Source organism: Lagenorhynchus albirostris, chromosome 5, assembly GCF_949774975.1.
Source record: "Lagenorhynchus albirostris chromosome 5, mLagAlb1.1, whole genome shotgun sequence".
Lineage (NCBI taxonomy): Eukaryota > Metazoa > Chordata > Mammalia > Artiodactyla > Delphinidae > Lagenorhynchus > Lagenorhynchus albirostris.
In genome coordinates, this window is record NC_083099.1 from 106020326 (window position 1) to 106092414 (window position 72089).

At 38.3% G+C, this 72089-nt stretch overlaps 1 protein-coding gene and 1 pseudogene across 3 annotated transcripts; both read left to right on the plus strand.

Moving 5' to 3' along the window:
* The first annotated feature begins 5413 nt into the window (after positions 1-5413).
* On the plus strand, positions 5414-52751 carry VGLL3 (vestigial like family member 3). Of its 3 annotated transcripts, XM_060150747.1 has the most exons (4): positions 5414-5826; positions 17736-18021; positions 26996-27529; positions 46471-52751. In XM_060150747.1, exons 1-4 carry the CDS (start codon positions 5701-5703, stop codon positions 46512-46514), a joined length of 990 nt encoding a protein of 329 aa, XP_060006730.1. In that variant the 5' UTR covers positions 5414-5700; the 3' UTR covers positions 46515-52751. The 3 variants fall into 3 exon arrangements, with proteins under 3 accessions (XP_060006730.1, XP_060006729.1, XP_060006731.1); XM_060150746.1 differs by lacking the exon at positions 46471-52751 and having other exon boundaries at positions 26996-27592; XM_060150748.1 differs by lacking the exon at positions 46471-52751 and having other exon boundaries at positions 17904-18021; positions 26996-27592.
* Positions 52752-53435: 684 nt separating this feature from the next.
* Positions 53436-54880, plus strand: LOC132520658 (uncharacterized; annotated as a pseudogene).
* The last annotated feature ends 17209 nt before the right edge of the window (positions 54881-72089 follow it).

Genomic DNA, 72089 nt, shown 5'->3' on the forward strand with positions numbered 1-72089 from the left:
TCAAGAGAAGAGGTAATTTGAAGGAGGGATTAATCCACAGTGTCAGAATTTACAAAGCATCAGTTAGGATGAAGTTAAAGACAGACTTTGAACTTGTTAACATGACCATTACTGGTGACCTTTATACATTTTGGTGGGGTGATGAGGCAGAAATCTGATTGCATACGGGTGGAAGAGTGAGTAGAAAAGTAGAAAGCAGAGAAAGTGGTTTTGCAGGATTTGAGAATGGTGGAGAAGACAGGAGACAGTAGTCACAAGAGGATGGGGGTAAGCATGCCAGAGGAACACAATAAAGTTGCTGGGCATTGAGGAGGGCCCACTGAAGGCAGGTGATCCTAAATGACAACTGCTAAAAGTGGTTTTACTGCTTTGCATGTGAGTTTTCACCTTCTGTTTTTCCGTCTATTCCATTAGTATTATTAGAACCACTCTTAGATCCAGGCAGCCAGAGTCCCTCCCTGGCCCCTGAGCTTCAGAGGACCTCTCACTGGTTCTCCTCCTACTGTGCCTCTCCTCCAAGGAATCTGTAGGGCAAAGGGGGACATGCTCACCCAAGTTCTCCCTTCTAGCACCCCTTCCCCCACTAAATTGTTGATTCGTTTCCTATTGCTGCTACAACTCACCACAAACTCAATGACTTAAAGTGATGCAAATTTATTATCTTACAGTTTTGGAGGTCTGAAGTCCAAAATGGTTTTGTTGGCCGGGCTGCATTCCTTCTGGAGGTTCTAGGTGAGCCCACTCTGTGCGTTTTCTAGCTTCTAGAGGCTGCCTGTACTTCTTGGCTTGTGGTTCCTTTCCATCTTCCAAGTCAGTGATGGCTGGAGAGTCGTTTTCACTTCACATCAGTATGACACTGACTCTTCTGCTTCCTGTCTCCCCTCTTAAAAGGACCCTTGCGATTACATACACTGGGCTCACCCAGATAATCGGGGATAATTTTTCTATCTTAAAATCTACTCATTAGTAGCCTTAATTCCATCTGCAATGTTAACTCTCTTTTGCTATACGATAAACATATTCATAGGCATTATTCTGCCTACAACAACCATGTGTATGTACTCAAGACTTGGGAATTTTCTGAGCAGATGAACCAAGTCCACTTGCTCAGAGCGGTAATTCCTAGAGCAGGCTGCGTTATCAACTGGCCAGAGTGCTGGCCAAGAATCAGCTGTTTGGTGGCCTGGGAAGAGAGTTTGGATACACATGCTGAGATGTCCAACACAGGCACTGCAGGTTCCATGTGTTCTCTTACACTAAGACCCTAAGTTAAAGACAAGCATGGTTGTCATCTCTCAAAAACAAAAAGCTACCCCACTCTTTGCCCTATCTTACCCCAAGAAATATTGGGAAAACCTACTTCAAGTTACCCCTCCAAATAAAACTGGCCTGGGGGGCTTCCCTGGTGGCGCAGTGGTTGAGAGTCCATCTGCCGACTCAGGGGACACCGGTTCATGCCCCGGTCCGGGAAGATCCCACATGCCGCAGAGCGGCTGGGCCCGTGAGCCATGGTCGCTGAGCCTGCGCGTCTGGAGCCTGTGCTCCACAATGGGAGAGGCCACAACAGTGAGAGGCCCGCGTACCGCAAAAACAAACAAACAAACAAAAACAAAAACAAAAACAAAAAAACAAAAAAACCTGGCCTGGGGAGTTCACCCCACTAAATTCCAGATGGAAAATTTGGAAATATTCTGGGAAAGTTGGTGGGTGAGCCCAAAAATATAATGACTGTAAACTTCTGACTCAGAAGAGTTGGGAACATTTAAGGTCATCTAAATATTCTATTAAAACTACGGTGGCTGGGATAGAAAAGAGTAGGAGGATAAACACTGGATGGGTAGGCTTGAGTTCCACATCACTCAACCAGAAGATCAGTGGTGGAGACTGAGAGAAGAAAAAGAAAGTAAATGAGTAATTTTTGAGGAACTTGAGCTCAGAAGTGCAAATTATCAAGTTCCATCCCATCACTGAGTTATTCCAAGTAATTGTGACACCCACCTCTGCATGACAGATATGAAAATGAGTACACCAGTGGTTAGATCAAATTCTCTGGTGTGGGTGACTCACTATTGTCAAATATAATCGGCCCACATTTCCCCTCACTCCTTTTCCACAACTCAAGGTTCGCCAAAGGATAATCTCATCTAAAACCTCTTCTTGTATGCGTAGATGGATATGCACGAATAGGTACACGTATGCACACCCACATATAATGTATGCATGCATGTAGATTTACATATGTGTTTGTTTATAAATATTACTGTGGGTGATAAAGAACTGAACTAAGAGTCCAGAGACCTGGACACTTTGGTTTTAGTTCTGCCTCCATTTCCCTAGGAGATTTTAATCTGACCACTTGTTTGCTTACCTTTGAAAGAAGATGTTTTAGACTAGGTGATCTTTGTGATTCTTTTCTATTCTAAAACCCTAAATATCTACCGGGGGGAAGTAAGGCACATCTGTTCTCCTATCAGAACTCCAAATTAGCTCTCCTTAACAGGAATGATCCTACTTTTTATTAATGAGCAAACAAAGACTCCACCCTTTGACGGGTTATTTTCTCCTTCTGTTCTGTCTATGCTTCTTCTAGATTCTAATTCTGTCTGGGCAGAATTTATCTTCATTTTCTCATTTTCTTCCATCGCTGCAATGTGGAAATGAAGGGAGGTATCAAAACAAAAATATTGCATTATAGAAAGATTTTGCCAAATACCTCTAGACTTTTGAGTCCATGACTTACTAGGATCTGAGAACTACATCTTTGTCATACAGTAAATATTTGCAGCATACTAGATAGAGGCTCTACGGGGCACAGGGAAGATACAGAAATTGGGGTATGAACATGTTGGATCTAGTTCTGCCTTTATTTTCTAAGTCAACAAATATAGCCTGAACACCTTTTAAATGTTAGATGTACAAGATATAAATGGTCTCAGCAATTGTCTAGTGGAGGAGACATATTGAGCACATAATTGTACAAAAAAAATCAGTTACAGATATATTAAATTATCTGAAGATGAAGTTAGTGGTGTTAAGCGACCACACTTCTTCCTAGAAAGGGAGGTCTCAATTCAAATGGCTGAATGGACAGTTGGAGGAGATGGTGACATAGGTAGGGGCCAAAATTTGAATGTTAAGGAGTTGGGACTGTGGACTGTGGAGAGCTGCTGGGAAATTGTTTTTAAAAGAGGGTCAAGCATCATTACTTTGTTGGATTTGCAGGGGCTGGGCTGGAAAAGAATAGGAGGACAAATCGTGAAAAATGGATCAGAAGAGGGTTGAACTTGGGGCCTGGAAATCAGGTAGGTGCCTCTTGCGGGATTCTGGGTGAGAGATGCTGAGTGAACTAAGGATCATAGCAGCAGAGATAAGGAGATGAGTGGAGTCACTAGAAAGGTAAAAGTGTGGATGAAATGGACTCCAAGACCAAATGTGGGGACTGTGATATTAGATGATTCCCAGATTTCCAGCTCAGCAACTAGGGTGGGAGTTTCAATACCTGAAATGGGGATTAAAAGAGGAGGATCGGGTTGGGGCTATGGGGAAAATATTAGTGCTACTACGACTGAGGTTCCTAATGAATATCTATGTGGAGCCATCCAGACAGAAACAGAATAGACGAATCTGGAACACAGAAGATGAGTATGACCAGTGGTTGTCAACTTGTGAAAAGGCAGTAAAAATCATTTTAAATAAACTTGTATGTCTCTTACTGATTGGAATACTCCTCCATTACAAAGAGTACAAAGTCTAAACTGTGAAAGCTCTTAATAAATATTTTTTTTTAATTTTCAGTGGATGAAAGAATGAGTGAGTGAATAGGAGCTGCTGTGAGTAGCCAAGAGTTCCTATCCAATTACTATGGTTTGTATATTTGAGTGTATGAGTGAGGGCATGTGTGAGCGTATATGCATTTATATATTTGTGTGTCTGTGTGGTTATACATAGCCACATACACATTCATATAAAGATTAACAATACAAACAATATATTAGTACTGTACATCTGCGTTAGTCTGCTAGGGCCGCCATAACAAAATACCACAGGCTGGGTGGCTTAAACACAGAAATTATTTTGTCACAGTTTTGGAGGCTAAAAATCCAAGATCAAAGTACCCTCAGAGTTAATTTCTGGTGAGGCCTCTCTTCCTGGCTTGTAGACCGAGGCTTCTCACTGGGTGTCACAAGGCTTTTCCTCTGTGCCAAAGCAGACAGATCTGTGGCATCTCTTCCTCAAAGACACCAGTCCTAGATTAGGGCCCCATCTTTATGACCTCATTTAACCTTAATTACCTTCTGATAGGTTTTGTCTCCAAATACAGTCTCAATGGGGGTTTGGCTTCAACACATGAATTTTAGGGGGAACGCAAGCCTGTCCATTAACAACATCAGAACGTTTAACATCTAGATTAACTTCTCGAAGGATAGTCTCTGTGAAAACAAAAGAGATTGTTCTGTGTCATATATAGGGGGAGAGATACACTTGGTCAGAGAGTTTGCTTATTTATAAAATAAGTATAAATCTTTTCTGCTTTACCTCATTATATTGAAATACAACTATATTCCTAGGAACGAACTTTTCATTTCCGAGAGGATTGTAAACCACGTGCAAATAAACGTTTAAATAATAGCTGGATGGGTTTAATCGACTGTCACTGTTGCTCTATGGAAACCGGGCTGAGAAAGCCAGAAGAGGTTGACGTCCCGCAAGAGGGTCATACCATGAAGGTGTTAACTTAAAGCGGAGATTGCTTACGGAAAACCGCGTCGCATTCTTGGCACGTGCGCGCTTGCAATGAAGTTAACTTTCACTTACGGTTATATTAAATATAGGAACCAATTCCAGCTCATTTTGCGCCTGCTCTGTTTTACCTCCTAGTGCACTTGGCCTTCCTGTACCCTTGGCTTCTAGTTTGGGTACAATCAAAGCTCCTTGGGGCTGGGAAGCCCTCGCCCCAGCGCCCAGGTGACAGGAGATGGGGTGGGAACCCGCGGAGCTTTCAGGGCGTGGAACCTCTCTCATACCATTCCTTCCCTCCCACCACCACCCCACTGCCGGGAGGCGGAGAGAGCTTGCAACTTCTCTCCAATCCGCGGCCGGCCCTCCCCGGGGTCCCCCTGCTGGGCGACCGGCCCGCCACCGACCGAGTTGGAGGGACTTCGCGGAGCTCCGCGTCAGAGCCGGGAGAGGCGAGATGCTCCCCCTCCTCCCCTGCCGGCCCCCTCACTCTGCCCCCGCCTCCCGGTCCTCGCCCAGCCGGGAGCGCCGGTGATAGGACGAGCCCCGGGCGTGCATCGTGTATATGCAAACCAGAGCCCGGTTCCCCAGGTCTGTCCGACCCCGGCCGGGGCTGCGGCTGCGGCTCGCGCTGCCGTGGGCGCCGCTGCGCTCGCCCTCGCCCTCGCCCCGCACTGCCATGCTCCCGCCGCGCGGCGGGCCAATGCGTCCCCGAGTCGCTATATAAGCGCAGGCCAGGGGACACCCGGAGGGGCTGAAGATGAGGGTGCCCGCGCATGGGCCACCGCCGATTGCCAACCCCTCCCGAGCCCGCGCCCCGCGCGGAGCCCACGGCCGCCGAGGACCCGCCTTCGCCACAGTAGCAGCTGGGACTGCGACAGAGGCGGCAGCTGCGGCGGCGCCTGTCGCACGAGCGCGTAGAGCAGCGGCCGCAGCTCCGGGGCCGCCGCTGCCCCGGCTGCCATGAGTTGTGCGGAGGTGATGTATCACCCCCAGCCGTATGGAGCGCCCCAGTATCTGCCCAACCCCGTGGCAGCTGCAACCTGCCCCACAGCCTATTACCACCCGGCGCCCCAACCTGGCCAGCAGGTGAGTCACCGACCGGGCAGCCTGCCGGGGGCGGGGGCGAGGGGCAGCGAGAGTATCGGTCTGGGGCTCCCAAGACGTCCCTCTGGGACGGGTGGCGCGGAGGATGCTTTGAGACTTGCGGGAGCGCCCTTGAACAGAGCCATCAGAAGAGAAGAGACGAGGCTTCGGGAAGGACGAGCTGCCAGGTGGACGGGTGGGGATTCCAAGCGAGGCATTACCTGGCTGGGGGCTTCAGTGAGCTCTTGTCACCGGCTCAGAAGCTATTCCTCATAGCCACCCTAGCTCTTAGGGCTCAGTTCTCTGAAGCTCACCAAGGGCATCTGTCTTAGGAGTATGTGAGTAAACTTCCTTTAAACCAAATATTTTGTTTCCTTTGAAACGGTGGAGTGTTTCAGGGTTTTCTTGATTAGGAGGATGAAATGTGTCACTGACGTAGGGGAGGCTACCTGGACAGTGAGCCCATGGAATGACTTTTCTGGAATTTTTATGGTGGAACATGGGTCTTGTGTAATATCTGTCCAATGTTACTAGAAGTTCTCTGCAAAGTCTGTCATCTTCCATACTTAGGTGACAGAGATTATTCCCCAAATTCCTCATTCATTTTTAATTCCATCAAAGCACAGAGATGTTATGGTTCAGTCTGTTGGACAGAAGAACCCTCTCCTTTCCCAGCTAAGAGGTAACCTTGGGTCACTGGATGCTGGGTCTCCGCCATGCCAAGAGTGACTGAATGCTGTTGGATAAAAAGGATTCAGGAACTAGGGAGATGATAAAGTTCCTTTAGAAGGGAGAGTGGGGTTCTGGGGAATTAAGCACTAGGTACCCCTGGACGTTCCTCCCTGTTTGCCCGCAGTGTGTCAAGGCTTAGTTAGCGCTACCTAAAACACATATGTGAGCATGTGGCCAGGGGCTGTACCAAAATAGGGTCCTGAGACTCTGGGAATTAGGGTGGGTTGATTTAGTGAGACTTAAAAAAATATACATACTCTGAGGTAGGGACACCTATCAGGGATCTAGATATTGTTCCGAAACTAACATCCACAGAATTTATTGATTGACATTTTTTTTTTTTTAGTTTCTTAAAAAAATATATATTATTGTGGTCTTCAGGGTTTGGCTCTTTAATTAATCTGGCCATTTAATTTATTTCCTCTACCCCTGTCTCTTTACTAGATTTATTGTGCTACTCTTTGGAAAGAAATTATAACTTCTGTTTAGAATTTAGGGACTGAAATTCAGCTGATTCCGGAAGAGTACGTACTCTAGATTTATCTGCTGAACAGTATGAGCTTAACCAGGACAACTAGGGCAAAAGAGAAAGGAGTCCCACTTTCTAGCTATCTTTTTTTTTTTTTTTTTCTTCATCATCTTCAGCATTTCAAAGCAAGATTACTTTTAGGGAGGGGGATGGGAAAACATTTTGTAATTTGTGAACAAGGGTGACAGGTTAAAACATTTTATTTTGGTTATGTTCTTTTTCTTTGGTTTTAATATAAAAGATATAAGTAATGGAGGAAACCATTTAAGTCCAAGTCAGGCAAGTGATGCAAAGAGACGCTGGATATCAATTTTCTGTGTTTTATGAACACTGTGTCCCAGATGAACCACACATTTCTTCTTTACTTTCTTCCATCTCAGAGACTGTAGAGGCCTTAAATTATCAATTGGAATGTGGACGAGCAACAGCCTCAAACTTTACTAAACATTCAGAAAGGTATTTTTCCCCTTCAAAAATAAGTTTAACAGAATAGTTGTGAATAAGGTTTTATTTTCCAGAGTTGTGAAAATAGTTCATTCAAATACGAATCGCTAGTGGGGGTTAGGATTGGAATACTTTTTTGAGCTAGAAAATAAAATTCGGTATCAGAAACATTATAAATAACTAATCATGAAATTTAGCTTTCAATGAAAAATAACTCCAATACCTTACCTAACTTTTGCAGTTGCCCCGAAACTCAGTTGCCAAATCACATTCCTTTGCTAAGACCGTCAACAAACCAAAAAATGAGCTTTTCTTTTTCACCTGAATTGTCCACCTCGATGAGTGGCACCTATTTGTAAATAGTGATCAATTTCTGCTATCCTTTGAGCTTCTGTAGATATTGTTTAAGTAGATGTTAGGCTGAGTTGAACTGAAGAATTTAGTTGAGAAGTGTGCTGGAAATTTTCATGTTGCTTTTACTACACTGGCTTGTTGGAGATTGCTTTTTTGTCAGGTAAAGCAACTATTTGACTATATAACTGGCTATAGCAAAATAAAAAGACAGGAGTGTAACTACTGTACTTTTACTGTCAGGGGTTTATTTTGATGCCCTATATTTTCTGTTGGAAAACAGAGTAAATCAGGAAATTCTTATCAGGCTGACAGCATTTTTAGACTATGTGGTGCGTGGGTGAAGTGGGACTAATATTGACTTGGCCCCAACGTAGTCATCTGAGAATACATATTTTGGTTGTTTTCGCATTCCATAAGGTTTTATCATTATTATCCATGAAGATTGTTTTCTCCGTACGTGGGAAGTGACCCCTAATAGCATCTTGCCTGGGAGACAAAAACAAGGGCTACGAGTCCTACTGTATTTGAAAATTTGACTTGTTGAGGACAGGAAGCAGAAAAAGTGATAGAGTTACAAAGTTTAATGGTCATTTAGAAAATGTTAGAAAAGAGAGCATTAAAGTTTTGTATCACTTCTGTATTTTCAATTATTGTAGTGTATCTTTGAACTGATTTTTTCCTCAAGTCCATATAGCTCTATAGTCCTTGTAAATTATTATCTCATAGTGGTTTATTATGATAGATTTTAAACATAGGTATATTTTCCTCTTAATGCATGATTAGACACCAGAAGTTCTTTTTTAAATAGTAGAACTTAATGCTCCAGGCACATGTATTCGCAGCTTTCCACCTAAAAGTACAATGTGATTTTGTGTAATTACAAGTGTAAAAGGCACTTGGAATTTTGTTTCATTTTTTAATTGAACATATTATAAATCATAGGTGGGTAATAGGTTAGTACCTTAAAAACAGTGAACTGTGTATACATCAGGCTGCATTGCAGTGTGTTACTTAAGCATACAGTAGGCTAAGTGAATAAAAGTAAAATGTAAATATACCTAAAGAGTCAGTTTTAGAGTCCCTGACGTTAATTCCTAGAATTGCGTGCATAAATCTAGCAGTGTGCTTTATAGAGCCAGGGTTTGCTAAGGGATCTAAGGTCTCTGGTCCCTGTGCCCACCATCTCTTCATTGCTTGAATGCATCAGTCCCTACCAACTCCTCAGGAGAACTCTCGACTTAGTCTCTCAGCACGTGCTCCAAAGGCATGATGACACTGCAGAACGTGTACAGAAAGGAATGCGTTTGTATCCCAACAGTGACAGTAGGAAAAAAAGAGAAAAAAAAATTCAAAATACGTGTCAGGAAAAATTGAGGGAAACAATCATAAATTCCCTTCATACCCCATAGATTCCTCATCTTAAATGCAGACAATCTGTCATCTAAAATCTCCCTCCCCCCATATTTTCATAATGTTAACATTAGGGAGATACTTAAAGCAAAGCTTTCAGAACTGGGTGAGTTCTTAGGTGAGGTGGTGAAAGCAGAGGAGAACAATCGCCCATTCTCTAATTGTGCATAGGAGTTTTTAACAATCACACTTTGGGCTTCATATAAGTTAGAGCATATTGACGCTGCTCTCTTCAAGGGTGACAGCTGGGTGAATATGCATGCATGCTTTCACTTAAGAGAATTAAAAGTCTTGGGAGGCAGAACTTCAGTTCTAACTTTGTAAGTTTTTCGAACTCTTTCTCTGGACTCTGCCACCTTGGTTAGGTCATAAAATCTGAGATTCTGTTTGTGAGGAAAAAACCCTGGGAAAACATACTTCAACCCCTCCTTTCACAGACGGGGAAATGCATGTTTATAGGGCTGAAATGCCTGGCTAAAGATTTCAAAGCTAATTGGTGACAAAATTAGGACCACTGGATCCCCTGCTCCCCAGCAGAGCATCTTTCCACCATACCATGCCGTCTCCCAAGATTTTTTTTTTTTTGCTATTGCACAATAGGCTTATTTCTGTCTTTAGTGCTCCAAATCAACTTTTTGATAAAGAAGATTAATATGCAGTAGATTCTTTGGCCTTGGAGCTTGAAATTCTTTCCAAGTCCTTGGTAGTGTACGTTTTTAGTTTAGGCATTCCAAAGTTGTTTTGCAAGCATTTGTATTATGCTAATGACTTTTGCTATCCGTGTTGCATCCTTTGCTGATGAAGCAGAATATCCACTTAGCAAATGAACATGTATTTATTTGAAAATAATATGCAGGAAGTGGTATTAACAGTCAGCTTTAAGTGCCTCATATATCACTGCTGTTCCAACATAAGTTTAGATTTATTAAGAGGAAAACATACAATTACATTCTAAATAGTTTCAATACACAGTCCACTTATTTAAGTTGGAGGATATAATTTTCTTGCAACTGTAAGCAAGGACTTAAGTAGATTTATAAGAATTCATACAGGACTTCTTTGAGAGAGAACAGCCCCTCTGATTCCAAACTACACAAAGTAACTTGACTGTAGAGACTTAGAAGCTTCAAGTGCCCCAGAGCTTTATGCTCCCAATAACTTTCCAGCCAGAAAATTCAAAGCTAGAAGGAAAATTAAACTTTGAAATAACTAAACTGAACTGTTGTCTCTGGCAGTCAACCAGAATGGAGATTACAATACGGATAGTAAGGGCAGGCTTGAAATCCATAAAATCATGTGCAGTGAGGCTACATTCACCAGAAAAACCAAATGCCGGGACAAGGAAGCATTCTGTGGAAATTTAAGTGAAGGATATTTTCATTCAACGCAAGGAAGTCCTTCTTCACTTAGCGCTTGGTAAAGTCTCACATCTCACAGAGTTGGAGATGATGGGGACATGACTCATAACAGTGGAAATGAGGGGGATCAGTGGGTAGAACGATCCTGCACGGTGCTTCCTTGGACAACTACAGAAGAGATGCTGTGTTGACCCGGTTGGGCAGTATGTACATTTCTGTCTTGTGTTTTTCTGTGCAAAGGGGATTATCAATAAGACTAAAAATATTATGCGCAAGATGCCTAATGCAGATTCTAAAGTGAACTCGAGAGTTAAGTGACTGCCATTCTAAAACCCGGCCACTTAACTTGAATCCCATCAGCCCTATTTCCAACTGGCTTTAAAAAAAAATCTCAAAACTGATACATCTAGTAATACATAACAATTTAAGGTATTGTCTCTAGAAAAACATTTTCATTCAAGAAACAAAAACTCTCCAATACTTGAATTTCAGACTCTGGCAGAGATAGTGGAGGAAATAATTTTGGTCAAAACTTTGCACTGACTCTTTTAAAAAGCACGTCTTTCAGCAGCTGGTTTTCTGCTTTAACTATTCATTTAGGAAGACCCTAAAGTGACTTGAACCATTAGACCCAAATGTCTGTTGCTAGAAGCAAGTCATGAATGCCATATTTATAGATATTTCAGTGGATACCAGATTTATTTCAGTAATTTACAAGTATGGTCTGAAACGGGATAACTGAACTATTTTTCACTTGTCTCATACTTCAGTAGAGAAGAAAAAGAAAAAAAAAGAAAAAGGAAAGAAAAGAAAGGAAGAAGGGCCTAAACCGAACAGGTGTCCTTTCCTCTTAAAACTATGTTGTTTTAGTGTGCAAAAACACTTGTCCTTGGGGGATGGGGTGGGGATATTTGAAGGATGCCTCCTTTCTGGTTACTGTGAAGATAGCTAAAGGAAGTACCCAAACTAGTTCCTAGGAATTGGGCTAGATGACCTATGTCTGAAAATGAATTAGTCTTCAATGATCTGTAGGGTTTTTTTGACCAGTGTCCTGCAAAATCAGAAAAGGCAGCCAACGTAAGAAACAAAATTAAGTGTGAGTTTGTCTAGAGCTCCAGCATGTTGCTTATTAGCCTACAGAGTTGGACGAGACCTCTGAGATAATGAAGTCAGAATTCCTCATCTTCAGAAGAGAAAGCTGAGGGCCAAAGGTTTCGATGCCTTACCCAGATTCATGAACTAGTTTTGGTCAAATCCCCTTAACCATTCCAGTTCTCTTTCTACTGTGTTCCCTTTCCATCTGGGCTTCTTTAGAAGCAACAAAAGCAATTAGTAATTCACCTAGTGTTACCCTCTTACTTTTCTCATTTAAAAATTTTTGAATATTAGCTACTTGGAGAAATTAGACAATTAGCCATGTGGATAAACCTGGAGGTTCTCTTTCTTTACCATTTTCCTTACAAGCCTCTCTCAACTGCTATGACTTTCATTTTTGTGCCTCCGAGCCTTTGCACAATGACTGACACAAAATAAGAATTAACTGGCAAAAAAAAAAAAAAAAAAAAAAAAAAAGAATTAACTGGCAATTCGATGACTAACAGATAAATTTTAAAAAGTGAAATCATACCCTAAATCTAGTAATAGGATTATGTAAACATACCAGAAATTTATACATCAGAAACTGTTGTTTCATTCAAAGCAGTCAGTTTGAGAGAGAACACATACCCTCATGATGCGATCATTGCTTAAAACATTTTGGGAATGCAAATTTTGAAATTCTCAGCCTGTGGCACATTTTTTTTAACATCCTCAAAACTGGAAAAATTTCATCCTTTGAGGGGATGAGTTTGATTTTTTTTTTTTGATAATGACCAGAATCATTGAGTGGCAGGTGTGCTCAAAAATAGCTAATATTATTTTTGGTTTGCTCCTCCTACTGTTAAGAAAAATAAAAAACAAACAAAAAAAAAGCAAACAAACACAGAATCTCGAGGTCTGAGGGTGTCTAGTAAATTGGCTCCACTCACATTTCCAGAATAGGATTTCCAGAAAAATTGTATTTTGTATCTGACTTGCCAAGGAGACAACACATTTCTAGATGTAGAAGGGCAGGTTCATCTAGATATACATATATTTTGAAGAGCTCTGCATTATTTAATAGCCATATCTTTGATATGTTTACATCCCTAGTTTTTAAGTGTTATAAATAACTTTAGACTTTCTTTAGTTCGCATATGATGCCACGCTGGGCTTCTATTTGTTTATACAGTTAAACTAAATATTATATAGAGACTCATTTTCTTTAGTCTGTTTTCTTGGCAGATGCTTTGTTGTCAGACAGAAAGAGGTTCTAATCCCATCCTTGCCGTTTACTAGTTAGATGATGTGGTCAAGTAAATCAGTTTTTGCATATATACATTGAGAATAATTATTTGGACAAAATATTTGTGTATGTGTGACAGTTAGTGAAATAAAATATATCAAAGGTCTGTGAACTATCTTCCTTATCCTGACCCACCTTCCCACAACCTGATTCCTCCTCCTCCAAATAGGCCAAGGACCAAAACTTCAAGTCTCTCTGGGATAGATTTAAAAATCTGTTATTCGGGCTTCCCTGGTGGCGCAGTGGTTGAGAGTCCGCCTGCCGATGCAGGGGACACGGGTTCGTGCCCTGGTCTGGGAGGATCCCACATGCCGCGGAGCGGCTGGGTCCGTGAGCCATGGCCGCTGAGCCTGCGCGTCCGGAGACTGTGCTCCGCAACGGGAGAGGCCACAACAGTGAGAGGCCCGCGTACCGGAAAAAAAAAAAAAAAAAAAAAAGTCTGTTATTCAAGTAAATTCGGAGAAATAGGATCAAAGAGTAACACACTGCTTTATGGGCTTTATAGTTTTGAAACATTGACTATGGGCTAGTGGTCCTTTCTTACAGGCTCTAACCATGTCTCTCGGGATGAAAGAATCATTGCATTTAGAAAAGATAGCCAGTAGGAAAAAAAAAAAAAAAGCTGTTTCCAAATATCCAATGATTCATTAAAATACTTTTTTTTCCTTAGAAAAAAAGTTTCCACATATGCACAGTAATCATTTGGCATTTTGTAGGCTTAAGCCTTGGGAAGTTAGTGGTATTTGGCTCCTGACATGGAAGTCTTTCTCTTGTCAGACAAATCCTTTCCCCGGCACATTCCTGTGCGAGTTTGTTTCTGTTGTGCCTGATGGCAGGCTGTGAGGTGTTTGGGCATGGTTCGCACTGCCTAGGCTAGGCGGACTCCTTCACACTGCTACTTTCAAGTCTTTCTGAGTTAATTTTAACTCTGTGCCTGTTAACTCGGTCACTGTTTCATCTAACTCAAGGGTTCTTTTACCTGAAGGAAATTTGTCATTACTCTGCCACGGAGGATGAACCAGTTAAGGTGCATTCAATAAACCAAATTGTAGTCTTTGAAATTCCTTCTGATGACTTATTTTTGTTAATAATTCGTAAGTGTCTAGTAAGAAAAATATGAATACTTCTGACAGATTGGGCTATTTTTAGGGTGTGATAGTGCATTTTGAGAAAAATATGAACCACATTGCCTTTCAGCATTGATTCAGGAAATCTGGGTTCTGATGATTTGAGATTTATTTTCAAGTTTTAAATTTTATATATTACTTTCAAGAATGAAGATAACACTAGGGAAGTTTCATTCCAAGGAGCAAACACCAAGTAAATACAGAATATGGCAACAGTGTACATAAATAACATACTTAGTTTTTTTTTGAAAAAAGGCAAAGGATTGATTTACAGTCACAAAAGCACAGATAACAGAAGGCAGTTGAGGCTTAAGAGTCATTGGGGAAGGAGATTAGGATAGTGTGAATGTTAGCATATGGATCAATTGCTGTTTAAATTGTGTGTTCCCATTTTCTTCATGCTCACACTTGATGTTTAAAAAATGTATGTAAATTCAGTGTTGCCATTTTAGAAGGCTATCAGGCTGTTTGGATGCTTTAGAATTCTTATTTTAACCAGTGATGTTGATGGTGTGGTCATAAATGCTCCTGTGTGTTGTAAACGTAAATATTTAAATGGGTACACTAAAATTTGTGAAAACTGATGCAAAATGCAAGAAGGGGGTGAGAAATATGCTTTATATCCTGCCCATTGGTAGCTATATCATAGGCTCCTTTTTTATTTTATTTTTTTGATGGTCTCCAGCAAATTTATTTAACTAGTAGAAGACCTGCCTCAAAGAGCTGGGAGAGAGAAAAAAAAGTATATTTTATAAGCATCCTCCCAAAATGTATTTAAATGGAGGAGTCAATATAGATATTTTTATAGTACCACGGGTATTTGAAAGGAATATTTCAATATATACTTATATAAATGCATATGTGTATATATAGATATATATTACATATATAGGAAATATAAAGATTATAAGGAATCAATGCATCCGTTGACAGAATTGACATTTAGAAAATAGACTCATAAAAGGTATTTTGACACAATGGAAGATTTTGCTTAATTTTTCCCCATTTCATAGTGAAAAATGTATAACTTATTTGTATCCAACTACTCAACAATTGGTTAAAAAAGAATAACATAAAATTATATAGCATTTAGAAAATTGTGTAATCTTAAATTGACTGAAAATCTATGGTTTAAATTCAACTGCCATCAATGTAAAAATTAAGAAATTTTATTGATACCATTATTGATCATAATACTATGCTACATTTGCATACAAATGGAGGCTATATTTGCATTTGATTTGCAGTTCTCAAATCTTTCACATATATATATAACTTTAATTTTATTTTATCTAAGAATCAATTGCTAATTGGGATAAAATAAAAAAATTGTCTTTCTTTGGATAATTAACATAGCCAAGGCTCTTTCATTTAAGGAATAAGCATTAAAATTAAACAAATTAAACAAGTAGATGCAAAGCCTGACTCTCACAAACTGGTGCTGCACTGAACGTTAATGAGAAAAAAGAAATCGGTTTAATAGATAATACTTAACACTTAAGGCAGTGAAGCCACTCTGTAGATCAGTTTTAATCTTTTTCCCAAATAAAAACAGTGCTTCTTTCTAATATGCCTGAATATTCGGCAGAGTGTGTGTATTTGCTTAAAATAGTATAACTTCGGTAAATGCACATGTGCCTGGAGAAGCAGTACTGTGATTTGACTAATAAATAGTAATATTCATGTAACCTTATAATGGAATTTAAAGCCAGGAGTAACTGTAGAGGTCAGTTAGTTCAATCGTTTCATTTTATACATAACGTATATTACTACGGTGTTTTTTACTATTGAAGTTAAACATAACCATGTTCAAATCTGAGCAGAACAGATTGTAAGAATTTTATAACCACTCAGTCATTACAATCACCTATTCATCAGCAAGGCATATTCACTCACAGGGAATGAATCATCTATTCATCAAGAAGCGATAACCATACTGACACAGATTTCAAATAAAAAGGGAGATACATATAGTGTGTGTGTATATATAGCAGCCCTAAATAATAAGCAGCAGCTTGTAATGGGCCTGAATATTTCAGACCCTACCTCACACAAGAACAACATATTCATTGCTGGGGTTCAGTTTTCCGAATGAGGCATTTATAATTTGGGGTACAGATTTTGGGGCTAGTAATTACCACTAGAAACATTGAGTCTTGGTTATGTGTTTTGATAACATTTGCCAAACTATGTGCTTACTGACTATTCTAGAATGATTTATTTTTTTCTACTGACATTCACTTTCCAACATGCAGTTTTTTCTGAAATAAGAAAAATGGTCTGACAAAGGGTCAGGTTTTGTAGGTATACAGATGATAGGATGCTCATTTTGTCATTAAGATAATGAGTTATAGTTTTTTAGCATAATTTTCTTATATATAATTTGCACTAAAGTTGTTGATTATAAAAATGATATGGGCTCTATGAAAAATATTTGGAAATATTGAAAAATAGGAATAAGAAAATAACAACCAACTACAAGCTTACTACCCAGAAAAAGAACACAAAACATAACATTTTGGTGATTTTTTTTTCCGCACTAGATATCCCTCCCCTGCCCTCCTCTGACACATACATGTACACACATATGTACATTTGTGTATTTTTATTATGCATTCTGGGTCCATCACTTATAAGCTCTGTGACCTTTGGCAAGTTACTTCACTTCTCTGTGCCTCACTTCTTCATATTTAAAATATGGAGAGTAATGATAACCACATTATAGAATTGTGAAGATTACATGGGGTAATAAAGAGTATCAGTCATAATATAAACTATTACTAGAGCTACGATTTTATGTTTTGAAAACATTTTAAAATTACCAAACCTTTTTCATTTTGATTTAAAAGCCATCGTAGCCATTGCTAGTATCTTGTATTATTTTCAGCAAGTCATCATAATACCTTTTTTTCCCCTTTTATGATAATGGTGGTAAGTGGAACATCTGAAAAATATGTTCCATGCAAAATGGATCTTCACACAGACTTATTTTGTCATTTTAGTTTGATTTTTGAGAAATGAGTTCAGCACATCTGCCAAATCCTTTTATAAGATGCTACATTCCTGTTTTTATTTTAGTGTATTTCATTTATGAAAAACTCTTTTCTTCTCCACCCCTCCCCCAGACAGTTAGGCCTACCATCTCCATTCCTCCCTGTCCCGAACTATAATGTTGCTGTACATTAAATCTGTAAAATAGAAAAGGGAACAAAAATGGAAGGGCTCTGTCACTTTCTTTTTTTTTTTTTTTAAAGTCATTCTCCTTTTGGTATATCTAAATTAAGCAAAAAAAAAAAAAAAAGCCTGCCTTTCACAGTCTGAGAATATACCATTGGATAATGGACATTTTTTTTTTTTTTTTTGCCAAATTTGAAATAGCAAAGTCTTTTTTTTCAGGGTGGGAAGCAGAAGGCTGGTTTGGGGAAGGGGAAGGTGGAGTAAAGCAAATGAAGAAGAATCAGTTTGTGAACATATGTTAATGTTTAGATTTTTTTTTTTTTTTAGTGAAAAGTTAACTCGTTAATGCTTTTTGTACAAACTGTCTTTGATACTGTGTTTTGTTTATTCCATCCCAGAAGAAGTTAGCGGTATACAGCAAGATGCAGGACTCTCTGGAAGTCACCCTTCCCAGCAAACAAGAGGAGGAGGAGGAGGAGGAGGAGGAGGAGGAGGAGGAGGAGAAAGACCAGCCTGCCGAGATGGAGTACCTTAACTCTCGCTGTGTCCTTTTCACTTATTTCCAGGGAGACATTGGGTCAGTAGTGGATGAACACTTCTCAAGAGCTTTGGGCCAAGCCAGCACCCTTCATCCAGAATCTGCCATTTCAAAAAGCAAGATGGGGCTAACCCCCTTATGGCGAGGTAAGAATTCCAAAGCAGATGCTCTCCAGGGCACTGGCTCTGTTTCGCAACCGTCTGTACCAGGTTCCAGCTGGAGACTTGCCCCTGGAGGACGGATATCCACTCGCTTTTTAATTTTTAAGGACAGCAAGGAATTTCTTTCAGACAAACAGCTGGATCAGTTTTGTCACATGTGGAATGCAGGGTTGGAAAGGATGCAGTCACACCCCTTAAATTCCTCGTGGAAAGTAGTGATGCAACTGGCCTGAGTTCATAGTGGCAGGATTGAGCTGCGAAGCACCATTCCTTAAGCCCCGATGGCCCAATTTGGATCTCTAAATAATAGGCGTGCCTGGATCAGTGTTTAAAAATTAGCTCTTGCTCATTCCACGAGGTGCTACGTGATGACATAGCAGAGGTCTGAGTCTGACCCAGGAATACATACTTTGAAAGCCTTTTGTGTTCTCTTGATGGCTTTCTCTGTCCTGCTTTGTTGTGACGTTAACTCTTTGTAGTGTACAACCCAGACATTATTGACTGTATCTCCCTGGTTTAAGCTATTTTTTTTTTTTTAACTCAGTAAAGCAAAGCAGTAGATTGGGCTTCCTCTTCTTTATTTCCCTCTATATAGAGGTCACAGAGAGGTGTGTTTGAATCTGATTTCTGACTCATTTCTGAAAATGGTCTGATGACAACTTAATTGAGATAATTACAACATTATAGAAAAAACAATCCATCATTCCAATTGTAGTTTTAAAGAAATATGAATGTTTCTTCTGAACTCACCTGGTTCTAAGAAGAATCTAGTAAAATGGTTCTCAAAGTGTGGTTTCCAGGACCAGGAACATGTGCATCACATGGGAGTTGTTAGAAATGCAAATTCGTGGTCCGAGCCCCACACCTACTGAATCAGAAACTCACAGGTAGAGTACCTTGTGTTTTAACCAGCCCTCCCAGGGATTCAGGTGCAGGCTCAAGTTTGATAATTGTTGATCTAGTGCTGCTAAAAATCACAGATTGCAGCCCCCTTATTTGGACCTTTGAATCAGACAGAGGCTCCAGAGGGAGGCTCTGGGAGTCACTGTAATAAGTGCCCCATGTGATCCTATGGTGAGGAGAGGCTGGCCACCAGTGATAGGTCACCTGTGGTAGGTCACCTGTGGTAGGGGGCAGGTGAGAGGTGATGAGTGGTCAGTCCCCTCTCAGCATCAGAAGAATGGTTCTTTCTTGTCTGCCTGCCTTTCCTTCCCTTTTCTCTCCTCCCCTCCCCTTCTCTCTTTTCACCATGGCTCCCTTCTCTTCTCCTTTCTGATAAGAAATATGAACAACATTGACATACACAGTAACTTTAAAGAGGAAGGTGGAATCCATATTCAAGTGACCTAGGCCTTGGTAGAGGTGAATTGGAGAGCATACTGCTTATTTGATTAGTAATTATGGACTTCCCACAAGAACTGAGAACTTAGTCCTCGAAACCCTCAGATGCTAATAGAACCAACAATGTCCTATTTGATAGCACATTGTGAATACTTTTAATAGCTTGTGGAGGGTGAAAATAGGAAAACTTCAGTGAATTAGCTGGCTTTAATAAATAGTTTGATATATCAATAATAAATCCTATCATGACAATCAGTCCCAGGAGAGTAATAAATGCAATGCCTAATTCTTTTAGCATACTAGCATATGCAACCCAGTGATCATTTAACAAAAAAGCCCCAAATTATAGAAAGTTGTAAGAGTGATTGTCTAAAGTATCATAACCATAATAGTTTTAAGTGAGGTGTTGTGTAAATGCAAAAACTCTACATGTCAGTGTTTTTCCCATAATCTGCATGACTGAGTGGAGAGGATCTTTGGAAGGCTGTCAAATTTCAGTATAGAAAGTGTGGATAATGGTAATGTTTTAGTAAGTATTATTAGAATTTTCTTGGCATTATCTTAAATCTGGCCTTCAAATCTATCTCCCGTTTCATTCATTGACTTATGCAGCGAATATTTATTAAGGTCCTACTATGTTCTAGGTAGTGGGAATATAGCAGTGGACAGGAGAGTCTAAGCTTCTATACTCAATGGAGCTTGCTAGTGAAAGAGACAGGCAATATATATATAATGAGATGCAAGGTATTATTTTACTTAGAGTGATAACAGATGGTCTCTCTAAGACTTACATTTGAGCACAGACCCAAAGGAAATAAGAGTGCTTCTTATCACACAAATATCTAGGGGGAAATTATTTAAGGCAGAGGGAACAGCCAGTGCAAAGGCCCTGAGGAAGAATTGAACTTGAGTGTTCAACGAGAAGCCGAAATACTAGTGTGAATGGAATGAAAAGAAGAGGTGTAAGTAGAGACCAGAATTTTTAGAGCTTTGTATGTTAGTTTATCAGAGTAGCCCAGGCAAACACAGCATGCTTTTCAATTTCCATCTCTTCCTTTTCCACTGAGACTATATATATCCTATCTAGTTAACTCACATCGTTTTCCCCAATACTCAGGATAATGCATTTCTATGTGAAAAATATGGAATATGAATTGAATGATCAAGTGATTAAATTAGATGAACCAAGTTCATACTATGTACCCAGGATTAGAAAACAAAAAAAGTCCTTAATAGACTTAATAGAGAATTTATTAGTCATAAGTTGTATGCAATCTTTGGGTACAGTTTTCTTATTTATAAAATAAGGGGGTTGAATTAAGTGGTTGTTGAAATCTTTTTTTTTTCTGTGAAATTCTATGATTTCAAATGTATTACTTACTTTCCACTTGTGAATAAAACTTTGCCATAGTTGTTTCTAATTGTGAATTAGTGTTTTTAGTTAAGTATACATAAGTTGGATAAGATTCATATGAAATCCACAAAATGTAATTAAGGATTTAGCAACTATTGAATGTGTTAAAGAGAAGTATAATAAATTGAGATTCCCATGTCTAGTTAAGAGAGTTGCTGGAAATATTGTATTAATTGCCAAAGCAACACAGGTTTGCATAATGCGGTCTTTGGTTGGATTATGTTTGTTTTGGGTTCAAGTTTTGACCTTATTACTGCCTGGTTGCAATGTTATCTTTGAGTAATTCTCAAAGTCTCCCTGAGATTAACTTCAACTATAATATGTGTTGATTAATACCCATCTCCTAGGGTTGTTGTTAAGATATTTTGATAATATATATGAATTATTTGGCATAGGGCTTGATGCAAGGCACCGACTGAAGGTCAGATGCCTTTTCTCTCTACCTTAAGTAAGTTTCCATTCATTTGGCACATAGAAAACCAACCTTGGATCTTTATTCAGAAAACTGTTTTCTGGGAGTTTGTATTCCTGGCAAAAATACAGTGTTTTGGACATACTAAGTACTCAAGGCTATTGACAATGTTGATGGCCGTGGCAATAATACTTTAGGAGGAGCTGCTGAGCAGCTGTATTAAATTAAAGGATCTAATTTATGGCATGAGGTTTTTACAGTGCTACACAAGTGCTACAGTACTTCAAAGGAATTTAAAACTGAATTATGTTTGGTTGCAGAATGTATTTCCACAGTAAATCTTTAGGCAAATGATACAGTGTCAGCTAATGATGGAACAGCGGTCATACGTTGCGTCTGTATCTTGATGGAGTTAGGAAAGTCCTCTTTAAACGTTTTGCAGCTTTGAGGCAAGCAGTTGACAGTAAATATTTGTACTTTATTTGACATGACATCACGACGACTACCTCTTCTCGCATTATATCTCCTCATGGATTGAGTAGAGCTTCTCAATTAAGAAAACCTAATGAATCTGACTGTCTCCTTATCCCATCCAATAGAAGCGTTGGCTTCAAATATGTCTATTCACTGACCTCAGTGCTTAAGTGTTATTACAGAAAGTGTGTGTGTGTGTGTGTGTGTGTGTGTGTGTTTATGTAGGGAAAGCGAGTAGTTAAGTCAAGACATAGACAAATATGTCACTGGCTTGAAAACTATGCTGAGTGGTAAACTTGATACACTTTTTCTTCTTGTAGTTGAAAAGTAAATGTTTTCTGCATGACTGATCTACATCTGTCTTCTTGGAGCAACATTCTCATAAGAAAGCCCTCTCAAAATGAGCATTAAACTTAGCAAAGAGGAGGAAGGGGAGAGAGGGCCTATCTCCTGGGCCGACTGAGACAGGGACGGAGAGAGTTGGGCGGCATCTCTAAGAGGCACTGGAAGTAATCGCTGCTGGGAAGCTTAGAACAAACACGTGGGAGGAAATTGAGGCCTGGTTTATCTCATTGTCCTGCCTCCAACGAGTAGGGCAGCTGACAGCACCCCTTGAAACTCTCACTTTAGAGTCACAAGGCCCATTTTTGAGCAACTCTAGAACAAAATACCTGGAGGGCAGTCTTTTGATATAATGGTAATGCTTAATGCCTGAGTGACAGAAAACACTGGAACACGTATCGTTTCACCTCTGACCCAATGAGTTATTTTTATGGGAAACAGAACAAGAGGAAGGGAATTAAAATTAGAGCGAGGGCCCTCTAGGTTGAGAATGGAGTAGCAGTTTTTTTCACTGAGGTTAATAAAAAGGTGAATGTTATCTTTTAACATGGATGTTTTCAATCAGTATTTATTCTAAGAATATGTTTTCTGGAGATTTTTAAGATGACTTAAGATAGAGGTTCTACAACATTTTATGGTCCTATTTTTCCTTTTAATATAGTTTTCTTTTTTTTTTCAAAATTAGGTAACAAAATATTTATTTTTTTAAAATTATATGTTGAATTTTCTCTTGCATAAAGTGTTTGCCCTTAGGTTGTTTTTCAGAGGCATTGAAGTTTAATGTCAAAAGTATCCCAGCTACTGTGAAATTGAAAGAACCACCTGATGATCCATGTTAAAGTCTTTTATGTCTCTAAGACACATTTCTGCTAAAAACCATGCCAGTGGGATTACTGGGTATGCTTTGAGTGGATTGTATGAGACAATTTCCTTTTTTCTTTTTTTGTTGTTGTTTAGAAATAAGGGTGTGTATGCATGTGTAATATTCTTTAATCCCAAATGCAAACTGAACCAAAGTATATTTAGACTTTTTGTACATGTTAGACTCAGTGTTAACGTCACCCAAATATCCAGTATCATTGAGCCCAGAGTCACCACAGAGTGTGAATATCGCATAGTTCTGAATTGCTAAAAAGTAATATTGCATGGAAATAGCGTGTGCAGTTTTTCATAAGCTTTTTCATCCAAAAAAATGTGGCTGTGATTAAATACTTGTAAGCAAAGAGTCATGTAATGAAAAAATTTACACACATATGAAATAAGCACACTGATTCCCAGGCATGAAACAAAGACTATCATCTGTTTCTTTGTATCAAGAATTTCTTTTTTAACAATCAAGATACCAGATAGTGGTTTTGAAATGTAGACTTGTCCATAAACATTTTCTGTTCAATGTAGTTTCATTTACTTGTAGACTGCAACATTAGTTTTGAAAAGAGCTGCATAGATCTCTGCAAACTTTATGTTAATCTCAGGAAACATACTGACTGGGAAAATATTAAGTTGCTTCTAATTTGATTTTTCCCTGGGGCATTTTAAAGCTTTGTTCAGCCTCTATGGGGTGCATTTTTTAGAATAGATTTCTACTTTCAATGCTAATGTGTTCACTAATCACAATACAATACGTCATAAGTAGGATAATATTTTTGGTAAGGAATTTTTTCATTATTCATATTTCTGCACGCATATCCAAAATGCGTAAGCATCTGTAAAATAAAATTAGGTCCGTGGACATACAAATGGAAAGAAACAAAAGGAAAGCATCCAGGGAAATGACATATAGTCTCTGTACTTCTGACGTTTTAATGGGGGATATTAATAAAGAGAACTGTCTGTCTCTGGCACACACCTGTGGGTTGAGTTCAGCTGTTTTTATAATGAGATTCTGGCCCTGCAAGAGATACAAATTATGAGCAGAATGAAGGGTTTGCCACCAAAGATTGGATCTGTGAGAACAAAGGAGCAGATTGGTGGTGGCAAAGCTGCACTGTATAATATAAGGAGCCTCTATAAACTCTTTGTATGAGTTTTAAACTTTAAACGTTAACAGCTTTCTACTGTGGGTATGATAGAAATATTCTACAAATGGCCATCATTTAAGGCAAATTGAATTTTCTTCCTACAGCTTACATGATTTTCCTTCTTGTCATTAGCAGCCATGTTTCATATGTCAAAGGAAGACCATTCTTAAATAGAACATATTTGCCTCAATGCCAGTAAGTGACTTTAAGTGCTATTTTCGGATAGATTGTGATTGTGACAAAACTAAGCCATTCAAGTAAAAGTTTGCCAGGACTGTTGGAAGGTTTGAAGAAGAGTTTGTCCTTTCATCCTTTGCCTCTTGAAGAACATCATCGCTTAGATTTCCTCAAGGGTTTTGAGATCCATGGAGATCCTGAGCAGGGGATGGGAGGAAACTTGAACTGAGACACTGAATAGCCATCTGTCTGTGGATGGGGTGGATGATAGCGCTGCTGTAGGGCTGATGGGGAGAGAGAGGAAGAGCTCGCAGTGTTAGTGCCACAGCCTTTAGGGAAGCTAGAGAAAGGAAATGTTTGAACAACCCGGTGATAATCATAATTACGTTCATCAAATTACACATGTAGGGGTTGAGTCAAGTTATATAAGCTTTCCCTGAGGCAAGAAAACTATGTCCTGGAAGTTTATGACGTGAGAACGTGAACATGTCAGACTTCTGAATACTTTTATTTCACAGTACTTCTTAGGATATCTTTTATTCCATGGAAAGATCTAGCAAGGTTCATTCATGTGGAACCCAGTATAAAAATACTATTTTACTGTACTTGCATGACTAATGTACTAAGCAACCTTATCATTATCTATAGATACAAATCCTCCATAGGACATGTCACAGAATGGCTAGAGGTATGGGGACAGAAGATATTTGGAATTAAATGAGCTCAAATCCTCACATTTGATTGGAGGACACTGAGCCACAGAGAGGCCAGCAGATCATCTGGGGTCCTACAATGAGACAGGGTAATTGCTGGGTGTCAGCTTTCTGGCTGAGCACCCCAGACTCCCAGGCCCGTGCTTGCTTAGTTACCCTGCACCGGAGGCACCTGGCTCTCACTGGAGGTATCGAGCTTTCTAAACACAGTTCTGACTATAACGCTCCCTAGATTAAAACCCTTTTAAGCTCACTGGATCTCCTCAGGACAGCGCCCACACTTAGTGCATGGCTCATAAAAACACACCCATGTGGGTCCTTCTTAGACCATAGTCTGTTTGCCACCATCTGCCCACTGAACTCTTTTTTTGTCCCTCAAATGCTATTTGTGTGTGTATGTGTAATTTTTGGCCTTTTTTTCACATACTTTTTCATTAGCCTGAAACAGCAGTCCCCAACCTTTATGGCACCTGGGACCTGTTTCGGGGAAGACAATTTTTCTACAGAGGACGTGGGTAGGGGGGAGGGTTTCGAGATGATTCAAGTGCATTACATTTATTGGGCCTTTGTTTCTATTATTATTACATTGTAATATAATGAGATAATTATACAGCTCACCATAATGCTGACAGGGGGCAGAGCTCAGGAGGTAATGCGAATGGTAGGCAGCAGCTGTAAATACAGAGGAAGCTTCGTTCGCTCTCCCGCTGCTTACCTCCTGCTGTGTGGCCTGGTTCCGAACAGGCCACAGACCGGTAGTGGTCCGTGGCCCGGGGGTTGGAGACCCCTGGCCTAAAACACTCTTCCCTACCTCTTCACAAGGCTAGCCCTCCCGACCCTTTCTATTTAGCTATTACTTTCTTAGGCAGCTTTAGTGCCCTTTCCCTGTACTTCCCCTTATGAGAGCACAAACCAAATTACATTGCTCAGGTCTATTTACTTATCTGTCCCCTGCCAGATTGTGATTAAAGGTGATATCTGTCCGGTCATCCCTAGTCGCCCCATGTTTCACACATAGTAGGTCATCTATATAAACATGTCAAGACCATTGAGTGGAGAAATTGAATTGAAGCAAAGTCGAGGCCGGGAGACCCTCTTGCTTATTTATCTCCAAGTGCTATTCTCTGATATCATTTCCTCTTCCCTAAACATCTCCTCAAATCCGTTACCCCAGTTGAGTCTCCTCCACTCATGATTTCCACAGAATCTTCACCAAATTCTAGATGTTCAGGTTATAGTTACAAATGTGCTGTCCTGTGGCACAGGTATGATGAGAGCCAGCCATCCAGGCAGGCTACGTGTCTTCAAAGCCCAGTCTCCCACTTGCCAGCTGTGACTCTTGAGCTTCTTCCCTGCCTCAGTTTCCACATCTCTAAAATGGGGATAATAACAGTAACTACCTCATAAGGTTGGAGTGAGTATCCAGTGAGATCAAATCCATGCAAAGCTCCTGGCCTAGTATTGGGCATTTGGTCACTGACATTAAATGTGAACTATTATTATTTTCAGTTTAGAAACTCCCAGACCTGTACAGAAAAAATAAGCTTGGAACATACTCTTCTTGATGGAAAATGGGTGTTGGCAAGCATCACTGTGATCTTACTTCCATCTGTTACTTTCAGCATTAAAATGCTTAGTTTGGGTGAAAATTGTATTTTCCTTTAAAAGAAATTGATAAACATCATCGTTTCCAACCTACCTGAATCGCGTCTATGGCATAAGCTTTTCTTACCTGAGACTTATATACCTGTGACCTGTGCTCAGACTTGATGGCAGCAAGACACGCAGGAGGAAACGAAGCTTTCCAGTCCCAGACTTGCCGACCTCAGCCTAGACTGTGACAGCCTAAGCTAAGCAAACAAAGCAGGGGACTCGTTCAGCACCTGGACCCCTGAGTACTGACCTGGCATGGCAACTCAGAGGCTTACCTGGTATCTATTCACCTCTGTGTGGGGAGAAAAAGAGTGTATGCTAATTAGCCTGCTTGTAAAATATTGGACAAGTAGAGGCAAGTCTATCCCAGAACTGAATCTTATGTAAATAATGTATTTTTCTGTCTTCTCAGACAGCTCAGCTCTCTCAAGCCAGCGGAGTAGTTTCCCGACTTCCTTTTGGACCAGCTCTTACCAGCCCCCATCTGCACCCTGTTTGGGGGGAGTTCATCCTGACTTCCAGGTCACTGCACCCCCTGGCACCTTTACTGCCGCTGACCCCAGCCCCTGGTCAGGACATGGGCTGCATCAGACTGGCCCCGCCCCTCCCCCTCCCGTGTCCGAGTCCTGGCACTACCCTTTGGCATCTCAGGTGAGCCCGTCCTACAGCCACATGCATGACATGTACATGCGGCATCACCACCCCCACATGCACCACCGCCACCACCACCACCACCACCACCATCACCACCACCCTTCTGCTGGCTCTGCCCTGGATCCATCCTATGGGCCCCTGCTGATGCCGTCTGTGCGTGCGGCCAGGATTCCCGCTCCCCCGTGTGACATCACAAAAACAGATCCGACTACAGTCACCACTGCTACCTCAGCGTGGGCCGGAGCCTTTCACGGAACCGTGGACTTAGTGCCAAGTGTGGGGTTTGATACAGGTGAGCCCGGTGATTTCCTCCTTTCCATAAAAGAAGAAAAATTAATGAAATAGATACAGAAAAATGGAGGATGTTTTAAATACCTGGAAAACTTTTTTTCTCTTCCATGGAAAGTTCAGCTTTGCCCATATGTTTATAGAACTAACCATTTTTCAAGAATTCCTGCATTCCTGCAGAAACTGGTATGACTGCATGAGAGAGGTCTCAGAACTTTTCTCCCATTTCTTAAGCTAGTAATCTGTTTCTTTGAACTGGAATCTCTGGCACCTTATATTTACAAAGATTTAAACACATTCTTTAAATCTCCCATGTCTCTGTGCTCTCTACCAGTGATGTGTAATGCCTAACAGAATTCAGAAATAGTATGTTTCAGTAATTTTTCCTTCTCCCTTTTTTGTCAGGTCTTATTTATTATTTATAAACCAAACTGCTTTCTGGAGTATAATCCATGTAATATAATCATGGTCTTTAAAAAGAATTATGGAACGTATTTTAAAGGAATGGATTTCTCTTCCCTTTCTTCTCCTTCCCTTCCTTTTCCTTCATTTGCCTTTTGTTATTTTCCTCCTCCCTCCCTCCCTCCCTTTCTTCCTTCTTTCCTTCATCTTCTCGTCCTCCTTATTCTCCTTCCTTTCTGTTTCTTTCCCTCTCTCTCTCGTTTTAAAGCATCAGACTTGAGATTACTCTAAAGTCTATGTTCAACAGATTTAGAAAAAACTTGGTAAGGGAAATATTTCTTCACAGAGCATTCAGCTCCTCTCTGGAATTCACTAGTTCCGAAGGTCATGGTGTTAAATGTTTGAGCTTGATTTTTGGACCAGATTACACATATTAATAGTGTTAGTAGTTCTGAGTTCACAAAATCACAAGCATCACAGGCTAAGAAGACAAATCAGGTCAGTGATTATATCCCCAGAATCTACGTTCCAAAGGCAGCCACCTCCACCTTCAATCCCAGGTTCTTTTCCTGGAACACTTTGTGACAAATTAGAATTTTCTTTCCAGAAGTTTAAGGAAACTCACTCTTTTCTTTTTTTATATAAATTTTAGTTCTTTATTTTTTCCTTGTGATTAGAAAACTCACTCTTTTCATAGTTTTTCTTAGTTTTATTCTTAGTGTGCAAGACCTTTAATCTGAATGCTGGTCACAGCAGAGAAATCCCCAGAGTAATAAATGCTGAGCATCAAGTTGTGTTCACCCTGACATAGTGAAACATTCTTATCTTGGTTAACTTGTTCTTTACTGAGCTTTCCAATGTTGGTCATTGCCTAACCTTACCCATTTCAGCTTCCTACTTAGCCTCTGGGTTCAAGCTGGTTTTCTAAACTCTCAGGGGACTTGGTTCTCCCTCTCTATGAGAAGAGAATATGATGGGGCTAACCACCACAGGCTTCCCTCCTTCCTTTGCCACACACTAACAGTATGAAGGCAACTCTTGAGTTGTTTGATGCCTGGGGCCAAATCTAATGAGAGCCCCAGTTTGGTAGCTGCCATCATTGGCAGCCAGTCTCTGCAGGCTCTCACTTTCCAGGTACCTGCGTGGCCAGAGTTAACAATGCTCTTAGCAGGCAAATGGAATATTTTCTTCTTTCTTAGTTTGGGCTTCTTCAATAAGATACCATACACTGGGTGGGCTAAACAGCAAACATTTAGTTCTCACAGTTCTGGAGCCTGGGAAATCCAAGACCAAGGTGCCAACACATTCAGTGTCTGGTGCGGGCCCACTTCCTGTTTCATAGATACTGTCTTTTCAGTGTGTCCTCACTTGGGGAAGGGACAAGAGAGTTCTCTGGGATCTCATTATGAGGGCACTAATCCCATTCATGAGGGCTCCACCCCATGACTTAATTGCCTCCCAAAGGCCTCACCTCTTAATACCATCACATTTGGGGTTAGGATCTAACGTGAACTTTGCGGGGACACAAACATTCAGTCTGTAGCATCCAACCTTTGCATTTTATAACATAAAGTGGAAGGTGGATGTGATTGCCTTTGCTCCCTGTTTCTCTCTGTCACTTATTACCTACTTTTGTACTTGTTAATTTTGGTGTGACCCTGATTCCTTGACTCACTGTCCAGAATTTTGGCTTGAAACAGTCTCTTCAGAATGAAAAGTCATCCTACTACCTTTAGGAAGTAGAAGAGAGGGGATTTTTGTTCTCTCTGAAGAATCTAGAGAGCACCCATATGGGTATACTATATAATAGTTCTTAATACTTACTGAGCTATGAATAAATATGTATTGAATACCCACTATATAAGGTATTGCCAGAGACAGTTTATATATATATATTTTTGCTTTTAATCCTTAAACCAAATCTGAGATGGATCTTCTCTGATTCAGTTATTGATAAGGACACAGCTCAGTTTTCCTATTTGAAAACTGCTTCCTAAATCACAAATGCTCAAGGTGGATTTGAACTAAGACCTGCTCCAATCTAAAGAGTTGCTGGGGTAGCATCTCCCTGTTTATATAGGTAAAAGAGACTATTAATTAAAACTGTTAAATTAGACTGTAAATGGTTAATATTGAGGAATGAAGGTTTACCTTTTGGATGTATGTAGTGCTCTTCTTTGTCAGTGTGGGTTTAGGATGATCATGATTCTTTCCTGTCCCATAGTTTTAACCCAACTGAACAAAGACAAAGGAATCAAGCAGATAAAGATCAAATCATTAGCATAATTATTGATCAGGCCAAATTGGAGATCTTAGATTAGGCTTACTACCATAATTGAACTTCCTGGAATCCTCAGCTAAGTTTAGATTTTGGGAGATCCAATCCTAGGGAAAATCTAGTCTTCAGAGAAGATTCCCATAGACAACTTCCTTGTCACACAGTTTAGAGCCTCGTTACTGTGAAAAGAGATGATGGTTGGTCAGATTTGCCTCAGAAAAGCATAGTCTGAGGCATGACTTACCTTACAAAGGCAGCAGGAGGAGCATGCACCTCCCTGCATGGGGGTGGCCCCAAAAAGAGAGAGTTGAAGGGGCTAAGCCACAGGGACTCATTTTCCTCTCCTATTCTCGGGCATCATGTCAAATATCACCTCTCTCTTCCTTTAGGAAGAGTTAGGAGTGTTTTAGGTCAGTTTCCCCAAGAAACAGACTCTCTGATGCAGTTTTGGTTGTAGGAAATATATGCAGTAGTGTTCTCAGGGCAACATCTTTGTGCAATGGGAGAAGAATTGAACAGGAGAAGTCTCACAATGAATAAGTTCAACTGAACCTCAGTGGATTCTACAGGGAGATCTAGATCTGGGATGGCCTTTTATAATTGTCTTGCCTTAAGTCAAGGTGGATGGGCTTTTATATTCCCACACTGATCAGTTGCTGGATGGATTTGCCCCTGGAAGGAAGGTCATGACATTAGGCAAGGTAGCCTTGTTCAGCTGAAAGCAATTCCCAAAGCGAAACAACTGAAGGTCATGAGCTGCCAACAGCAGGAGAATGAATATCTCAACACAGAATAGTGAGGGACCTGACAGCCCACCACAGTATCCACTACAGAGGGACAAAAAAAGAGCGGTAGCTACTCTTCCACTTTTCTAACTACTTGTAAAAGAAGTTTCTGTATAATAGACCCAAGCAGGGAAGGTAAGATTGTTGAGAAGAATGAGAGGTGAGTCCCTCTATGTAATCTGTGCAAAGCTGACCTGACCGTGCAGCCCAAAACAGCTCAGAACTCAACATCTTTGTTAGGTGACTATTGAGCAACTGTGAAAAGAGCCTGCATTCAGGTGAGACAAGCCCGAAACTTCCCAAAGACCAGGTACTTAGGCCACCAAAATGTAAGTCATTTTTACATTAGGAGGTAAATAAATTAATCCAACCATTTGGAGAGAAATTTGGTAAAGAATATGCCCTTTTCGTCAATAGGGGGAAGGTTGAATAATTTTAGGTGCATTTTAATTTTGCAGCCATTTAATGAAATTAAGAAGTCTGGGAGGTTGAACATGATATAATGTTTAGTGACCTAAGAAAGTTTTAGAGTATCTTGTATGGTATAATCCAAGGGTCAGCAAAATTTTTCTGTAAATGACCTGATAAGAATATTTAATGCTTTGTGGGGGTCACACTGTCTGTGGCCACCACTCAACTCTGCTTTTGTACTGTAGAAGCCCATCGCAGACAAAAAAATAAATGAGCTGGCGGTGTCCCAATAAAATTTCTATTGATACTAAAATTTGAATTTTATATGCTTTTTGTGTGTCATGAAATGATACTCTTCGTTTTTCATTCCTTCTTTCTCAACCATTTAAAAATATAAAATCCATTCTTAGCTCATGGATTATGTATAAACAGATGGTGGGCCTGATTTGGTCTATGGGCTATAGTTTGCTGACCTCTAGTATGTATAGTCCCATGCGAATACTTGTTATCTGTCGACACACATACATATGCATGTGTGTGCCTAGAAGTATATACCCCAACTTTTAATGGCCATTACTCCTAGTAATTAGTGTGCAATGTGAGCTTTTAAGCTAGATGGCCTGGTTTTATAAGCCCAGCTCTGTCCCTTGCTAGCTACAGGGCTTTGGGCAAATTTTTTAACCTGCTTGGTGCCTCAACTTCCTTATCTTTCAAAGATGTTTCATTGGGTGGTTTCAAGGATTAAATGAGTTAATGAAGTAAAACATTTACAGATGTGCCCTGCACATAGTAGGTACACTATAAATTCTGGCTACATAAGGGAAAGTGATCAGACCTTCACTCATTTTAGCTTTAAAAAATTTATTATTGAACAATATTTCATATATCATACACTTTAGCATTTTAAAGCATACAATTCAGTGGGTTTTAGTATGTTGACAATGTTCTACAACCATCTCACTGTCTAAGTATAGAACGTTCCCATCACCTCCACAAGAAATTCCATACTTCCTCCTTCCACTATTACCTGGCAACTACTAATCTACTTTCTGCCTCTATGGATTTTCCTACTGTAGACATTTCATATAAATAGAATCATACAATATGTGACCTTTTGTGTCTGCCTTCTTTCTCCTGGTCTGTGTTTTTAAGATTCATCCGTATAGGATGTATCAGAACTTCATTCCTTTTTAGGGTAGATTCTATTCCATTGTATGAATAAACCACATTTTGTTTATTCATTCTTTCAGTATTTGGTTTGTTTCTACTTTTTGGCTAATAAGCATAATGTAATGAACACTCATATACAAGTTTGTGGGTGAACATATGTTTTCAGTTCTCTTGGCTGTGTACCTAGTAGAACTATGGGGTTGAGAGAACCTCACTTTTTATTTTATATACCTCTCTATTTCTTGAAAATATTTCAAAGAGCATTTACTATAGCCATAATTAATTTTTTAAGAATTTAATTACAGAGTATCATAATACAGTAATAGAATAGGGTTCTGGGGTTTGGTAGACAAAATTCTTCTACAAGCATGAGGAGAGATGGTCCATCTTTTCTGAAGGGCCCAAGCTAGGGTGAGGAGAGTGAGGTGCTTCAACTCAAAATTTAAAGAGATACTCACTTTCCAAGACGTGCAAGTACATACCTCCTTAAATTTTACTCACCCTGCCCTGGCCCTGCTTTCCTGCCTTGCCTGATCTGCTGTCACTTATTGCTCCCTCTGTTGAATGGATACTTCATATACATCGCTCAGAACGATCAGTGTGTTGATATGATTGTAGGGCATCTGTATCTGCCCTCCTTGTGCAAACAGCAATACTCTGTTAAGAAACCTGGAAAAAATATTTTTGAGCTCTTAAATTTTGATAGTGAATAGGGAGCACTGGGCAACAATAGGGAAGTCAGGAGTTCACAAATGTCCTTCTTTTATTTTTTTCTTCATAGACACTATGTGTCTGATAATATCATAAAAGTCGAATCACCTCAGATAGTTTTCTGAATTTTTTATGATATAAGGCCTATAAGCTATATATATATTTATATATGTATAAATGTATTTTATACATATATGCACTTATATATGTATTCATAGTTCTACATATATTTATAGTTATATATATATATATATAAATCTGATTTAATCTGAATCTTCTAATCTGAATATTTTGTGAAAGAGACGTCTTTCATAAATGACCCAAAATGCATTTTAATGCAATCTAAGTTGTAATTATTATTGCTTAAAATTATTATACAGTGTTCCCTTTGAAATAGGCTAATTAAACTCCTTCATTGGTTAAGATCAGTCTTGCTTAATACTATATGGATGCTTTACATTGAAATCCATTAGAAGTATAAATATCTTTGTTTTATCAAATATAGGAAATAAAAGAGTGGGGTAAAAATAGCTCACATACTAGAGCAGCAAATGGAGAAGCAGTTTCTCTCCATGAAAGAGAAATGGATATAAAGTCACCACTTGCTTTTCCATCCAGCCTGTAAGTTACCATCTCTCTAGATCACCTTTCAAGACCCCTGCTTTCTTGTAGGTGGTCTGGTGCTGACAAGCTTTGGAATTTTATTTGGAATATTAAGGGTATCAAAATCATGGAGCTTTGCATACAGTAACTTCTTGGAAATCATTTCTCTCTCTAAACATACATTTACAATAAAAGACCAAAGGAAACCAAGAGTTACCAACCTAAGACATTTGAATATTTACCTGATAGCCTAGTGCTCCAATTCCAGGCTTTATAATGAAAGATAAATATGCTAAATTTGGAGAGAGATCATTGAGAGCCACAGTAATAATTAACAGGATAGTATGAGCTCTAAAAAATATTAAAACACCAAGATATTTTTCAGCATAGAGAAGAGAAGGCATCAAAGCAAAACATATGATAGGGGCTCAACTACAAACAGTTTCTCTCTTTTCCATTTCACCACTTCTTTGGAACATATATATTAGTCATTTAATATATATATGAAAGTAATGGGGTTGGTGATTCATTGAAGTCTTTCCTGACATTATTAATGATTTTTATAAATGAAGAAGTTAAGGAATTTTATTTAATAGTGTCATAAAATAGAATAGACACAGAAGCTTACTTCTAATCATTTGATTTCAGCAGGGAGACACATTAAATGGCATTTTAATATAGAAGCCATCCCTAGGACTATGTGATTTTTCAATGACAGTCACTCTGGTCGATAGAGATTTATAGATTTCTGGGTACTTACCTTGAGGGCCTTATCTCAATTAGAATAGTTAAAATGTCACAAAAAAATAGTTGTGGGTTAAAAAAAAATACTAGGAAGAATGTTTATAAAGTAATACTTCCTGTGGACTTTTTTTTACAGTTTATTATGATTTGGTGACAGTAAAGACTTCAGTAATTAACAGCTGATTGCTTCACACTTTCTGTAATCCTTTTTCTTTTTCTTTGGCCTATGGCATAAGTCTATTTTCCGCTGAGAGGAAAAATAAAAGAAAAAACACCAAAGGTATGTTACAGTACTTACACACTCTTGAATGGTGTTAGTTGTACAAGGCACATGTCCAGAATGACAGTTTCGTGACCAGAAGAAGATGGAAACCATCTTTGAGATGCATGCAAAAGGCCAGGAGATCCCAGCCAGAGTGAAATCTGCATGAAAAGTAGCAGGATGGTAAATCAGAGGGAGAAATGCATTCCAGAGCACTGCTGTCAGTTTTGAGTATCCAGGGTTGGATTCTGCAGGGCCTTAATGAAACTCCCCTGCTCTCCCAGGGCCATGTAGACCTTGCCCATGCTCTCTCCCAGCCCTTCATCCTTAGAATGGTGCCGTAATGTCACAATGCCCGAAACCTGGGGATTTCTTCCCACAGATCCTCCTCTGACCTTATAGGACAAATGCAGAAGCCTTCTGAGAGGATTCTGAATGTTTTAGGATGCATTTGCATAATAATACAAATAATTGCCTGTGTGGTATGTGTGTGTGAATCCTTGTGAAAGACATGTTAGTTAAGGGAAAATGCTATTTTTCATACATTGCTGGTAGAAAATTAAAGAATTGTAAGATTTTAAAAAGTGAACTAGAAAATGTATTACAGTTAAAAATTCTCATAACCTTTGGCACAGTATTCTTCCTCTTGTGAGTCTATGCCACACAAATACAAGCAGCAGCATATGAGGATAGAGGTACAAAAATGTTTATTGTGACAATATTCATAGTAGCAAAAAAGTGGAATCAAGTGACTGCCGTCAAGAGGGTAATGTATGAGTGAAGTATGTTTTGTGTGGTATATTGCTGACTGAAACAAAAAGAGATGAAGAAGTGCCTATATATGCCCTTTTTATAAAAAAGGGATGGCAAGAAATCCTGCATATGTGTACATGTACTTACAATTCAATGAAAGCAGTGAAGACTAGTTTGTCAATTTGTGTTTCCTTTTGGGGCTGAAGGTATTGGGGTCACTAATATGAGTTTAAGGAGGAGAGAATAAGAGAAAAATATGTATGTATGTATGTGCATATGTGTATGTAAGAGAAAGAGACAAGGAAAAAGAGAGGAGAAAGATTGATTTTATCAACAATTTACTCTTTCCCCCAAACTAAGGGGCTCATAAAATGATGGTAAACACAGGAATGTTAATCTTTGCAGAGACGTTTATGGAAAAAGCAGAGGTCCAAAAAATAGATTCCAGGACCCGTATGTTCACTTAGCTATATTATGCTGAGCAAGCCTCTCTACCTCTCTGATCCTCTTCCTTAGATGCAAAATGGAGATGATACTCCCTACTCTGACACAACTAGGAGATTCCAATGAACTAATGAACGTGGTTGTGTTTTCTAGATGGTGACACATGGTGCAGAGATAAAACTCTCATTATTCTTAATAAATATGGTGCATTTCAAACAGAAAAGGTCACACTGGAGATGTGAAGCATCATGCATAATTGAGATGCAAACTTTGAATGCCTCTATCACTTTGACTATTTCTAATTTAATTTGTTTCTGTTCTTGAAGAGTAGCTGTGATATTTATTGGAGTCAAATTTCCCAGTGGTGGTGTTTGCTGGTATTGGCCATACCTTGAAAACTGGGTGCTTTGGTATTGGTTGGGCAGATTATGAGGGAAGGGAGGGTAAAGAAACCAGAAGATAAAGATTTGAAGGGTCAACAGAATATACATCTTTGACATTTTTAAACATAGTTTTCTCCATCTAAACACTCTACCATGTGGTAGAGGTTACTAAAAAAGTATATCCTATCCCATTGTGCTTATGGATGGTTGAGATATTTGTTCTTGACACTCACATAGATCAAAAGGAAATTTTATGTGCAGAATAAGGAAGTTAGACTATGCATATAATTAGATTCACCAAAACTCCATTAATACATGCTAATCTTCTAAAGTTGTGAACTAAAAACAGATTCATTTTCCATTCTAGTATTAATTTTGTGAACAAGTCGCTATCAGTAGCTATATAAATTGGGTGGCATCTCTTGCTTTCTGAAATGTTCTCTTAAAAATTGCAAGCAAAATTGGGCAACACCATTATCTTTTTTTTCCTTTTTTTTTTTTTTTTTTGTGGTACACAGGCCTCTCACTGTTGTGGCCTCTCCCGTTGAGGAGCACAGGCTCCGGACGCGCAGGCCCAGTGGCCAAGGCTCACGGGCCCAGCCGCTCTGCGGCATGTGGGATCTTCCCGGACCGGGGCACGAACCTGTGTCCCCTGCATTGGCAGGCGGACTCTCAACCACTGTGCCACCAGGGAAGCCCAACACCATTATCTTGATTATTTTCTTGAAGGAGTTATCATTAACTACCTGTCGTTGATTGGGGTTGGGGATTGGGGATGTTGTCAAAGTACACAGTGTCTTCCCAAGAGAAGCTTATATGCTTGCCTGAGAGGAGAGCTATAGAGGTTCAAAAAACTCATACTTAATTCTAACATGACTCTAATGGAGAACCACTCAAAGCATTAAAAGGCTTGTTTCAGGGGTCAGTGTATTTTGTACCAGCAAATTGTCTTTTCAGTAATGCTTTCCTATTTCCTGTATCACATACAGGCATGCATCTAAAAGAAACAGCTCGAATGAAGAAATCCATTTTAGAACTTGTCCCCAAGCAATTTCACATTGACTTTCAAATAGGCTACAAAGATTCTATACAAAATTCCTATACGGCCTGTGGAATTTACAGATACTTTTTATTCTCTTTCTGGCTGTCTAACTCTTCTCTTATTGTTCTATTTATCAACAATACAAGGTTTCACAAACAGTTGTCTGTGGCCAACATGTTCTGAATTCCTTGGCAATAATGACCAAAAAAAGTCTTGCGAGAGACTGATGAGAAGCAAAATATGCCATTTTTTGTTTGGTTACAGCCTGATATACTGGGCATTTAATTTTTGTCAACCACAAGCATGTGTTGTAATGCTTATTTTCATAGCTGCCTCATTTGAGCAGTATCAGGTGACATCTAGTATCTTCACAATCATTGAAGCCCTATTTATGTTTGCTTGGATTGGACAAACGTTTCTGGAAAATGTCAGAGAGTGAGCTTGTGCTCGTGTCACATAGAAGTGAGATGAAAAATGATGTCAGTGTAGAATTGATCTATATATACTATATCTCATTCTTACTGAATATTTTCCAATATGTTTTGATTTAATGGGAAGATGATTACTTAAACTAAATGGGCATAAAAATTACATTGTATTTCTACAGTTCTGAAGTAAGTTTTAAAATTTGAGAGTTCTTAACTAACTCATAGTTTCAGGTAGAATGTTTGCTGTATTGGTGTTGTGTCCCTAATTAAGGTTTTATGGGTAAGCAGTGGATCCAGATTAGCTCTTCCTTTGGTTGTATTATCTATTTTCTGGATCGTAAAGCTGTCACTGCATAACCTAGAAACCTCTTTAAAGATGGATGTTTGGCTGTATTTGTTATCCAGCAGATGTCTGGATAGTTAGAATCTCTTGAGAGTATTATAACTTGTGGTTTCAGTTACAATAAGTGATCCAGGCGTTTTTCTGGTCTTACTCCTCTCCAGTTCTGGGAGAAAGTCTGTAGAAGAAATTACAGAGGGTATTTCATTTCACTCTTCCCCATTCCCTTTTTTGCTTTATTCTTTGTCTCTGTCTTCAAAGTTACTTTTTTTTTTTTTCTTTTCTTTTCTTTTTCCTTCCTTTTTGCGGTACGCGGGCCTCTCACTGTTGTGGCCTCTCCCGTTGCGGAGCACAGGCTCCGGACGCGCAGGCTCAGCGGCCATGGCTCATGGGCCCAGCCGCTCCGTGGCATGTGGGATCTTCCCAGACCGGGGCACGAACCCGTGTCCCCTGCATTGGCAGGCGGACTCTCAACCACTGCGCCACCAGGGAAGCCCTACTTTTTATCTGCTTTGAAATTGAGGTCGCTAACTTGGTGAGAGGTGTCTTCATGCCATATTGCACCTCCTGGTCCCCAGCTTCTCTCAGCCAAAAGGTTATCACACTGACACTGACATTTTGAATGTGGTAAATTGCTGCTGTGATCAAAAACTACCTAACTGTTATTTATATTATATATTTGTCCAAAAGGTCAGTTTTAGAATTGCTGGTCCAGATTTGTAATTCCATATCCTGATGCTTAAAGTACTTGCCAATTTCCCTTCCAGCTGGGCATTTAAAGTGCACAAGTCTAAGGTAGTGGATATCGCTAAAGGCAAAGGCTGGAGAGTCTGTGCATGAGTTTGTGGTTTTGGAGGGAGGAGAGGTCTGAGAGGGCAGGCAGACTAAGGGAGCTTGCCACCTGGGCCAGCAGCAGTGGGAAACACCTGGCCACTGAACTGCTAGTCACCTGCAGTGTTGGCCTCAGGTGTGTGGGTGCCGTGCTTCTTAAAATAATGCAGTAAATTATGGTCTACCGGTAACGTCAGGTTCAGAGAGCTTTAAATTTCTCCTCCTCTTTTGAATCTGAATTAAAGATATTTTGGCAGGTTCAGACAGTTTTCACCTCATTGTTTCTGACAGTGTGGGGATTTTAAGCCAATTCTAAATGTACCCCGAGAAAATGTCTCTATACACTGAAAACCCTCCCTCTGCTAATCAATTATTACTTGGTCATAGTTAGGTATCTTTTATTATTGTTTTAGTATGGAAGAGTTGTCATGATAAGTGAATAATTGTAATTCAAGTGTCATAATAAATTAATCCTTGGTCTGGTTCAAGAATGCATCTTGTTTGTGATGACTTTTAAAAGAATTATTGTCCAAAATTTCAGTACTAAGTATAGAGGTAATTAGTGCTCATCAAATTGGCCAAAAATACATGTAATACATGAGAAAAAATGCTAATATACCTAATATACAAAAAGCATTTAGAAATCAATGAGAAAATTACTTTCTTAAAAGCATAGAAAGTAGGCCAAAGATAAAACACAGAGGAAAAAATGCCATAATCTCAATAATGTTCAGCTTCATTAATATTGAAAGAAATGTAAATTGAAATTATTAGATACCTTTAATCTATAATAATGATAATAATAGTAAAAATATGAATATTGGTACAAACTTTCTGAAACACACCCCTCATGATGAAATATGTAAGCATAAATGTGGGTATATGCTTGGGTTCAGCAATTATACAAACATATTTTCAGGAATTTTTCTTATCTACCAAAATATTCACATAAGTAACAAATATAATTTTACACACATGTGTCTGTGTATCCAAATGATGTGTATCTGTAGAGTACTGGGTAATTTATGGTACAGGGAAGAATGAATATTGTGTAGCCCTTCAAAAGGGTTGATCTACATATACTGACATGAATGGTTTTCCAAGATAACATTGCTGGTGAAATAAGCATGTTGTAGCACAGGACAAACAGAGGTGTATGCATGTACATCTGAAGTATACTCAGCAAGTTGTGTGATGACAGGAGACATTACGTAGAACTCTTACTTTTGAAATACTTTGTAACTTGATTTTTAAGCAAGAAATCTATGATGTTTTAAAGTTTAAAAAAACAAAGATGTTTTAAAAACAAATAAAGGGAGGTCTCCATGGTGAGTAAACATGATCTATCTTGATATTCACCTGAAATGAAATCATAGTTTCCAAATTGGATAGCCCTCACTCTTATTTTTTTTTCCCTTCATTAGTGTTAAGGTGTTACCCCCATGTAGATCTTATTTAGAAATTCTTAACTAGCATTTAAACTGATTGCTCCGGGCCTCAGACAAACAAATGCAGTTGTATGATCATTAGCAGTGATAATTTTATAAAGTAGGAGAAGATAATATGACTGTCTCTCACATCACATAGTTTGTGATCATTTGACAGTATGTCAGTGTTAGATGTCAGGTTGTTGGTGAAGGTTGGATATTTTGATATAGCATCCAATACAGTGTTGTATATATTTATATTTGTAAAAATTATAGCTTGGGCTTCCCTGGTGGCGCAGTGGTTGAGAGTCCACCTGCCGATGCAGGGGACATGTGTTCGTGCCCCGGTCCGGGAAGATCCCACATGCCACGGAGCAGCTAGGCCCGTGAGCCATGGCCACTAAGCCTGCGTGTTCGGAGCCTGTGCTGCACAACGGGAGAGGCCACAACGGTGAGAGGCCCGTGTACCACAAAAAAAAAAAAAAAAAAAAAAAAAAAAATATAGCTTTTCTTTATTAAAGCAAGGATGAAGCAAGGATTCATTTTTTTTTTTTAATGTAGAAATAAGCTACCAGCTTCTTTTAGTCTAATAGCAAGCATTCTGATCCACAAGGGTTTTCTAGACTCTTAATGTCTATGAAATGAAAAGTTCATTTAAGTATTTTCTTTACTTTTCAGTCATAAAATATTCTACCTGCACATCCAGGTTTTATGTTCCTATTTTTCTTCTCTTTTTATCAACAGCATGTTCATCAGTGCATGGTTACCACATTACCTCTTTTATCTCCAGCAATAAAATTAATTGGAAGCATATTCACCTTACTTATGAGCGATAGTCAATGAAGTTGTCAAGTGATTATGCCTCCTTAGAAGTAGGATATGCTTTTCTAGTGGATAGGACTCTGATAATCACATAGTCCCTAAAACTCAGGTGTGCTGGAGTGTAACATTTTCAGTAAACCAACTTATTATTTATTTCTGCCCCATAAAAGAAAATTTAACTTCATCAATACTTTTTTTTAATTTACTTTATTCAAGTATAGCTGATTTACAGTGTTATGTTAATTTCTGCTGTACAGAAAAATGATTCAGTTATACATACATATATATATATATATATATATATATATATATATATACATTCTTTCTCATATTCTTTTCCATTATGGTTTATCATAGGATACTGAATATAGTTCCCTGTGCTATACAGTAGTTTCATCAATTCTGAGTATTCATGGTCCAGCTCATTGATATATTCATTGCTCAGTTTTTTAAAACACTGTCCCACTTAGAGTTGAAACCTCTTCTCAGATGCTTCCCTCATGCTCTCCCTAGGGATTGCTTCACATTGCATCACATTGTTTGTCACATTGTGAACGTTGTTGATTAAGAGGTTGCTCTCTGCTCTTGGCCTTGTCATTTCATTCCTATCTTGGCCTTTGTTTGCAAACTTATCCCCTCCCCACACTGTTTCTCTGTGCATTCTCCATACAGTGCTCCCCAGACAATGACTAATTACTTCGAGTTCAGCTTCCTAATATTTGTGACCATCCCTCCAAGGTGCTCACTGGGGTGGCTCGTGCCATTTCTTCTGCCATGGGGTACCCACATCTTCTGCCATGGGATACCCACATCTTCTGCCATGGGGTACCCACATCTTCTGCCATGGGATACCCACATCTTCTGCCATGGGGTACTCACATCTTCTGCCATGAGGTACCCACATCTTCTGCCATGGGGTACCCACATCTTCTGCCATGGGATACCTACATCTTCTGCCATGGGATACCCACATCTTCTGCCATGGGGTACCCACTACTATGGAATGTAATAGCAGGCCTGCCAGAAATCTCTCTGAACTAACTTCTGTATCATTGTTGCAGAGGCCCATGGGAACTTTAAGATCTTTTCATCAGACACGTTGGAGTTGAAGGAAACTAGGGAGGGGGAAGTTTCTAGGCTTTCTATGCTTAGACACACCCTGTTGCCATCTCTACTTCCTTATTCCCAGAGCTTTTTGCAAGAGATGAATCTGTGAAGCAACATCCTCCCAAAAATCTCAGCTAGAAAATGAGTTATGATACCTTGATATATAGTCAGATTCTTCTAATTTTAAAGGGAAATCCTATTATGATCTTCTGTGACCAAGACTTCTCTCCTGCTACTAATTATTCTATATTTATTTCTTATGTTCGTACTTCCTTTGTTCTATTCCTGGGTCTGGGTTTTTTTTCCCTTTTCTTTTGGTGGTCAGGTGGTGGTGGTGGTGGAACTGAAGGGAGGAACTGGGTCTGTGGGCTTGCATTTCCATTCAGGCTTTTCTCCTAATTCCATCCCAGACTCAGACTCTGAAGCCAACAATGTGATGTCTTTGTTCTTTGGTCCCATTTCTGACAACCACCTCATGAGTCAAATGGCCACCCTATGTCTTCAGTGTTCACACTGGGGAGGTCTTTGGGGGGCAGGGAGGAGTGGTTATATTAAAGATACATCACATCAGTTAATACACATCAGTTAATAAACAGTTACACATCAGTTAATAAAACATGTCCATTACATGATTGGAGTAGTCTTCATCTGAGGTATAACAAACTACTCTGTAATCATTTGCTGTGTCTTGGGAAAAGCTTTTCAAATGTATAGTTTAAAAAAAACACAGTAGGAGAGCTATTTTGTTAACACTGGTATCAGTTCTGTTAAATCAGGGTGTTTCTAAACAGTGCAAAAAGGAATAAAGCAGAAACTAACACACCATTGTAAAGCAAGTATACTCCAATAAATGTGTTAAGAAAAATGTATTGACTTTTCTTCAAATTAATTTAATGAAAGGACTTTGACTCAGGGAGTTGCAGTATAGGCTAGTGTCACAGCCTACAGACAATATAGTCCACATAGGGGGAGCCATATACATTGTGGTTAAGACCATTGACTCTGATATCAGACCACCTATTTTCAGTCCTGGCTCTACCACTTAATAGTTAACATAACCTCTCTTACTCTCAGTTTTCTCATTTGTAAAATGGATATATATATATATATATATATATATATATATATATATATATAGCATAGTTGGAAGCATTAAATGAGATATTTCACATAAAGCAGCACAACGTCTGGCATATTCAGCCCTAAGAAAGTGTTTGCTAACATTATTGTTATGATGTTTATTTTCCTTTCACGGAAAATCTCACAGACGAAACAGTAAAACTAAAACTGAGTTACTAACATCAAGAGAAAAACATGGGTGATTTCAGCTAGCCAGTGGGCAGATTTCAGAATGTGTGTTATAAACTAATTTCATATAGGTTTGAGTTGAGGAATTGAGAAGGCAACAAAAAGCCTGAATAGGAACAACATAATAGCAGAGTTGATTTTGTGTTCTGGTAAGAAAATTTGGGGAAACCCCAAGTAACTGTAGATCATGTAAGGATCATGGATTAAAGATATGTATAGACCACATAAGGATCATGGGTTAATGACTTTGTCCCCTTTCACCCTTACTTGGAAAACTAAGTGTACTGGCTGATCCTTAAATATTCTGATCTTCCTTCAACAAGTGTTTAACAGCAAAGATCATAGTCCTGCTTTCCTGTTACAACTTACGAGTAGTAGGGTCTTTTGCCTGTGGTTGTTCATTTTCTTGTGCTTTACTTATACCTATTTTGAAACTTACAGGTATAGATACCTAGTAATCAAAGTAAAAATTTTATTTATGTCCCATCACTAAGAAGCAGCTAAGCCAAAAGGACAACATTAGCTATTTAATATGTTTCAGGGCGTAGATGAATTGATTTTTTTAAGGTTTGCTTGGGAGTAATGCAAAGCTTTAGAAACAGAACAACTGAAGAGACAAAGTTATAATGAAAGTTATTCCAACCAGTTATTCTGGTTAGAATATTTAGGGCTCTGTTAAGTAATGTAATCCTTGTCCACAGAAAAAGGCTAACGTGCTTTTGACGGAGTCATCTGTCTTTGCAAGGCAAACTGAGGATTGCTTTTATTTAAGAAGAAAAAAAGACACTCAAACCACTTGATAATTCCAACACTATTCATGACTTGCAGTGCTGACATTCTATAGATTGATGTAGTCTTCAAGTGTGGAAAATACTGAGTCATACAGAAGATGAGACATTTTAATAATGAAAAAAATATTCATGCAGTCAGCAGATTGTCAGTTAAGGTGGTTTAGATTATAAAAGTCACCCAACAGAGACTTTGTCAGGTTGCAAATTATTCTGACCACAAAATTATTATATGAATAAAGCAAACTTAGAGTGAATTGGTACATCCCAGATCCTTTTATTTCTTTTTCCTGCTTCTCTTTATCCTTCTCTGCTTCTTTTGAAAAGGGAAAGGAAAACTATTGACTCTGAATCTAAACATAATGCTGGTATACATGAAAAAAAACTTAAGATGGAGCTAATCTTTTGGCATTCTACAAGTGCTGCTTTTTCCCAGGATACAAATGCTATAAACCAGAGATTGTGTCTTGTGGCTCTATGAGGTGCTTCTCTGACTCCTTTTATTTGTTCTTCCTCCCTTTATGTAATCTGTTTTGTAGATTGTATTAATGTCTCCTATCAATGACTGACTAATTGTATCTTTTATAATGACACATATTGTTTTATAAAATTCTTTAACAAGTTGAAGGACAAGCAATGAAATCACTATAGCTGTTTTAGTGACAATTACATTGAAAACCATACTGGCTCATTTAACCATTCAATTTCTGACATCCAGCCCAGACTTAAAACAGGTTTAGATTAAAAATCAAGAAGACAGGGCTTCCCTGGTGGCGCAGTGGTTGAGAGTCCGCCTGCCGACGCAGGGTATACAGGTTCATGCCTCGGTCCGGGAAGATCCCACATGCCGCGGAGAGGCTGGGCCCGTGAGCCATGGCCGCTGAGCCTGCGCGTCTGGAGCCTGTGCTCCTGAACGGGAGAGGCCACAACAGTGAGAGGCCCGCGTACTGCAAAAAAAAAAAAAAAAAAAAATCCAGAAGACAGCCTGGGATCCTAGCACCCACATAACAGCAGTCACACTGCATTTCTACTCACTTATTTAATAGCCTTCTCTTCATGTTTTGGTATTTGGTTTTAAATAACTTAAGAACAACCATTGTTTGGAGTCTTCACTCTTCCAAACAGTTATGCCTCAGGACAAAAATAAAGTGATTCAAGTGAGTGTTAGCTGAAGATGCTGTGCTAATTGCCCGCATCAGAAATTAGTCAATTGACTACATTAGAACAAAATCAGTCATATATTCTGTTTCCTCTTTGATATACTTCATCCTAATCATTCTAGCTTTGAGTTGGAATTCATACATGTTCACATATTTTCCTTTTGTACTACTATTTTATTTTATTTTATTTTTAAATAAAATAAAATGTGTTCAGTAGCTCATAGTCTCTCAACCACTGCACCACCAGGGAAGCCCTGTACTACTATTTTTTAACTTACCTGTAAATTTCATTTTCTGGCTTTGAGATATGGATTTTTATAAGCCATCTTAAGTAGTTTCTGAAAGAAAAGGCAATAAAAATAAGTAAATTTAGTCACTACCTTAGTCCAAAAGTGTCATTTGATGGTTGCTGAAAAGTATGAACGGAAGCGCTGCCTAAATGCCCAAAGACTAGTTCTATCATTTTCCCCCATATCAGTTCCTTTTGGGATTAGAAGGAAGAAATCTTGATTTATATTATTTTATTTATTATTCACACCTACTCTAGTAAGATAAAACCATAGTAAAGAATGTGTACCATGCAGATAGCACTGCTCTAGTCTAGAGTTTTTTTGTCACCTACTGTGTTGGTTGACTGTTTGTAAATTGTGAGCTCAATTGTCTTTGGTTTCTATATGTAGATTTTGCCCATTTTTGAGTGCTACATATATTGATTCTCTTCTATTTCTCATTGTCACCTTTTCTAGGTCTACAGCATCAAGACAAGAGTAAGGACTCACCATGGTACTGAAACACACAGTATTAGCAAGTTAGATTGAAGCGTGAATCCATGGGCCCACTGGGAAAAGAGGCTGCCAGGGTTTGTCATTCTGCAGTGGGACACAGTAGACATGGAAGGAAAAGAGGAAGTGTTATCCAGCTGACTTTGGTTTGGAGCCTTTTCTTGAGAAAGCAGAGTGGGTCATAGACATTGAAGAAAAGCATTTTTGTTTATTTTTTCCCTCATCTGAGCCTTTGCCAACTGTGCAACTCTCTTTTATTTTTTGTCTTGCTTTTAACAATACATGGTTTAATTTTTGTTTCAGTTCAACACTTTTTTTGAGTTTTTTTTTTTTTTTTCTTTTTGAACCAACCACCTTGTCAGGAAAAGATGAACCACAAAGAAAATGATCATTCTTTCAGGAATACAATTTTGTAGCTCTATGTGCATCTATTTTTGTAAAAATACAGAAAGTTTGATTTAGCATTGATGGGCTATTTTTGAGGGATGTAGGTTTTTTTTAATATTGTAACAATTGTTAAGTTCTGTTTAAAGAACTTGCTCTCAGAGAAGCACTGGCAAAAATGTTTAAAATGCTTGGCTTTAAGATGTCTGTGATGCGCTCTGTGCTTTCTAGCTTACCTCAGATGTTTGATAGTTTCTCCTTTTTACAAAAGTAGCACCATAGCCAAGCCAATATGGTATTATTTTACATTCAATCTCAGTGAAGATTTAATTCCATGCTAGCTCACTTAGCTCTGAGTTATATATAAAGCTTGAAAAGGAAGTTTTTAATGATCACACTAAAGAAAGGCTATTTCGTTACTTTGATTTCTCCCAAAGACTGCTTGGAGGTTGACGAAGAAGAAAGTTGGCATAAACTTTCAATCAGATGGAGAGTTTGCCTAGAGTATACAATTATCTTTCTAGTCCATCTGACTTTGAAAAATGGAAGCAGAATTTCTATCCAACTACTGGAAAAAAATAATAATAATCATGCTACCTTTGAGTGCCAGTGACTTATTTTTCTTGTTTATAATTATTCATTCATGGCAATTTTTTGCCATATTTTAAGTGAATTTTTTTTTCCTGAAGATAGTTTGAAGGGATAATATTTGGGAAGGTACTAGACACATCACAAAGCCTTTAATTCAATGGCTGTTTCTGAGAGTGTTACCCATCATTTTAAATTGAAAAATAATGTATTGCATATGTAATATTTTAAATCAGTTTTTGCGTCTTTTTTGTCTGTTTAACTCTGGTTTTAGTTGATTTAGTTCTTTTTAAGAAAAAAATGGGGGCAAGGTAAATTTAAATTGGGATTTATACTACAATTAGGTTAATAAATTGACAACTTACCTGAAATTTATTACTGAGGACTCAGGATTCAACTTGACATGGCCCTCAGGATCTAAATAAGAAAAAGTTGGGATTATCATTAAAATGCTATTAGGAAAAGATTAGGTTTATAAAAGTAGCTGTTATTGGTATTTTAAGGACTTTCAATGTAAAGTCCATTCTTTCATTTGCTTCCAGAGATGGCTCATATCAAAAAGGTAGTATTATGTAGAAGTTTTAGTTTGTTAAAAATGTTTCTCAATTTTTCCCATCTCTGTCTTCACCCATGTGAAATTAAATGCTTAGTGAAATACATTTTCCATCTTAAATAGTGTATCTCATATGTGTGAACATTTTAGATATAAGAGCAACATAGTCTCTGCTTAGCTAGGCAGAGTTCTCACAGATAATTTTCAAATATTTCCCTTAACTCTATTTTTATGCCATAATCTTCTTTCCTGGTGCATCTTATCAGTTATGAATCTATACACTCTCTTGTATTTTCATCACTATATTGCTTCTTAACCAGACTACTCTTAACACAGTATACACATTTAATCTAATGTGAGGTCCAAACATAAGGAATCTTCCACTTACTAATGACATGAACTTAGATTTCTAGGGAGTGGCTTGGTTAAATTATCTACATTTTGAGCTACAATTTGATTTGATACAATTATTTGTAATTTGCCTAAATCTGTGTAGCACAAGGTTGAATGAATCTATAAAATTTGTTTTACTTTGTGTCCCCCTGAATTCTCAAAGGCCAGTGTTCAGTAGCTCCCATGGGATGACTCACTGGGGATATTTATTTTCCTCCTCTTCCCTTGGAACCTGTTAACTTCCTTTGCAGTTTCTCTTAGAGCAGTTTTGTACTCCAGCTCATTCAGATCATTCAATTGGATTTTCCCAATTATGAGAAGAACCGTATTGACTTTCTGCCCGTTTCCTTACTCTCCACTGAATTGAATGTAAGGCAAGAGAGCTGACAATTAGATAGCTTCACCCTGAATTTAGGGTGACACTTTGCCCTGTGTCACTCCTGGTAACTATCTGATAAAACATTCCTTGGCTCAGAGGACCCAAGAAAAGTTGGGGATCTGAATTCTGCTGTACACAGGAGAGATTTCTGAGTGAGATCCCCCATTGAGAACAGGCCCAGGTGTTGCTTGGCACATCGCAGGGACTGGATCCTTGCCTATACAAGGAGTGGATCAAAATGTGAGTCAAAAAAGATGAGTGCCTGTCTCTGTAATTGTCTCACATCCCATTGCTACAATCATATTACTATTACCACTGAAGTCATAAAAGAGGATGAGTTGTAATTTAGTATGATTCTGAGTTTAAGTTTAAAATGCTGTCACTCTCTGGGTTGGTTTTCTCGCACCAAAATGATACTGTTAATTTTGGAGGCTTCCAGACTGCTTTATTGAGGGCTACCATCTCCCTCCCCAATTTCATTTGCAACCACTCCACCTTTGGTTATTTTATAAATTAGGCTTTATTCAAGCTTTCTAAAGATCTGTGAGCTAGATCCTAGAAAATCATCTCATTGATTTGACATCTAATCTATGCTTCAACCACTAAACTATCATGAAATAAGAAACAACAAAATAGTGATTAGGTAGATCTTTACAGGTTATTTGATTTTTCACTGTTTATTTGAAAAGCACCTCTGAAGATAAAAATCAATGCTTCATCTTAAGAAGGTTAACCGTCCCCTCCTAACTTTCCCCTTTAGCTTTTTTCCTCTCTCTTTCCTCTTAGAGTTATTTACATTACTATTTTAAGCAAAAATGACTGGGATTGCTCTACATTTTGCAAATGATAACAAGTGGTTTGCAAATAATTGAGAAATTAATTTCTTCAACGTTGTAAAAGCCTTTTTTTAAAAAAATTCTAGGCACTGGCATAAACTGTGCCCTTGAGGAGCTCGTTATTGATTATACAAATGGCAATCAGAAACTATATTTTTAGGAACTGCATTCTGTCCCTTACTGAGTGCCCCTTGGTTATGTAATGTTTGCCAAATTAAGTCAATGGGGCAATGGTACTAAGAGGTAGAAAAGGCTAGTATTTATGTTACAGTTCGACTAGAGGATAAATAGAGAAGCAGAATGAATTAATGAAAAAAAAAAAACCAACAACATTGGCTTGGACATTAGGTCATTTTCTGAATTCTGGTTTAGCCATAATTAGATGTGTGTTTTGGTGTTTCATTTATTTATCTCATGAGTAAAGTGGGATAATAATACCTAACTGGCAGTCTGGAAATCGTATATATATACTCAATCATCTGGCTCATAGTAGACATTCAATAAATGACAGATACCACAAATACCTATCAGCTGAGTAAGTAAATCATAAAATTGAACTCCCAAACATCACTTCTGTTTACTTTCCACACCCATTTCTGTAGCAATCAAATAGTTATGACTGTGCTTTTCTGTAAGAAATTGTTGCAAGAGAATCTTTGCCTTCTACTAGATGTTGAAGATAAAACATAAATTTCTAAATTATCTCTATTTTAGTGTGCTGTTTATGAAGGAAAATAAATTCACCTTTTAGTGGTATGTAGACCCAACTTTGAGTTTTCTTACATGTTCCAAACTTTTATTCATCCAGGACCCTGTGTATTATTGTCCCCAAAATTAAAGTGACAGTTTCATGAAATCACCAAAGTTTTAATTTTTTCATTATATTTTGGGCTTCCTTAGCACCTAGAATGAAAACATCTCTTTTGAAGTTATCTCATTTTTTTTTAACTTGGAGAAAAAATTGCAAAATATGGTGGAAAAAATGTTCTGCATGAAAAGAGGAGGGAAAAAAACCCCAACCCTTTATGATCTCAGTCAGCAGATTTATTCTACTTGAGAAAAAAAGAAACAACTTCATTGGAAGCAGATGTTGACACTGTGTCAGTTATTGAAGATGGAAAGGGTTCACTTGAGCCATTGTGGTTACAAAGGGGTATCGATGGCTGTTAAAATTCCTGTGATTGAGCATCTTCACAGCAGACAGGACAGCAGAAAAGCTGAAACTATGAGACCAAGACTGAAATCAGCCTGCCAATTTTAATGTACAGGACCCTAAGGACTCAGTTGTGTTTTTTTCTTTCCCTCCTTCAGGATAAAAGACATATCTTTCAAAAAATTTAAGGTGGTTTGAGAGAGAAATTAAAATGTATTCTCTAAAAACATAGCCCTAGAATCCTTTAAATCTATTATTAAGCATTAAAACTATTATTTAAGTCATTTTAGAAAAATCGGGGTAAAAATTTAGTTTAATAATATATGTTGAAGAAACAGACTCACAGACATAGAGAACAGAGTTGTGGTTGCTGAGGGAGAGGTGGGGTGGGAGGAGGAAGGATTGGAAGTTTGGGATTAGCAGATGCAAACTAGTATATATAGAGTGGATAAAAAACAAGGTCCTACTGTATAGCACAGGGAACTATATTCAATATCCTGTGATAAACCATAATGGAAAAGAACATGAAAAAGAATATATATATATGTATAACTGAGTCACTTTGCTGTACCACTGAACCACAGAAATTAACACAACATTGTAAATCAACTATACTTCAATAAAATAAAAAAAAATAATGTATGTTGAAGAAGGATATGTAAACTACACACAAATGGAGAGTGGGGAACGGGTGAGGCCTGCAAGGGAGCCTCAGTTCTAATAGCTTCAAAATGTTAATTAATTGGTAACTTGGTCATGGAGATTGGTCACAGAACGGACTTTCAGAATTTTCAGTAGGTTTTTTTCTTTTAGTGCTCGCTGGGAATTTCCCTCTATACACTTTCCAAAGTATAGAAATAGTCATCATAATTAAAATATCATAATTTTCTTATCCCTTTTATTGTCCATTGTGCTTTATTGTCTGTTTGAAAAATATTTTTATAGTTTCAGATAATTGATCAAACTAATGTTCTCTCGAAAATGCCAATTAATTTGATCCAATACAATTATCTAAATCTTTTAAAGTTTCAAGAAATGATAATTGAGTTAAGTGTAATTTACCAATTCTTTTGTGTAAATAAACAATGACACCTAGAAAATGCCGCGTCATCATCGATTAGCTTCCTTGTTAACAATTTCTGGACTACTAAATTTTGCCCTAAGAATAACTCTTTTAGAATACAAGATTCTTTAATTAGTTATTTTGGTATATGCATAAGATGTGAAGTTTTCTAATGATATCTCTTACTGGTAAGAGATACTGATAGAGGTGTACATTTTTTTCTAGGCTGTGGCTAGGGCAAAAATTAATGATTATTTACACACTTGATTTAATTTCTTGACTATTTACAATCTTGGATATTGTATCTGATTTAAAATTACTATTCCATACATTTTTCTGGATATGCAATATGGGGAAGGGTCTTCATGTGAATTCTTTGTATTTTAAAGTGCATATATTGAAAGGGAAAACATAGATTCAATTTGCTTTCATCATATAAGTCTAGATAAGGTGAAAGCTTTTATAAACAAAAAATTCATAGTATGGTGAAGTTTATATTTGTCACTTGATTAAGTGAACTGAAAACTTGTAATATAAATGTTATCTTACAACCCTGAAATACAAAAAAATTCCAGATTTATTAGTTTTGTGGGCAATTTTATGCTATCTTCATTTTACATGTCCAGAAAGAGAAATTAACTAATCTTAGCTCTGTTGTCATTCTTAATTTACAAAATATATGTAATTCATAAAACTTTTCGCTTCACAAGCTAATTATAAAATCATATTTTTTGTTGTTGTTTTTCATGGGGTTGGAGGAAGAGACATTTTTGTATTTCTATTCAGTCTTCAAATGCAGGTCTCATAACTATATGTTGATGATATGAGATGATGGAGGACTTTGTAATAAAAACAAATGTCATCTTCAATTTTTTCAATAAATAACTTAATGTGAACTTAATGTTTATATTTTAATGTAGCAATTTGGTTTCGTCTGCATTTCTTGACAATTAACTAAAGCTGTCTCTTTTCTTCTTATTCAATTAAGCAAATTACAAATATCTTTAGAAATTGAACCACCGTAGTTTTTTTTAATGAAGTTAATTTCTACAGCCAAGGGATTTATATGTTATAGTGAGATTGTATGGTTACAAAACAAGTGTTTATAATAGAAGAGCAAGTGAAATGGGCTATATCAATTACATAATAGCAGGAGGCTTGTGAATTTTTTTAACACGATGCTTCTGAAGTTATCAATTAACTCTTTGGGAGAGGTGTACTTTGTTGTTTTGCTTTTACATTTGTTGATATGGAGCTTCTGTAAGTAGTGTGGAAGAAGAAACAAAACTTTCCTGACAATTCATTGAGATTGAAGAAGTGTATCTGGAAAGGAGAAGTCCAAGACCTTATTTTTAAAGGAAGCTGGAGTTTCTCTACAGGGGCCTTCTATTTTCTTATTAAATGAATTTGTAATGTGAAAATGCAAAGCCTGGAAATCAGCATTTCGATTAGTAGACCTTCATCATCACAGGTGAAATAATGTGGCACAGCCTTCTCAACTGTCTGCCATATTTAGACCAGACAAGTGTAATGAGTTTTCTATGTTGCTGTAAAAAGTTACCACAATCTTAGTGGCTAAAAACAATACAAATTTACGATCTTATGGCTCTATAAATCAAATATCCAGCACCAGTCTTGGTGGGCTATAATCAAACTGTCAGCTGCATTCTTTCTGGATATAAGGGAGAATCTGTTCCTTTGGTGTTTCCAGCTTCTAAAGTCCTTGGCTAATGGCCTCCTTCCTCCATCTTCAAAGCCAACAACAGCTGGTCAAGTCCTTCTCACATGGGATCACTCTGACCCTCTCTTTTGCCTCTCTTCTACAAGTTTTAAGGACCTTTGTAATTACATTGGATAATCTCTCCATCTCAAGGTTCTTAATTTCAAAAAAGTTCTTAAATGTAAGGTAACATATTCACAGGTTCTGGGGATTAGGAAGTGAACATTTTGAGTGGGCATTATTTAACCTACCACAATTACTATCAGATTTCAGTTAATTTTTATCAGCCTTTTAATCTAAGAGGGTTTAATATATCACTGGAACTCACAAGGCGTGTTCCATGTTTGCAATGGTCATCTGTGTAGGATTCATCTACATTCACTTAAATAATTGCATAAAAAGGAAATTCTTGTTGCTATTTCAAACATTTATGTGGTTATTACAGTGTCTTCGAATCCAAAGGGTTATGTTGTCTTTATGTCAGACAGGCACTCAGGGGGGTGGTGAGCACGACATCTGGTACAGATTCTTCCTAGCTGAAGTGTGTTTTCTCTGGGGACAATCAACTACCATTTAATTGTTTTGCTTCCTTTTTTGGGAATATATGCCCATCGTGTGATGTCCTAAGTCTCCAAGCATCTCATTTGACCTGCTTATACACATTTGACTAAATATCCATATATGACTATGTTGGTAAAGCTTTTACATGTCTGTCCAGATTGAATCCTTACATCTGTTATCAGTTAAGCAGGGGAAAAACTATTATGGAAAGCAAACATGTTTTGATACATTTAATGTGTAAAGTAGGTACCTAGACTCTAGAATGCTGTTGATCAATAAATGAACTAGAATCTCTTAGAAACAACACTTAAGCCCAACTGTTTTACTTTCCATACCAAGTTTGGCTGTGGCTGAATGAAGAACACCAGCATTGATCTTTGCTTTGCACTTGTACTAAAGGCTATTTGCAGGAAGCCAAATATAGCAACAGAGGATTTAATATCTTGCCAAAAAATACAAAATCTGTTCCCCTTTAAGCACAACACTCTATCCTTTTCTTGTGGATCTTGCTAAAAGGAAAATATAGCTTTCAACTACCCCATTCCTTCTGCTGGAAGTTCCCTAATCTTTTTCAAATGGGCTTTGTGGAGCTTTATGTTTCCAAAAGAAAATGGCTATATGAGAAATCCATCCAGTGTTAGCATTTTTCATAAAAAAAAAAAAATCAACTCCTAAATCAAAGATGAGAGTCAGCAGTGACTAAGAAAATCACACTTTGGTGGGTTCAGGACTAACCAGGATCACTGGGTGATGTTTTGTCTTTCGTTTTGTATTGAATCAAAAGTAATAATAAAAAAATTGGCTTCAACCAACCAGGTGTTTTTTTTTGCCTTAGAATGTGGGTGTTTCACTCTGAATGTTGTCTCATGGGTAAATGGACTAGTCCAGATTTCTCTATAACGTGGGTAATGACAGTGACTCTTCTGTCTCTTATGTTGTATATACAGAATTTTGAAAGCAGTTTTGCAAACATCACCAAGAAAATAACTCTTTCACAGTGACAGCTTTACCAGACATCTCTGTGTGGGATTTTCAAACAAACACAGGGCTGTTTGGAAATACCTGGTGTATGTAAATATGCAAAATATGCTGACCAGTGCTAACAGCTGTAAGGTGTACTCCCTCATTCCTTGAGCAGAATATTTTGGTGGCAGTAGTGGTTATTTTTTCCATCTTTACTTGTCATTTTCCCCTTTTGTCTCCACCCACTCACCCATCCACTATCTCCTCTGAAAACACCTACTTAACACCCTTCCCGCATTCCTCCACACTGCTTCCAAGAGAATCATTTCAGTAGATTCCCACTGGAAAAGGTGGGCGGTGCCTTGAAGGAATGTTTGAGTTGTACTATGTTGTAAAGGCTGAGCTTCGGGGAACAGCTTGCACTTGCTCTGACACCAGCCCTGCACACAGCCCAGACACTCCTCAGGCCAGATTCCATTAAGGCTTGTCATTGCGAGGGGAGGGAAAGTCCTCTCAAGAGTGGCCATCCTGCCGTGAAGATTCCAAAGATCAGAGTAATCATTTTAAGTGTGTATTATCAGGTTCTTATCAAGGCATTCATCCATTTATGAAAATAAGCATATGCCTTTCTACCCAAAGCCTAAAAAGGAAGAGAGGACTCAAGAGAAGTTAAAAATAAAAGTTACTTCTTACAGGATTTTGACAGGTTTCGAGAGGAGAAAAGATGGCAAACGTAAAAGGAGAAACCCTGGGTCCTAGGACCAGTTCCACGGGAAATTTGTTGATATCATTTAGTCCCAAATTTCCAAAGTTTCTCTATTGGTCAGATGAAGATCAAGTGAAATAAAAAGATGCAAACTGCTTTGAGAAAACAAAAAGTAGATACAAAGAGACAGTAAGGGATATGTACTAAAAGTCCTCTATATACCATGAACAATACATGAATTTATCTCAAGGAATTTTCACAAATAACATGTGGATAGCATTATTTGGGAGGCTGTTAGCAATATTTAAAAAAGGGGGATTTGAGTTTTAGTGATGTTACTTAGAAGTTGTATGTCCTTGGACAATTTCCTTAACCTTTTTAAATTTCATTGTGTTCATCCATAAGATGAAGATATTTAAAATAACTACTTCATAGAGTTATGAAGACTAGTAAAATATGTAAATAGTTTACCACTAGGTAAATACTATGATTTTTTTATTAATCTTATTTTTCAGTAATTTGAGTAATTGAGTAAATGATCAGGGAAGCTCTTGCCTAAGGGCACTTGGCCACAAGTAAAAGCCAGGATTCAAGCCCCTAAATAGAATCTTAGAACACCACACTGTTCCCAAAAGTTTTTGCTATCGTCACATCTGAATGTATTTGCCCTGAACATATTTTAATAATCTCTTAGCCAACTAGAATAAAAGAGACAGTAGGAGGAACTAAAACTAGCCAGAAAGGGGAAGATTCTTTAGAACAAGCTAGAGTAAGGTGGCTTTCGCAAGCCAAATAGAGTTCAGACAGATTTTGCAACTGTACAGCATTATTTGTAACTTGGGGATACAGAATCAGTTCATTCAACATATTCCTCTGGTCTGAAGGATCCTGGTTATTTTTCTACTCAGGCCAATCTCAAATCTCATTAAAATAATGGATAATGGGTTGGAAGGATCATAGCTTCTTTCTGTTGACATCTTATCATAGTTTTCATCTGAAAATGTCAACTCACTAGCTCTTTAGGGACGAGCTCTCATTTTCTCTGCTGAAAGAATCAGTGTTACATTTTAAACCTGATTATTTTATAATTAGGTTAATGTTTATGAAGTATTCTCATTTCTCACACCGAGTGTGTGTTGGGACAGGACTAATGGTAGTGGAATAAATCATTTAAAAACACACAATATCTTAACTTGCAGGTTCTCTGTCAGAAAGCTAAGAAATCGCAAGATTTGGTTTTGATCTTTTTACTCTCTAATTGTCAGTTGTTTGATGTGGGAAAAATTATTCTTCCTCATCAGTAAAAAAAGATATGGTAATCCCTGCATTGTAAAGTAGATATGTGGATTAAACGAGATAATGTATATATGCTTGTTGAACACTAGACTTTCCTGGGAAGAGTATGATTTCCTGTATCAATTACTAATGGCCCCAGTTTACTAGGCACTTGTAAGAAGGACACAACAGTCACTCCATTGAATCCTCACACAACTTTCCAAGGTGGGTTGTTTTGTTTTGTTTTTTTGCGGTACGTGGGCCTTTCACTGTTGTGGCCTCTCCCGTTGCGGAGCACAGGCTCCGGAAGCGCAGGCTCAGCGGCCATGGCTCACGGGCCCAGCCGCTCTGCCGCATGTGGGATCTTCCTGGACTGGGGCACGAACCCGTGTCCCCTGCATTGGCAGGCGGACTCTCAACCACTGCGCCACCAGGGAAGCCACAAGGTGGGTTTTTTAATTCCCACATTACAGATGAGAAAGCTGAGTTGTAGAGATTTTAGATCACTTGTCCAAAGCAGAATTAGGATTGAATGCTCAGTCTGTGTAACTTCAAAGCTCACTTCTTTTCCACTGCACCAGCTGGCTTCTCAAGCTACTAAAAAATTAATATTGAGTGCCTACAGTTTGCTCACATTCACGTATAAAATATAAGTAAGAAAGAGTATAAATGCCCTACTCTGGGTGATGGGATGCCTGGCTTCTAAACTGCTTATACCACAGACTAGCTGTGGTCCCTGAACTAAATTACTGGGCAGCTAATTTCATGACTGATATACCATGATGAGTAATCAAAAAGTCTAGTCGAATTTCTGCATCAGAAATCAGATTAACGTAAACTTGTGCAAGAGGGAAATAGTTCCCATTTTCTTCTTCCTCCAAATCCCATAAAAACGCAGCAGGAAGTGTCGATGCTACTCTCACTTCACCACAGCTTCTTCCTCCCCCGCACCGTGTCCTCAAGTTCATTCTCGATGTCTATGTCTTTATTCCTGCCCTGCCACTAGGTTCATCAGTACCATTTTTCTTTCTTTTTTTTTTTTTTTTTTAGATCCCGGAAGCACAGCACAGGGAGATCAGCTCAGTGCTTTGCGATGACCTAGAGCAGTGGGATAGGAGGGTGGGAGGGAGGCTCAAGAGGGAGGGGATATGGGGACATACGTATGCATATGGCTGATTCACTTTGTTGTACAACAGAAACTAACACAGTATTGTGAAGCAATTATGCTCCAATAAAGATCTATTAAAAACAAAAACAAAAAACAGAGCAGGAGAAATCTCCCTCTCCCAGAACCCTAGAATTTGGGTGTGTTTATGTGTACAACATAACATCTTTTCTTCTTCTCCATTTATGCTAAATGGAGGGTCAACCATATATGATAAAATACTCATACAAGGAAAACAAAGTGGTGATTTCAATGCATAGGGGCTGTGGTCTTGAAGTCATGTGTGTGTTAAATCTTTTTCCCTTGACAGTTGGCAGTGGACATAGTGTCTGTACTATTTGAAATAGGCCAAACTACCCTCCTATTCGGCAGTGCACATTCATGAAAACAAGTCTTAGGAATGCCAGGTTTTTCATGGAAATGTTCTTTGATGCAACCACTGCTCCTTGCTCTCTGTGGTACATCTGGGCCTGTGAAACTTCTGAACTCATCTATTTCCTGGCCCCATGATGAGCCTCTTAGACTTTCAACAGAATTCAACCTTTCTGATGTTGATCTTTTTATTGCACTTCTCAAAGAGGTTTTGACTTCTTTGGTAGTTCATAATAGGTCTTTCCTACCCCTGCCTGGCTCAGTTCTGGTTCCTGGAATGAGCCAGGATCAGGCTGTCCTGAAGCCGAAAAGGGTTCTCTCCAGGAAGTTATTCACCCAAGGGCTGATCTATGATTTGTGGGACCTGAGACATAAAAGTTTGGAGAATAGGGGACTTTTAAAGAAAAAGAAACAAAACAAATGCTAAATTATGTATGAAAGTGAATATTTATTTGGAATTAGAAATCACAGCTAACAGATTTTGAGAGACTGATGAATACTATAAACACAAAACTTAGAAAAATCATGTAAATTTGTATTAACTACCTGCTTAAGACACAAGTATGGTATAACATAGTACTCTTCAAACAACTTGCTTTTATTACCAGATTTCAAACATGTTCCTTTTCCAGTACCTTCTTCTTATACTTGGTAGTGGAACCTTCATAGGACCCGTTCATAAAGTAACATGCTCTCAGACCCTTTCGAAACAGCACAGTGAGGGGCTGAAGTATTCCTAGAAGCCATTACACTAGGATATGATTACTTATCTACCCCTGGAAATGTTTGAGAATGCTATAAATATATCCCACTCAATCCAAATCCAAACTGTGTATGTCTACCAACTAAACTTTCCCTTAGCTTAATCCCCACTACCCCATGCAGGGAAAGTGTAATAAGGACCATCTGAGTAAAAAAGAGAGTGCTCTGAAATGATTGTGGTTAAAATAGCTTATTTTTGAAATATTTGCAAAAACATATGTCAACATGAATGCTGGGATGCATCCCAGGGCTTGGGAAGGGGCCTTGAAGCTTTGGCCTAGTTCGCTTCAGGGCAAATCTGACTGTGTACATGCCACTTCAACGTGTCCCCGTGGTAAAGAGAAGTCCTACTTACAGGATATTGGTGTGTGGCTTTGCATTTTTTTCCAGTTATAATTTCCTTTGTTACTTAGCATGTATCATAGCTTCCTTTGTGCATCATTAAATGTGCACTCATGGCATCATTTGGAAGCGTTTCTCTCCATTCCAAACATAAAATGCTAATCTATCCTGTATTGCTGTCTTTGGTTTATTTTCAGGCAAAGCTGTGATGTAAACACTTTCATGCCTCAGGTCTCCTGGGGATGGAGGCTCTGCTCACCTGTGGACAGGTGCTCACACCATGGATTGCCCTGTGAATCAAATGGGCCCTGAGGAGACAGGGGGCTAAAGGACTCGAGGCATTGGGTAGAATTCTGAGGGGAACCTTTTACACAACTCTGAAGCACCATGTGATTCTCTCCATGGCCACTGCCTGTGCTCTAGGTGACAACACAGCCACGCCGATTCCAGGATGAGCTCTGACGCTAGGAATTGGCTCATGGGAGCCCGAAGTTCGGGATGTTCCCTTCCCAAAGCTTCACAGCATGCAGAGGACTCAGGTGGGCTGTGTGACACCTCAAACTCAATGCTGCTGAAAATGAGTCTGCTGGGCAGCATCAGCAACAAAATACTTGTTAAGATGTCATTTCATGGGCCCCAGTGCAAACTTGCAGGAACATAACATCTTAGATTGAGGCCCCTTATCCTTAAGGGATTTTGCACACACTTTAAAGCTTTAAAAGAAATGCTTAGCTAAGTGGTTCCCATCCATTAGGATCACATGAGGAGTATTGAGAAATAACATCACCTGTGCCTCCCCCTCAGAGTCGGTCTATTGATCTGGGTGGAAACATCAATGCTATTTTAATTAAGTGCTCCAGGTGATTCTAAGCTAAGGCCAGGATTAAGCACGGGGGCTACTGGGTATATCTGTGAGAGTTGCGTCCAGGCATTGGTCCAAGGGTGGGTAACAGAATGGGCTCCGCACATGTTTGGAAGGGGCAGGTCAGTGCAACCAACAGATTTCATGCTGTAGCAGAAATTTTGGGTGTCTGTGTAAGAGGAGAGCACATGCAGACAGGAAAGAAAACAAATCTCGATTTGGTCTTCATATAGGAGCTCATTGTTCCTGAATTTCTCCTGAGACAAGACTGGAGTGGTTGGCATTTTCAGCATTTCAAGGTCCTTCTTTCTCTGGATGCCGTGGGAGCAGGTGAAGGAGTTGTGCTGATGCGTTTGAAGGGATGATCTCAAGATGTGGGTGTGATTCCGCAACATAATCTTGCCTGAGGATACAATCCAAAGCAAGAGGAGGAAACGGCAGGCTTTCAGGTAAATGCCCTCTCCCGAGTCAGAGGCTGTGTCTGTTTTTGCTCCTGAAATGCCACGGATTGAGAACTCGCAAACATTTAATTCTCTACTTCTCATGTTCCTGCGTAGCGGGGTGGTTTTCAACTGCTTATATTTTTTAATTGAAGTATAGTTGATGTACAGTATGATATGTTTCAGGTGTAGAATATAATGATTCACAATTTTTAAAGGCTATACTCCATTTATAGTTACTATAAAATATTGGCTATAGTGTCCCTGTTGTACAATATATTCTTGCAGCTTACTTTATACATGATCATTTGTATCTCTTAATCCTCTACTCCTGTGTGGCCAATCCCCCTTCCTTCTCCCCACTGGTAACCACTAGTTTGTTCTCTATATCTGTGAGTCTATTTCTATTTTGTTATATTCACTATTTGTTGTATTTTTTAGATTCCACGTATAAGTGATATCATACAGTATTTTTCTTTCTATTTCTGACTAATTTCACTTAGCATAATACCCTCCAAGTCCATCCTTGTTGTTGCACATAGTAAAATTTCATTCTTTTTTATGGCTGAGTAGTGTTCTGTTGTGTGTATTTACCACATCTTCTTTAACCATTCATCTGCTAATGGACACTTAGGTTGCTTCCATATCTTGGCAATTGTAAATAATGCTGCTATGAACATTAGGGTGCATGTATCTTTCCTTTTTTTAAAAAAAATTTACAAGTTTTTTTAATGTAAATTTATTTATTTTTGGCTGTGTTGGGTCTTTGTTGCTGTGCACAGGCTTTCTCTAAGTTGTGGTGACCAGGGCTACTCTTCGTTGTGGTATGTGGGCTTCTCATTGTGGTAGCTTCTCTTGTTGCGAAGCATGGGCTCTAGGCACACGGGCTTCAGTAGCTGTGGCTCGTGGGCTTCAGTAGTTGTGGCTCGCCGGCTTAGTTGCTCCATGGCATGTGGGATCTTCCCGGACCAGGGCTCCAACCCATGTCCCCTGCATTGGCAGGCAGATTCTTAACCCCTGTGCCACCAGGGAAGACCCCATGTATCTTTTCAAATTAGTGTTTTTGTTTTTTTCAGATATATACCCAGAAGTGGAATTTCTGGGTCATATTGTAGTCCTACTTTTAGTTTTTTTAGAATCCTCCATACTGTTTTCATAGTGGCTGTACCAATTTACATTCCCACCAACAGTGTACAAGGGTTCCCTTTTCTCCACATCCTTACCAAAATTTGTTGTTTGATATTTGGTGACAGCCATTCTGACAGGTATGAGGTGATATCTTATTGTGGTTTTGGTTGTGTTTCCCTGATGATTAGTGATATTGAGTCATTTAATGTGCCTGTTGTTCATCTGCATTTCCTCTTTGGAAAAATATCTATTCAGGTCTTCTGCCCTTTTTTTAACTGGATTTTTTTTTTTTTTGATGTTGAATTGTATGAGCTGTTTATGTATTTTGGATATAAACCCCTTATTAGTCATGTCATTTGCAGATATGTTCTCCTATTCAGTAGGAGAAAACTGATGGTTCCTTTTGTTGATGGTTTCCTTTGCTGTGCAAAAGCTTTTATGTTTAATTAGGTCCCATTTGTTTATTTTTGCCTTTAGTTCCCTTGCTTTAGGAGACAGATCCAAAAAAATATTGCTACGATTTATGTCAAAGAGTGCTCTGCCTATGTTTTCCTCTAGGAGTTTTAGGGTTTCCGGTCTTACATTTAGGTCTTTAATCCATTTTGAGTTTATTTTTGTGTATGGTGTCAGAGAATGTTCTAATTTTACTCTTTTACATGTAGCTGTCCAGTTTTCCCAGCACCACTTATTGGAGAGACTGTCTTTTCTCCATTGTATATTCATTCATGCCTCTTTTGTCATAGATTAATTGACTATAAGTATGTGCGTTTATTTCTGGGCTGTCTTGGCTTTGCATTTTTAACTTCCAGTTCTTGTTTGTTGTAGTACATTAAATTATAAATTCAAAGATAAGAGAGTTCTATCTTGAAGAGCCGAGTTTAAAAAAGGCTTCAGGTTGAGAGAGGAAGGCAGAAGTGAAAGCTGAAAATTTTGGAAGGAATTCAACATAGACAAACAAGAGAAAAACAGTTTGTAAGATGACTCTGAACTGAAGAATTTATGTGCAAATAACCTGAAGCTGAGAATAGTGAGGAACGAGTTACGCCCTGGATAAGCCAGTCTTATTTTTCTTCAAGAATAAAAAAGTCTATGTGTTGTTTGAAACTTTTCATGATCACAAAGAGGAACCACATCACATGCTCTCCCCAAAATGAAGTCTTACCGTGCAATGAAATATTACCGAAAGAATGTTTCCTTAGATTATCTGAAAAAAGTGTATTCCTGACCTGACTGTCACTAAAAGCCTATGTGTTTCTGGAAGAATTACTGAATATCCTTGTTGTGTTTCCTCATCTATGAAATAGGGAATACAAAACTAGAATCCCTCTAAGACGTCTTCTAGCTCTAAAAGTTCTCTGATTCTACATGTATTTTTTAAAAATATACTGCTATAACTATTTAGACATCAGCATTAATATTTTCCTGGGGCAAAAAAATTTTGGAAAGAATAATCTAATTGGAAAAGTTTATTTGACCACTTCTTCAGATGTCAGTGGAAGACTAGACTATAAAAATTCAGTAATGACAATGTTGCACACAGTGGAACAAAGGAAAATTCCAAATCTCTTTGTGACAAAGGCCATCGGTGTTTATGTAATCTTAACAGGAAAAAAGCAGGAGAGACACAATTCCCTTAGGAATTTGACATCCTGGAATTTATATTTTTATCATAGCTTGTCCTTCAAGGAGCCAATGTTCAAACCTGTGTATAATTTAGAATTTTTGTTCATCCCATGCATTCAGTGAGCAGGATTGAATTACTCAATGGTTGCAAAATAGAAATGTAGAGTTAAAAAAAAAATTTACAGCATTCCTATAAATAATTATATCCAATACAGAAGATAATGTTACAGACATACAGCACTAAAGACATAACAGGTTATCCAGCCTTGCCCCTACTTATTTAGTTCTATTTAGTTTTTTTAAAAAAATCTTTTATGGGGTGTCCAACCAAATTTTAACAATCCATGTTGGTTTCTATGACTTCCACTGGAAAATTAATAATAAAATAAATTTCAATAAACACATTTAGAATTATTTTATACTAGAGCATAGTTGATTTACAATGTTGTGTTAATTTCAGGTGTACAGCGAAGTGATTTAGTTATACATATACATACATCTATTCTTTTTCAGATTCTTTTCCCATATAGGTTATTACCTATATGAGTAGAGTTCCCTGTGTTATACAGTAGGTCCTTGTTGGTTACCTATTTTATATATAGTAGTGTGTATATGTTAATCCCAGACTCCTCATTTATCCCTCTGCATCCTTCCCCTTTGGTAACCATAAGTTTGTTTTCTATGTCTTTGGGTCTATTTCTGTTTTGTAAATAAGTTCATTTGTACCTTTATTTTCAGATTCCACATATAAAGGATATCATACAATATTTGTCTTTCTCTGTCTGACTTACTTCACTTAGTATGGCAATCTCCAAGTCCATCCATGTTGCTGAAAATGGCATTATTTCATTCTTTTTAATGGCTGAGTAATATTTCTTTGTATATATGTTCTACATCTTCTTTATCTATTCATCTGTCGATAGATATTTAGGTTGCTTCCATGTCTTGGCTATTGTAAACAGTGCTGCTGTGAACACTGGGGTGCATGTATCCTTTCAAACCATGTTTTTCTCCAGATACATGCCCAGGAGTGGGATTGCTGGATCATATGGTAGCTCTATTTTAAGTTTTCTAAGGAACTTCTGTACTGTTCTCCATAGTGGTTGTACCAGTTTACATTCCCATCAACAGTTTAGGAGGGTTCTCTTTTCTCCACACCCTCTCCATCATTTATTGTTTGTAGACTTTTTGATGATGGCCATTCTGACTGGTGTGAAGTGATATCTCATTGTAGTTTTGATTTGCATTTCACTAATAATTAGTGATGTTGAGTATATTTTCATGTGTCTCTTGGACATCTGTATGTCTTCTTTGGAGAAATATCTATTTAGGTCTTCTTATTTTTTCATAGTGTTGTTGTTTTTTTTGATATTGAGTTACATGAGCTGTTTGTAAATTTTGGAGATTAATCCCTTGTTGGTCGCATCATTTGCAAATATTTTCCCCCATTTTGTGGGTTGTCTTTTCGTCTTGTTTATGGATTCCTTTGCTGTGCAAAAGCTTTTGGGTTTAATTAGGTCCCATTTGTATATTTTTGTTTTTATTTTCATTACTCTAGGAGGTGGATTCAAAAAGATATTGCTGCAATTTATGTCAAAGAGTGTTTGCCTATGTTTTCCTCTAAGAGTTTTATAGTATCTGGTCTTTCATTTAGGTCATTAATCCATTTTAAGTTTATTTTTGTATATGGTTTTAAAGAATGTTCTAATTTCATTCTATTACATATAGCTGTCCAGTTTTCCCAGCACCACTTATTGAAGAGACTGTCTTTTCTTCATTGAATATTCTCGCTTCCTTTGTCGTAGATTTATGGACCATAGGTGTGTGGGTTTATTTCTGGGCTTTCTATTCTGTTTTACTGATCTATAAGTCTCACTTTGTACCTGTACCATACTGCTTTCACTACTGTAGCTTTATAGTATAGTATATGAAGTCAGGGAGACTGATCCCTCCATCTGTGTTTTTCTTTCTCAAGATTGCTTTGGCTATACGGCATCTTTTGTGTTTCCATACAAATTTTAAGATTTTTTTGTTCTAGATCTGCAAAATATGCCATTGGTAACTTGATAGGGATTGCATTGTATCTGTATATTACCTTGGATAATATAGTCATTTTGACAATATTAATTCTTCCAATCCAAGAACATGGTATATCTTTCCATCTGTTTGTGTCATCTTCAATTTCTTTCAGCAGTGTCTTATGGTTTTCAGAGTATGGGTCTTTTGCCTCCTTAGGTAGGTTTATTCCTAGGTATTTTCTTCTTTTTGATGTGATGGGATTGTTTCCTTAATTTCTCTTTCTGATCTTTTGTTGTTAGTGTATAGAAATGTAACAGATTTTTGTGTGTTAATTCTGTATCCTGCAAATTTATGAAATTCATTGCTGAGCTCTAGTAGTTTTCTGGTAGCATCTTTAGGGTTTTCTACGTATAGTATCATGTCATCTGCGAACAGTGACAGTTATACTTCTTCTTTTTCAATTTGGATTCCTGTTATTTCTTTTTCTTCTCTGATTGCTGTGGCTAGAATTTCTAAAACTCTGTTGAATAATAGTGGTGAGAATGGACATTTTTGTCTTGTTCCTGATCTTAGAGGAAATGCTTTCAATTTTTCACCATTGAGTATGATACTTGCTGTGAGCTTGTCATATATGGCCTTTACTATGTTGAGGTAGGTTCCTTCTTTGCCCACTTTCTGGAGAGTTTTTATCATAAATTGGTGTTGAAATTTGTCAAAAGCTTTTTCTGCATCTATTGAGATGATCATATGGTTTTTATTCTTCAATTTGTTGATGTGGTGTATCACACTGATTCATCTGTGGATACTGAAAACTCCTTGCATCCCTGGGATGAACCCCACCTGATCATGGCGTATGATCCTTTAATGTGTTGTTGGATTCTGTTTGCTAGTATTTTGTTGAGGATTTTTGCATCTATGTTCATCAGTAATATTGACCTGTAATTTTCTTTTTTTTTTGGTATCTTTATCTGGTTTTAGTATCAAGGTGATGGTGGTCTCATAGAAGCAGTTTGGGAGTGTTTCTTCCTCTGCAGTTCTTTGGAATAGTTTGAGAAGGATAGGTATTAAGTATTCTCTAATTGTTTGATAGGACTCTCCTGTGAAGCCATCTGGTCCTGAACTTTTGTTTGTTGCAAGTTTTTAAATCACAGTTTCAATTTCAGTGCTTGTGATTGGTCTGCATATTTCCTATTTCTTCCTGGTTCAGTTTTGGGAGATTGTACCTTTCTAAGAATTTGTCTATTTCTCTAGGTTGTCCATTTGATTGGCAAATAGTTGCTTGTAGTAGTCTCTTATGATCCATTGTATTTCTCCAGTGTCCATTGTAACTTCTCCTTTTTCATTTCTAATTTTATTGATTTGAGCCCTCTCTCTTTTTTTCTTGATGAGTGTGGCTAAAGGTTTATCAATTTTGTTTATCTTTTCAAAGAACCAGCTTTTAGTTTCCTTGATCTTTTATATTGTTTTATTCATCTCTATTTCATTTATTTCTGCTCTACCTTTATGATTTCTTTCCTTCTGTTAACTTTGGGTTTTGTTTGTTCTCCTTTCTCTAGCTGCCTTAGGTGTAAGGTTTGGTTGTTTATTTTCTTAATTCCTGAAGTAAGATTATATTGCTATCAACTTCACTTTTAGAACTGCTTTTGCTGTGTGCCATAGGTTTTGGATCATTGTGTTTTCATTTTCTTTTATCTCTAGGTATTTTTTGATTTCCTCTTTGATTTCTTCAGTGATCCATTGGTTGTTCAGTAGCATATTGTTTAGCCTCCATGTGTTTGTGTTTTTTAGTTTTTTTCTTGTAGTTGATTTCTAATCTTGTAGCTTGTGGTTGGAAAAGATGCCTGATATGATTTCAATTTTCTTAAATTTATCAAGGCTTGCTTTATAGCCCAGCATGTGATCTGTCCTGGAGAATGTTCCATGTGCACTTGAAAAGAATATGTTTTCTGCTGCTTTCAGATGGAATGCTCTATAAATATCAATTAAGTCCATATGATCTAATCTGTCATGTAAGGGCTGTGTTCCCTTATTGATTTTCTGTCTGTATAATCTGCCCATTGATATAAGTAGGGTGTTAAAGTCCCCCACTATTATTTTGTTACTGTCAGTTTCTCTCTTTACAGCTGTTAGCATTTGCCTTATATATTGAGGTGTTCCTATGCTGGGTGCATATATATTTAACAATTGTTTTATGTTGTTCTTGGATTGATCCTTTGATCATTATGTAGTGTCCTTCCTTGACTCTGGTAACATTCTTTGTTTTAAAGTCTATTTTGTCTGATATGAGTGTTGCTACCCCAGCTTTCTTTTGATTTCCATTTGCATGGAATAACTTTTTCCATCCCCTCATTTTCAGTCTTTATGTGTCCCTAGATCTGGAGTGGGTCTCTTGTAGACAGCATATTATATCGGTCTTCTTTTTGTATTTATTCAGCCAGTCTGTGTCTTTGGTTGGAACAATTAATCCATTTACATTTAAGGTAATTACTGACATATATGTTCTTGTTGACATTTTAAAATCTTTTTTTTTTATTTGTTTCTGTAGGTCTCTTTTCTTCCCTTCCTCTTTTGTTCTCTTCTTTTATGATTTGATGGCTATCTTTAGTGTTGTGTTTGGATTCCTTTTTCTTTTTTGTGTGTATATCTATTGTAGATTTTTGGTTTGTTGTTCCCAAGTGGTTTTGATATATCAGTCTATATATACAAGATTGTTTTAAGTTGCTGGTCTCTTAACTTCAAATGAATTTCCAATATCCTTCATTTTTACTCTCCTCTTTTCATCAGTCCTGGTTATGATATCGTATTTGTGTGTGGATGATTTCATACCTTCACTGTATGTTTGCTCTTACCAGTGAGCTTTCCCATTCATAATTTTCTTGTTTCTAGTGGGGACCTTTTCTTTTCTGCCTAGAGAATTTCCTTTAGCCTTTGTTGTAAAGCTGGTTGGTGGTGCTGAATTCTCTTAGCTTTTGCTTGTCTGTAAAACTTTTGATTTCTCCATCAAATCTGAATGAAAGCCTTGCTGGGTAGTATATTCTTGGTTGTAGGTTTTTCCCTTTCATCACTTTAAATATATTGTGCCACTCCCTTCTGACCTGCAGAGTTTCTGCTGAAAAATCAGCTGATAACCATATAGGGATTCCCTTGTATGTTATTTATTGTTTTTCCCTTGTTGTCTTTAATATTTTCTCTTTGTCTTTAATGTTTGTCAGTTTGATTAATATGTGTCTTGGTGTGTTCCTCCTTGGGTTTATCTTGCATGGGGCTCTCTTTGCTTCCTGGACTTGGGTGAATGTTTCCTTTACCATTTTAGGGAAGTTTTCAGCTATTATCTCTTCAATTTTTTTCTCAGGTCCTTTCTCTCTCTCTTCTCCTTCTGGCACCCCTATAATGCAGATATGGGTGCATTTTATGTTGTCCCAGAGGTCCTTTAAACTTTCCTCATTTCTTTTCATCCTTTTTTCTTTATTCTGTTCCATGGCAGTGATTTCCACCATTCTGTCTTTCAGCTCACTTGTCTGTTCTTCTGACTCATTGATTTTGCTATTGATTCCTTCTAGTGTATTTTTCATTTCAGTTATTGTATTGTTCATCTCTGTTTGTTTTTTATATATTCTATCTCTTTGTTTAACATTTCTTGTATCTTCTCGATCTGTGCCTCCATTCTTTTTTCTGAGATCTTGGGTCATTTTTACTATAATCACTCTGCATTCTTTTTCCAGATGATTGCTTATCTCCACTTCACTTAGTTGTTCTTCTGGGGTTTTAACTTGTTCCTTTGTCTAGAACATATTCCTCTGCCATATTATCTTGTCTAACTTTCTGTGTTTTCAGTCCCATAGGCTGCAGGATTGTAGTTCCTCTTGCTCTGGTGTCTGCTCCCCTGGTGGTTGACACTGGTCTAATAGGGTTGTGCAGGCTTCCTGGTGGGAGGGACTGGTTCCTGCCCACTGGTGGGTGAACCTGGGTCTTTTCCCTGTAGTGGGCAGTGTCATGTCAAGGAGTGTATTTAGAGGTGGTTGTGGGTTCAGGACAACTTTAAGCAGCCTGTCTGTTGATGGGTGGGGCTGTATTCCTGCCCTGTTGGTTGTTTGGCCTGAGGCATCCCAGCACTGGAGCCTAAGGGCTGTTGGATAGGGTCAGGTCTTGGCATCAAAATGGCAGCCTCCAGGACAGCTCACAACAATGAGTACTCTCTAGTACCTCTGCCACCACTGTCCTTTTCTGCTCAGTGAGCCACAGCCACCCTCCTGCACCACCTCCCTAGGAGACTCTCCAAGTCCAGAAGGTTGGTCTGGACCAGGCTCCTATGAAGTCACTGCTTTTTTCCCCTGGGTCTCAGTGTGCATAAGACCTTGTGTGTGCCCTCCAAGAGTGGTGTTTCTGTTTCTCCCAGTCCTATGGAATTCTTGTGATCAAGCCCCACTGGCATTCAAAGACAAATGCTCTGGGGACTCCTCTTCCCGATTCCAGACTCCTGGGGAGCCTGACATGGGGCTTAGAACTCTCACTCCTGTGGGATAACCTCTGTGGTATAATTATTTTCCAGTTTGTGGATTGCCTACCCGGCCCGTATGAGATTTAATTGTATTGTTAATGCGCCCCTCCTACTGTCTCACTGTGGCTTCCTTGTCTTTCGAAGTAGAATAACTTTTTTGGTAGGTTCCAGTCTTTTTCACTAATGGTTGGTCATCAGTTTGTTGTGATTTTGGTGTTTTTGTGAGAGGAGGTGCACTCAGGTCCTTCTACTCCATCATCTTGTCCTCAGACCCCAGCCTCAATTAATGTGTGTTGACCACTTAATTTCCTTGCATCTAAATTCCATGTAATTACCTACAGTCTTTCACCATTTCATCAGGAAGAACAATTATCACCATAATCTAAAAACACTTACTACCTCCTCACAATGCCATCTCTCATGTGGGATAAAAAGCTAGTTAAATGGATACAGTTCCTGTGTTCTAAAAACATCCTCAACCTCCTTGGTCTGGCTGTACTGTGTGTTTGAGTCTCTATCACATTGTCTTTTATGAACAACTTGACCAAATCTTCTTTCCTTTATTTTTGAAAAGTAAATGCTTGTTTCTCCTCAATTTCTTTCTCCTGGTAAATGTCCTAATGCATAGTTGGTCCGTTTTCTTCTTGTAATAGCTTTATTCTAGGTAGATTATGCACATGGTGCCTGATGCTCTCCTCATTACACAGTGGTAGCTGCTCAATGTAACCAGGACAGTTCACTCCAAGGTGGAGAGGGAAATTGTTTCTCCTCCTTAGTAAACCACTCTGTTCTGGAGAGAACAATGACTTTTATTTATTTGTAGATCCAGGGACTGTTTGCTCTCAGATCTCTCCCTAAACTTTCCAGTGTTTCCCTCAGTATCACAGGAGGATTGACTCCCAGCAATGGCAGGAGATTGAGGGATGAGACCAGGAGTCAGGGAGAAGCTGGGATATTTCTCCTTTTCTACTTTGAACAACATCTGTGGCCGCAGTTATATCTCCAGGGATGACTATGGCTTCTCTGTAGCCTCTATTCCTGCTGTACTCCCAGCTAATGCTAGGTACCCTGGCCTCAGGCTCTCTTAATATGTGTCCTCACTTATAGGTGGAAGCAGCTTCCTGATGTTACTAATCTCTGGTTCACTTCACCATCTCCTTAGCTTTTCCATCACTGTGAAACTAATATCCTGCATTGAATTTGCTACTTTGAGTATTCAGAGTGATTTCCATTTACCTGGTTGAAATGTGGCAGACACACTTTTGCCTATAAGGAATGGTCCTAGGAAAAAAATCCTCAAGAAATTATGTGGCATAGAGTTGCTCATATGTTAGAGCATGAATGTAGGAATGACCCCCTTGCAGGCAAAAAGGAGAATTTTAGTAATCCATAGTATGCAGTGTCAACAAATCCATTTGAAGTATCAGGGCTCTAAGAACTAAGTAATCTGCTGAACTCATCCACTGTGGCAGCAATAATTGTTATAAATATTGTAAGGGATAGAAGAGTATATGAAATGGCATCGAAAGCCTGTAAAAAAAAAAAGGTTAACTCAAAATTTTGAACTTTTAGCTCAAAACTGGTAGAAAACCAGAGAACTTCATAACAGCATTTAATGGATTTTTTAATTCAATTGTAGACACAGCTGAAGATCAGAATCAAAGTCTTATGGTACAGTCTGGAGAATTTTAAAGCAAGTTGGACAGACAACTTTACCAATTTTCTTAATGAGGAAGGAATGATTCCCTTAGACGTGGGCAGAAATATTTGAGTGTTCTCAGAGGAAGCTAGAAAACCT

Bases quoted from the DNA above. Each gene is read 5' to 3' on its own strand.
- VGLL3 (XM_060150746.1), top strand. From the start codon at position 5,701: ATGAGTTGTGCGGAGGTGATGTATCACCCCCAGCCGTATGGAGCGCCC. The intron at 5,827-17,735 runs GTGAGTCACCGA...ATTCCATCCCAG, and splicing joins CGCCCCAACCTGGCCAGCAG to AAGAAGTTAGCGGTATACAG. The intron at 18,022-26,995 runs GTAAGAATTCCA...CTGTCTTCTCAG, and splicing joins GCTAACCCCCTTATGGCGAG to ACAGCTCAGCTCTCTCAAGC.